This window comes from Oryctolagus cuniculus, chromosome 8, assembly GCF_964237555.1.
Source record: "Oryctolagus cuniculus chromosome 8, mOryCun1.1, whole genome shotgun sequence".
In the NCBI taxonomy this organism is placed as follows: Eukaryota; Metazoa; Chordata; class Mammalia; order Lagomorpha; family Leporidae; genus Oryctolagus; species Oryctolagus cuniculus.
In genome coordinates this window covers 139,427,415-139,499,503 of record NC_091439.1, presented here as the reverse complement: position 1 = coordinate 139,499,503, position 72,089 = coordinate 139,427,415, and the positions used below count along the sequence as shown (strand labels likewise).

Here is a 72,089-nt window from a genome sequence, read left to right as displayed (position 1 = left end):
CTTTCAAATAAATAAAATAAAATCTTTAAAAAAATTCTTCAGTGGCTTTTTAGGCTGTTGGGAGAATCGTAAGTCTTTATTTATTTAGTTTCTGGGTCCATCTCTAAGTTCTTTTTCTAAATCATTTCCCATCTCCTTTACCTCACCTTCTGTTACACTTACACTCAATAATTGTCTTATAGTTGCCCTGGTCTCCTTGATACTTCTCAAACAGTCTAAGTAAGCTATTGCCTCAATCCTCAATTCCACTGAACTTACCACCCCTTTGCCTAAAACTTGCTTCCACTGAATACCAGAATTTTGCAATCCTAACTTCATTCAGGTCTGTTCAAATGTCCCCACACCAAAGATGATTCACTGAATATTATTTCCTTATCCAAATTGCTTATAACTCTCCAATCTGTCTCTAAATGGTTAATTTTAACTCACACTTTGTTCATCTCATCAAGTGACACTTCCTCAAGTAACACTAAGCCCAAAATCTAAGTCAACTTATTTGCTAGTTTCTCCCACACAATACACATTTCCCCAAATTTATCCAAGTTGGTAGTTATTCATATCTTGGCATGAATATTTTATTTTTATACTAGATTTTAAGATCCATTAAGACAATGAATATCCAGCACCTACCTAAAAGAGTGCCTGGCAAACAGTAGATAATTAATAAATTTTTGAAGCTAAAAAGAAGGCTAAAAACCACTATATGCCCTAGTCCAACGAGTACAGAGGAAAAAACTGTGAGAAATATGGGTGCCTAATAAAGATGTGGTAGTCTTTTATATTAGGAAAAGAAGCAGTCTTTAAAGATGCATGCAATAAAAAGATGAAGCATAACATTTTGCTAGACTACATTTACCTCCGTTCCCCCCTTGTCTTTCATGCCTGCCTTTTCTGATGTTCAACAAAGTCAAGTAAAGAAGGAAACTTACCTATGGAGAGGTCTAGCTCTTTTGCCTTGAGCTCCAAGAAAGTAATTTCTAGGTAGTTGGAATTTCCTGCCTGATATGAATGTTTTCCTTACTTGGTGGCCTTGGGCTGTAGGATATCAGCTTGACCTCCAGAGAAGTGAGAGGCTGTGATCAACCACATGGTCAGTCAACTTTGTGATACAGCCAACGTCCAATTAAAATCCTGGACAGTAAGGCTCAGATGAGCTTCCTTGTTTGGCAACATACCGTGTGTATTGTCAAACATGGTTTCTGGAGAAATTAGTTTGTTTGCCACTCCACTGGGAGAGGAATGTGAGAGATCACAAATGTGAGTATAACAACTTTCAGTAAGTTCTATGAGTCTTGTTGGTATATTATTGAACCTGAATGGAATCCTGGATATTCCTGAACTTGCAGTTGATGCCAGAAGTGAGGGTAGTTGAGGCTGGCACTGTGGGGCAGTGAATTAAAGCCCTAACCTGAAGCACCAGCATCCCATGTGGGTGCCAGTTCAAGACGCAGATGCTCCACTTCCTATCCAGATCTCTGCTATGGCTTGGGAAAGCAGTACAAGATGGCCCAAGTGCTTGGGTCCCTGAAACCATGTGGGAAACCTGGAAGAAGCTCCTGGCTCCTGGCTTTGGATTGGTGCAGCTTCAGCTGTTGCGGCCATCTGGGGAGTAAACCAGGGGATGGACGACCTCTCTCTCCATCTCTACCTCTCTATGTAACTCTGTCTTTCAAATAAATAAAAATAAAAAAAGAAGTGAGAGTAGTCTTCAGCTTCCTGAAGTCTACATAAAGTCACCTAACCCAGGTGGTACTAGAAGCATGAAGTAGACAAATGAACTATTTTGTTTTTTTTTTCCCTAGGTTTCTCAGATGTTTAACATGAGCCTTAGAGTCTATGACTTACTACATTAGTTATATGACTTAGGGCCTCTCTCACACCCCTAAAAATCATCAATAAAAACAAAAAATAGTGTAGCTCCCTCAGAGAATGACTGATGTTTAAATACAAAGTGCATAAAGCCCAATGTATGGAATGAGAAGTTAATCAGTGTTCATTATATATTTTCTTGACTGTTTCTCTGACTGGTTTTCCTTCTTTTCTCTTATCTGTAGAGTTGGAATTATCCAAGTTTCTCCCCATGATATATGCAGCCAAGACTTTAAGACATTTGCCAGAATATTTTTTCTCTTATTCAGAGATACAGTTAGACCTATTTCCCAGGCTCCCTTGTAATTAACTGTTGTGATGTTAGACAAAATTCTAACCAAGGAACACCAACAAACTTTCCAAACCTGAGGCATTAAATATTTCCACACACATTTCTTCAGTACTGGCTGATTCAAAGTTAGCCCCTGCACTGATTTTGGAAGCCTACTAGAAAGACATTAGTATAGATGATTTAATATTTAAAAGTGGGCCCAACACCCCACCTAATTCCCTGGAATATTCTTGGTCCATTTTGTATGGGTGAAAAACAAACTTCTACTACATTGAACCATCACACATTTGAATCTTTTATTTACTGTGGCCTGGTTTATCCCAGAAAATATACATCTCTGCTTTTATTTTTTGTGTTTGTTTTCCTTCATTGTATCAAATGCCAAATTAATTATTACACTTTGGATAGTATGTCTAAACTGTAAGGCAATTTTTCTTCTCAGAACTCTTCGATATGAAAACCTCATTTATTTTGCACTGGTATAAATTTAATTACCCTAACAAACAGCTTTGACTATGATTCTCCCTTGCTTAGAATATTAAGAGAATTCCCTGAATTTATAAAATAAAATCTAAATGCACTAGCAATTGGGTCTTCTTTTAAGGATTTCAGTTTATGCTTAATTTCTCTTATTTAACTTCATACATTTTGCTCTCATCACTCTTCATAAAAATGTTCTGTATTTTCCATTTAAGATGTCATGCTTGATTAATTCCACTGTTCTCACCTGGGAGCAACTTTCTGCTGCTTCTGTACATATCTACCTTGAAATACCACCTCAAATATCATATAAAATGACTCTTTCACTGCTTAATGAACATAACATTTCATTAGTCCTTGGGAGTGCTGAGAAGTACATACACTTATAAATGTATACGTTTATATCAATAGATTTATTTACATTATAGTAGAGATTCACTCAGATATACATAAATATAGATTTACAGATTGAGAAATGATTCCTTGCTGAAGTTCTCTGGAAACCCTAGTAAGGGTTATCCATGAGAAGGTAAAGGTGTGTTGTATGCTAGAGACTGAACAGCAAGTTTGAAAAATTTACAGTCACACTAGAAGCAAATTATATACACAACATGAGAGCACTTACTCATAAAAATGTTTTGAAACAATAAGAATGATAAGTATGTATCTTATATAAATGTCCTTACAAAATCCTAAAAGAAAATAGAATGTGGATTTCCTCTCAGACAAAAATTGTCTCGGATGATTTAGAGTGGCAATGTTCAGTGAGTTTATTGCTAAACAGTGCCTGATATGTAGCTACCATTAACCAAGATATGCTGTCAGTGTGAGTCTCACAACAGAGTCAAAGATTTGGTGTTGAAAAAAGAATGTAAAATTCTTCACCAATAATTTTTAATAAGTTGAAATATATTTTATATATTTAGCTGAAGAGAATGGCATTAAATAACTTTATCTCTTTATTTTCACTTTTTTAATAATACTACCAGAAAATTTATAATTACAACTCACATCTGTTTCTACTGAAATCACCTGTATGGAAGTAGAACAGACATAGACACTTGTCCCAGACCTTTGAAATTACAGAATATTAATTCCCCCAGATTCTAGAGTAATTTATCTTGAAATCCTCTCAATTTCAGAAAATAAAGGAATAGTGAGGACCATGAAATCATGGTAGACCTGCCCCACTGCTAGCATAGCTGGCTAGGGCCAGGACTGTCACTGATTTATAGCAAGGATTTCCTCATGCTCTGCTCACCATTTTTCTGTCTTGATAAGCCTGACTTAATTTTTGAGATAGGATGGGGGTGGAGAGATATGTGGGCAGGACATTGACACCGAAACCTGATTAAGAGGGAAGACCTAATACTTGAAGAAGGCATAGATCTAGGGCTTGCATATGAAATCACATGGAAATGAGAACATATACACATGAATGCATGTGTGCATAACACGCACACACACACACACACACACACACACACACACCTGCTCCTCCTGGCTTTTCATTCATGGTTTCTAAAGATAAATTTAATACACTATCTAAAAGGTAATCAATAGAAGTGAAATTGACACATTGGGATATGATCACTTTGAACACCCTTGTCTCAACTGTTGAGAAACAGTTTTTTTTTTCATACTATTTGTTCAACTCTTTAATTAGTATAGGGTTAAAAATTTTATAAAGTTAACTGAAAATAGATCTTACTAAAAAATAAGAATGGGAATAGGAGAGGGAGGAAGAAGAAGGGTGTAAGTGCGGAAGGGGAGGAGGGTAGGATGGAAAGAAACTATATTCTTAAATTTGTGTTTATGGAATCCATGAAGTTTACTTTAAATATATATTTTCCAGGTAAAAAAATGAAATGAAAAAATGCTTTCTCTACATCTATTCAGATCATACTATGCTTTTTAGTTTCCAATTTGTTAATATGTTTTGTGTTTATTGATGTTCATATGTTGGGCCATCACTGCATCCCAAGTGATAAATCTTACTTTGTCTAGGTAAATATCTTTTTGATGTGTTGTTGAATGTGATTAGCTAGATTATTAAGAAAAAAAATATAAAAATTGAAAATAATGTCTGAGACTTATGGGAGACTTCCATCAACCAAACATATGTCTGAGGAGTTGCTGAAGGTGTGGAAAGAGAGAATTGATTAGAAGGCCTATTCAGTAAAATAGTAGCAGAAAAAAACCCTAATTTGGAGAAAGATATGGACATCCAAGTACAGGAAGCACAAAAAACTCCTGAAAACAATTATCAGAAAATATTTTAATGCAATGTAAATTTTCATAGGTAAAACATGAGGAAAATGTCCTAAAGTGTACAAAAGAAAAACACTAGATTACATTGAAAGGATCTATAATTAGATTGACAGCTGATTTCTCCTCAGAAAATCTATAGCCTAGGAGATCATGGAGAGATAGTCCAAGTACTTAAAAAACTCTGTCAACTGTCAATCTAGAATACTGTACACTGCAAATCTCTCATTTATGAATGAAGGTGAAGTAAAGACCTTTCAAAGCAAACAGAATTTGTCAGCACTCAAACAGCTTCACAGATGATACTTAAGGATGTACTACACACAGAAACAGAAAAAGATAGCCACATCAAACAAGAATGTGAAGGCAGAAAATCTAGTAAAAGTATAATAGAAATCCAAATCAAATAATAGGAATATTTATGGGAAATGGCAAGAACAAATTGATACTTATTGATAATAATCTTGAATGTAAATGGCCTAAATTCTAAAATTAAACACACAAACTGATTGAATCAATTTTAAAAAGGACCTATCTATTGGCTCTCTACAAAAACACAAACCTCATCAACAAAGATATACACAGACTGAAAGTGAAATGATGGAAAAAGTTATTTCATATTAAAAAGCCAAAGAAAAGGAGTAGCCATCCTAATACAGACAAGGTTAACACAAAAACTGTTATAAGAGACAAAGGATGGCATTATGCAATGATTAAGGAATCAATTCAATAGGAAGATGTGAATATAGTGAAGATATATGCACCCAATGCTAGGGCACTGGATATTTAAAATAAATGTTAATGTACATAAAGGGAGACATAATTTCCAAAGCAATAATAATGATGTACTTCAACACCCCACTTTCATGAATGGACAGATCAACTAGACAAAAAACAACAGAGAAACAACAGAGCTAATCCACACTATGATCCAAAGGACCTAATTAATACCTACAGAACATTTCATCCCACAGCTGCAGAATACATATTCTTTTCATCAGTGCATGGAATTTTTCTAGGATATACCATGTGCTAGGCCATAAAGTAAGTCTCAACAAAATTTTTTTAAAAAGCTGAAATCATATTATGTGTTTTTTCTGAACTCAATGGAATGAAGCTGGAATTTAACTCCAAAAAATACACAAATGGAGACTGAAATCAAGAGAGACATCAAAAAATTCCTAGAAACAAATGAAGATGACAGCCTGGCATTTCAAAATATGGAATACAGTAAAAGCAGTGTTAAGGGGAAAGTTTATAGCAATTAGTGCCTACATCAAGAAATTGAAGATGTATCACCTACATGATCTAACAATGCATCTCAAGCATCTCCAAAAAAGAACAAACCAAATACAAAATTAGTAGGTGAAAAGCAATAACAAAACATTAGAGAATAAATAACAAAATTGAAGCAAAAAAGATACAAAAGATCAGGAAGAGCTTTTTATTAAAAAAATGATACATCATTGGCCCAACTAACCAAAAAAGGGGGAGAAGACTCAAATTAGTAAATCAGACATGAAAAAGTGATGTTACAATGTTTATCACAGAAATTAAAAAAAAATCAACAGGCAATACTACAAACAGCTATATGCCAACAAACTGGAAAATCTGGAAGAAAATGATAGATTCCTGGACACATACAACCTACAATAATTGAGTCAGAAAGGCACATAGAGGTCCAATGATCTATCCATTGCACAGCAATGCCAGCTCATGAAGCCATACAAAATGTAAACAGACAAAAACCAATATAAAAATTTCAAATTTCATCAGAAATATACTCTCCCAACAAAGAAAACCCTGGAACCCAATTACTTTACTGTTGAATTCTACAAAACTTTTAAAGAATAATAATTCTAATTCTTCTCAAACTATTAAAAAGTATGAAAAAGGAGAGAATCCTCTAAACTGCTTGTATGAAGACCATGTCACTTGAATTCCAAAACCAGAAACAGATTTAAAAAAGAGAGAACTACAGATGATGGGATCAGATGAACAAAGATGAAAAAAGCATCACCAAAATACTAATTGAATTCTTTTTTTTACAAAACTTTTATTTAATAAATATAAATACCTGAAGAACAACTTTTGGATTATAGTGGTTTTTCTCCCCATAACCACCCTCCCAAATGCAAACCATCCCATCTTCTACTCCCTCTCACACCCTATTCTTGATTAAGATTTATTTTTAATTATCTTTATATACAGAAGATCAACTCTATACTAAGTAAAGATTTCAACAGATTGCACCCACACAGACACACAAAGTATAAAGTACTGCTTGAATAGGAGTTTTACCATTAATTTGCATAGTACAACACATTAAGGACAGAGATCCTACATGAGGAGTAAGTGCATAGTGACTCCTGCTGTTGATTTAACAATTTTTAATTAATTAATTAATTAATAATTTGACAGTCAGAGTTAGACAGTGAGACAGAGAGAGACAGAGAGAAAGGTCTTCCTTTTTCCGTTGGTTCACCCCCGAAATGGCCACTAGGGCCGGTGCGCTGTGGCCGGTACCCTGCAGCGATCTGAAGCCAGGAGCCAGGTGCTTCCTCCTGGTCTCCCATGCGGGTGCAGGGCCCAAGGACCTGGGCCATCCTCCAATGCACTCCCAGGCTACAGCAGAGAACTGGACTGTAAGAGGAGCAACCGGGAGAGAATCCGACGCCCCAACCAGGACTGGAACCCAGGGTGCCAGAACCTCAGGTGGAGGATTAGCCTAGTGAGCCATGGCACCAGCTGATTTAATAATTTTTAAAAGATTTTTATTTATTTATCTGAGATGTAGAGTTACAGTGAGAGGGAGACAGAGAGAAAGCTCTTCCTTCTGTTGTTTCACTCCCCAAATGACTGCAACAGCCAGAGCTGATTCGAAGCCAGGATCCAGGTGCTTCTTCCAAGTCTCCCATACAGGTGCAGGGGCCTAAGCACTTGGGACATCTTTTACTGCTATCCCAGGCCATAACAAAGAGCTGGATTGGAAGAGGAGCAGCCAGGACTAGAACCGGTGCTCATTTGGGATGCCAGTACAGCAGGTGGAGGATTAACCCACTGCACCATGGAACCAGCCCCTGTTGATTTAACAATTGACACTCTTATTTATGATGTCAGTAATCACCCAAGGCTCTTGTCATGAGCTGCCAAGGCTATGGAAGCCTCTTGAGTTCACAAACTCTGACCTTATTTAGACAAGGCCATAATCAAAGTGGAAGTTCTCTCCTCCCTTCAGAGAAAGGTACCTCCTTCTTTGATGGCCTGTTCTTTCCTACAGGATCTCACTCACAGAGATCTTTCACTTAGGTCATTTTTTTTTTGCCACAGTGTCTTGGCTTTCCATGCCTGAGAAACTCTCATGGGCGTTTTAGCCAGATCTGAATGCCTTAAAGGCTGATTCTAAGGTAGAATGCTGTTTCGGGCATTTTTGATTCTATGAGTCTGCTCTGTGTCCCGCTTCCCATGTTGGGTTGTTCTCTCCTTTTTAATTTTATCAAGTATTATTAGCGGATACTTGTCTTATTTATTTGATCCCTTTGACATGCAATCCTATCTTTATGATCAATTATGAACTTAAGCTGATCACTTTAACTGGTAAGATGGCATTGGTACATGCCTACTTAATGGGATTTTGAGTCCCATGGCACGTTTCTAGCTCTACCAACTAACTAATTGAATTCAACAACATACCAGAAATATCATTCACCTGGACCAAGTGGGATTTACTGCCTGAGTGTGCAGGTATGGTTTAACATATACAAATCAACAAATGCTATATATCATACTAAGAAACTGAAGAATACAAAAACATGGTTGGGCTCAGCACTGTGGCATAGCAGGTAAAGCTACTGCCTGCAGTGTTAGCATGCCATATGGGCACCAGTCCTGGCTGCTTCTCTTCTGAACCAGTTCTGTGCTCTGGCCTGGGAAATCAGTAAAAGAGGGCTCAAGTCCTTGGGCCCCTGCATGCACTGGGGATATCCAGAAAGAAGCTCCTGGTTCCTGGCTTCATATTGGTGCAGCTCCAGCTGTTGAGGCCAATTGGGGTATGAAACTGCAGATGGAAGACCTTTCTCTCTCTCTGCTGCTCCTTCTCTCTTTGTGTAATTCTGACTTTCAAATAAATAAATAAATCTTAAAAAGCTTATGATTATCTCAAAAGATATGAACAAAGCAGTTGATAAAACACAAATCACTTCATGATTAAAAAACTTAAGCAAATTGAGCATAGAATTTACACATTAACACCATCAAAGCAATATATCACAAAGCCACAACCAGTATCACATTCAATAGGGGAAAGCTGGGAGCACTTCCACTAAAATCTGGAACCAACCAGTATGCTCATTCTTACCATTACCACTCAATATAATTCTGGAAATTTTAACCTGAACAATTGCACAAGAAAAAGAAATCAAAGGGATGCAAATAGGATGGGAGAAAGTCATATTATATTTGCTTACAAATGATATGATCCTATACATATGGGAACAAAAGACTCCACTAAGAGATTACTGGAACTCATAGAAGAGTTTTGAAAAGGTGCAGGATATAAAATCAACAAACAAAAACAAATAATCTTTATATAAACAAATAATTTCATGGCCGAGAAATAAATGGTAAGATCTGACTCATTCATACTAGCTTCAAAAAACGTATATACCTGGGATAAATTTAACCAAAGATATGTAAGAGTGCTACAATTTATAATTGTAAATGACACTCACATAAAAATGAAGGTACTCCAAAAAGTTTGTGGAAAATGGAATTCAAAGATACGTTTATTTTGCTATGAATATTTTTAAATTCATACATAACTTTTTAATAATATGCACTTCCATGAACTTTTCGAAGACCTCTCATGTATATGAAAAAAGAGGAAACAAATATGTATGTAAAATAGTGGGAAAGGAAGTAACTTCTGATTACAGCTTTTCATTCTTCCAAGTATGCAAGAGAATACACTTTTCTAATAATTCATGAATGTATAGACATATTCCAAATTAAGATAGTAATTTAGTTATACCTCAGATCTCAAATAAAAGTGCTATAAGTTATTTTTCTATTTGAATTTATTTTGATTGTAGAAAATGACATTTAAGATTTTGGTAGAAATGCACAAATAAGGGATCCACAGATGGCATTTACCAACCAGCACTAAACTTACTTGTTCACTAACTCCTGCTTGATGCAAGTGTAGATCAGATAGTGCTGGGTAAACAGTAAGTATGAGATACTAGGCATGGTGCTGGTCACGCATGAAGAATAAGATTGCTGTTGTTATGCCTGCAGGTGGGCCATCAATAAGAACATGATGGTGTAAGCACAAGCAATGGCTGCTTTGAAAGGCAGAGGTCAGGTGCAAGGGCACTGCATGGTGAGAAGCTGTCCTATACCAACAGGGTATAAAAATGGCTCCGGAAAACAGACAGTGATACTCTACTTCAAAATGAGTAAGAATTATCAAAGGGAGAGGGCAAGAATTATCAAAGGAAGAGGGTGATGTAAGTGTGTTATTGCAAAGGGCATGGCCAAAAGCTCTGAGGTGGAAGAACGTGTGGCATATTCTATCAGATACTGCAAGCCAAACTCGAGAGGTTTTGAGCTTCTAATTCTAGCTCTACCAATTACAATTTATGTTACCTTAGGCAAAATATAAAACTACATGTCAGTTTCCTTCATCTGTAAAATGAAGACAATTATTATACTAATACTTCATAGGCTGGTCGGATCAAGAACATTAACATACAGACAGCATGTTCCTAGTATTGTTAGATATTATTATTGTTAGATGTTATTGTTAGATATATATGTTTTGATATTTTATACTTTTTAGATAAAATTAAAACACTGATTATTTTTCTTCTGTGAAAGGTTCATGCCCAAGTTTATGCACATAGGAATGGATCCAATCCCAACATGTAACTCCAGAGCATACATATTTAACCATGACATAACTCCACCCTTTATGAAATGCTTCCAGAACACAAATACATAGGAAATGAGACATACTATACAATTAGCCTCTTAAATGCTGTTTATAAATTTTCCTAATTATGTTCTCTTCCAAATAGTCATTAGAGTACAGTGGTTAAGGGTACACCTTACTTTGTGTTGTCAAGCTGCTTGATCTCATTTGGCCTCAGTTTCCTTATACATAAAATAAAACCACTGTGCCCAACTCACAGTGTAGCAGAGAGAATGAAAAACAAATTTGTACAGAATTCTAGGCTCATAGGAAGCACAGTAAATGGCTACTGCTATCAGTATTCTTAAACAGAGCACTGGCTCCCACAGCCTCCAGCCAAAGCTGAGTGTACTGCAAATTACTGAAAACGTATAGGATTTTAGGTTTTCCCATATCTTCCAATTTCTTTGGACACTTCTGCTCATTCAATAAACATCTAAGCAGTTTCAAATTCATGTCAGGCTATTCAAAGGTGTGAGCCAATTAGAAAACATGTCTTCTAATCACTAGATAGTGCCCTGGCTGTCTAAGAAATCATCCCTCACCCCCAACTTGGTCTTCCTTCCTGATAAAAAAATTAGAGGGCACCTCACTCCCTGCTGACAAATTTACCAATATATTAAACATTGAACTCCAATGAAATTGGAATTATTTTAGGACATTCATGCAAATGAATTTAGTCTGAAAAAAATTCTTTAACATGTAAAAATGGACTGGTTGGGGCTGGTGCTGTGGCAAAGTAGGTTAAGCCTGTGGTTGCCAGCATCACATATGGGCACTGATCTGAGTTCCTAGCAGTTCCTCTTCTGATTCAGCTCTCTGCTTTTGACCTGGGAAGGCAGTGGATGATGGTCCAAGTGCTTGGGCTCCTGCACATACATGGGAGATTGAGACAAAGCTCCTGATACCTGGCTCTGGATAGGCTTAGCTCTTGCCATTACAGCCATTTGGGGAGTTAGCCAGGAGATGGAAGATCTCTCTCCTTGTCTCTCCCTCTCTTTGTCTGCAGTTCTGCCTCACGAATAAATAATCTAAAAAATGGACTGGTTTCTAAATTCCCCTAAGAACTTGTGAGCTCATCTGGTAGACAGGATTTAGTTCCCAAATGTAATTCACCATAACATCCACAGTCAGGTTGGAGTGTACTCGGTGTGAGGTGTGACAATGAACTTCATTTTAGAAATGGTGAAATTTCTTTCCTAGAACAGGTCATCAAAGAAGGAGGTACCTTTCTCTGAAGGGAGGAGAGAACTTCCACTTTAACTATGACCTTGTCTAAATATGATCAGAGTTGGTGAACTCAAAAGGCTTCCCTAGCCTTGGCAACTCATGAGAAGAGTCTAGAGTGATTACTGATGCCATAAACAAGAGTGTCAATTTGTTAAGTCAACAACAGGAGTCATTATGCACTTACTCCTCATGTAGGATCTTTGTCCTTAATGTGCTGTACATTGTGATTTAATGCTATAACTAGTACTCAAACAGTATTTTTCACTTTGTGTTTCAGTGTGGGTGCAAACTGTTGAAATCTTTACTTAATATATGCTAAGCTGATCTTCTGTATATAAAGGGAATTGAAAATGAATCTTGATGTGAATGGAAGGGGGGAGGGAGAGGGAAAGGGGATGGTTGCGGGTAGGAGGGAAGTTATGGGGGGGAAGCCATTGTAATCCATAAGTTATACTTTGGAAATTTATATTCATTAAATAAAAGTTAAAAAAAATAAAAAAAAAGAAATTTCTTTCCTGAGAATGTCTCATGAATTAATGACATTCTGTTTCTTAAGATGCCATTTAAGGGGAAAAGTCACCTTTAGGAGTTCAGAAGAAGTAATCCTACTGTACAGTTTGAATTGTGTCCCCGCAGAGATTCATAGGTTCTAGTCTCAACCCCAGGACCCCAGAATGTGACGTTATTTGAGATAAAATCTTTGTAGAGGTAATCAAGACAAAACAAGTTCATTAGGATGGGATCATGAGCCAGTATGACTGGCATCTTTATAAAAAAGGGAAAATTTGGAGGCAGACACACATATAGGGAGACACCTATATGAAGGTGAAAGCAAGCCCAAGGTGCCAGAAAACCACAGGCTGCCAGGGAGAGATGTGGATCCAGTTCCCCCATAGCCCTCCAAGGAACTCACCCTGCTGATACCTTCATCTCTGACTTTGGGCTCCAGAACTGTAAGACAATAATTTCTGTGTTTTAAGCCACTCAGTGTGTGGGATTTTGTTATGAGAGCCCTACCAGGTACATCAAAACGATATTTGAAGTTTGGACTTAGTATTATAGAGTTTGGCTAACTTCAGAGTGCTTACTTCTCTTTTCCAATTGCCCCCCATTGCATAGTGTATTGTACAAGCATTCCAAAACATTTATGAAAAAGTGTCATTAAAAGATAATGTGAAAAAAAATTTTCTACAACAAAGTCCTCTCAAATATCAAAACACCAGGTTGCATACCTTGAATATACCTTGAATATACACAAATTTTTCAATCATATTCTAACAATCTTCAAAAAATTAAAACAAGCAAAAAGAAACAGAATCCTATATTAAAAATAAATTCAAAATAAGAGTAAACTAGACATATCTTCAGGATCTGGAAGGCTTTTATGGAGCTGAAATAATTTTTAAAACACTCATAAATTTGGTAGCCAAAATTTCTATTTTGAACGTGCAAATACAGATGGCAGCCTGTCAGGAGAAAGTGTCAGGGCTACAATGATACCCAAGTACCAAATTACAGGGGCCTCCTGCCCCTCTAAAACCTGGATAAAAACTCCGAGCCAAATAAAACTTCTGGTTTTACTTTACTCAATCTATGTTACTGTGTTACTGGAAACAGAAAGTGGAGCAAGACGCCCTAGAATCAGCAATGTGAAGAGGTCAGAGTCCCGGAAAAGACCCTGGAGCCCACATACTTAGAAAACTTGGGGGAATCAGGTCCCAGGGAAAGGGAGGAGGAACTGACAGCTCCTGTCCAGTGTGAACTCCATACACAAAGCCTGCGTTCTCCCCAGTGACCACCCAGTCCCCACTGCACAATTGGGAGCAACACGGGGCCACTGCCACACAGCTGCCCAGAGATGGCCATGGGGCCGAGAAGTCGCTGCAAGCAGGGAAGGGGCAGGACATCAGGGGTCACGGATGCCAGTTCTGTCCCCATCACATGGGTCTGAGGGGATCACAGGAAGCCCTATGCCAGCTCCAACATAGTGCCCATAGATTCCAGAGATGGGAGGCCCGTGGCTCCAGGGCCCTTCAGCGACTTCCATAGGGTGACCTTCCCCCTCTCTGGACACCTGGGCCCACACACTCACCATGTCGTGGCTTTTGGCTTCCTAGGTGCCCGGCATCCCCTGGTGAGCAAGGATGGAGAACAGCAGAGCCCGACTTGTCTTGGGAGCCTCCTGGCAGCAGAGGCGTCTCCTAGGACCTCTCTTCCCTGTGGAACTGAAGGATGATTGTGACGTCAAGAACCTGCATGATTTCCTGGTGTGAGCATCACCATTCCTGATTGGACCATTTGCATGGCTGTGAGCATACCCAGTGTCACACAAGACACAGCCAATCAGCATCCTCCATAGCATGGACCCCTCAGTTCAGGTGGTGCTGGATGAGAACAGCGGCAGGCCAGGGGTTCGGGTCAGAAACTGCCTCCTCCTGGGCTCCACCTCGCCACAGCAGGAGGGCCTTTCCCCTCCGTGCTGCTGCCACCTGCTGGTATCGCCCTGTGTAGCCCCAGTTCTCCCTGGCTGGTCCTCCCTGGAACTCGCTGTAACCTGCCTCAGTGAGGTACAGTTCTATTTATCAGCTTCTGGGCATTTCATTTTCCTCGTATTTCTGGTCATTTTTCTGTTGGGTTCTTTGTGTTACTTTTAATATTTATTTTAAGAATGTCACATAATTTAATCCTTTTGTTTTTCTTTTCTCATGTTGATAGTTCTCTTCTAGTCTGCCTTTTATCCTTTCATGTTTTCTATTTGTTTCATGCTGGTACTTGATAATCTAGTGAATTTTATGGGTTTTGTTTTGTTTTGTTTTGTTTTGTTTTGTTTTGACAGGCAGAGTGGACAGTGATATAGAGAGAACCAGAGAGAAAGGTTTTCCTTTGCCGTTGGTTCACCCTCCAATGGTCGCCGCGGCCAGCGCGCTGCGGCCGGCACATCACGCTGATCCGAAGCCAAGAGCCAGGTGCTTTTCCTGGTCTCCCATGGGGTGCAGGGCCGAAGCACCTGGGCCATCCTCCACTGCACTCCCGGGCCACAGCAGAGAGCTGGCCTGGAAGAGGGGCAACCGGGACAGAATCCGGCGCCCTGACCAGGACTAGAACCCGGTGTGCCGGCGCCGCAGGCAGAGGATTAGCCTGTTGAGCCGTGGTGCCAGCCGGATTTTATGTTTATCTTTCCAGCAATCAAATTAAATTCATTCATCATTTGCTTTTAGACATTATGGACTATCTATATAAAATACCGTGAGTATATTAATTTATTGTTTAGAAATTTATTTTTACACCTTTTTTTTTTTTTTTTTTTTTTTTTTACTCTTTTTCACTCCTGACTACTCCTGCAGTAAGTAGTTGGAGGCATCCTGGTGTAGGTTTACTTTCAAGGAAAAAGCTGTCCATGATCTTGTGTTGATTGTGTTGTTTGTTCTAGGATCTTCTTAAGCAACCTTGATCCGAATAAGAAAGCCACTGCTTTTTTACTACACTACTAGCAGTTTTTTTTTAACTAGATGTTGAATTTTTAAATTGTACTTCCACATTTATTCTAAATGATCATGTGATTTTCCTCTTGAAATTTTCACCTATCTGGAAAAGTTCTATGGTTTGTCTGTGAAAGTTAACCACTCTTGCATTTTGTTAGTATCTCACTTGTTATTCATTATGGTTTCATATGCGATTTCATTTATTATAGTAATACTTTACTAAGAATATATGTATCTGTTTTTGAAAGAGATACTTACACTTAATTAGCATTTCAAGTTCTGATCAGCTTGCATCATCATCAATGTTATGCTGGCTTTCCAAAAGAAATTTTAAAATATCCCCAGCTTATTTCCACCGGATATGTCTGGAAAATATAGATGTGGTTTTTCTTCCTTAAATTTTTAGAATATTTTGTATTTATAGACCTGAAATTTTTCTTCTGTAATTATTTTTATTGATTGGTTGGTAGTTTTCAAATTCTGATTTAACTTGTTTGGTAAAGTAGTAGTTTTCCTATTTTATGTTATATTTGTGTTTCTGCGAATTTGGTTTTCAAAAACTAGTGGATTGGACCTCTAGAAAATGTTTACTCTTAAGAGTTTCAAATATTTATTCTAGCATTTTGACAAGGATATATTATCTGTGAAGAATTGTCTTAATTCTTGAAACTGGGTATTGCTGTTACTTTTCCCTTTGTTTATTAATTGTTTTTACTTGTAGTATATTAATTTTGTTAAAATTTAAAAAATTGTGGTACTTTTAAAAAACATTTCATTGATATCTGCTGTTATTTTTTGAATGTATTCTATACTTTCAGGTTTTATTTTCTTTTTAATTCTTGTGAAGGAAGCTATGATGTTTGATTTTTCAATGTTTCATTCTAAATATTCATTTAAAGCTATAAATTTTCCCTTTGTATTGATTTATCTGCATTGTATTTATTGCCTCATAAACTTCCAATCCCTATATGTGCAGACCCTGGCCACCTCCCAGTGTTTCTACTCCTATGTGTCTGTAGCCATCGTAGACTATATGTATTTCCATTCCTGTGCCTGAAACACATCTGTTGCTATTGGTAAATTAATACTTCAACCATTAGAGACAAATACTTTTTTTAAGATTTATTTATTTATTGGAAAGTCAGAGTTACACAGAGAGGAGAGGCAGAGAGAGAGAGAGAGAGAGAGAGAGAGAGAGAGAAAGAGAGAGAGAGATCTTCCAATTGGCCGCAATGGCCAGAGCTGTGTGGATCCAAAGACAGGAGCCTGGTGCTTCTTCTCGGTTTCCCATGTGGGTGCAGGGGACCAAGCACTAGGGCCATCTTCCACTGCTTTCCCAGCCCATAGCAGAGCTGGATCAGAAGTGGAGCAGTGGGCAGAGACAAATTCTTTATTCTTTGCCATTACAGCTTTCACTGTCTCTTTTATTCCCCCTTGGAAGTCATAGAAGCATTTTCTTGGGAATCAACACCATCTCCACCTTCCCCAGAAATCAGATTCTGCTTTTGCTTGCTCCTAGGGGCCTTGATGGCCTGCAGGTCCTTGAAAGTTCCTGCCTCACAGCTCCTTTTATCCTTCTTGCTGATTTTGGTGATGTCTGTGGCATTCTTTCTTTCCTGATTCAGCAGCTGCATCAGTACCTTCACCACCAAGGCCTGCACCTGGTCTTACTCATGGGCCTGGTTTGCGCAGGAGGTTGTGGGTGGTATTGCTTTTAAGGAGTGAGGCTTGGGGACACATGGCCCATTTCTTGGGCTTTTGAAGTTTGGTGCTTTATGTGGACTCTTTTTCACCTGTATTAGGAAACATGATGCCTGCTTCTTGTTGGAACTCTATCTCCTGCTTGACATCTGGGGAATCTCTTGGCCAGAGCAGAGGTAACTGGAAGGTTGATTTCTAGCCTGGGTCTGGGCTTTAATACTGGAGAACAGGCAAGGGTAAGCCCAGGGTCACTCTCTGTAATTTACACCCCCAATAAGAATTAAACCCAATGTGAGACTGAGATGACCATCTGGGGCCCTGCAGATCCCTGTTCACTCGCTGAAGAGCTTTTTCTGCTATCCTTACTTCTGCCTGAGTTACTGGTGTCTGGTTTTGGTGTTCTCTGAGGGAAGAGCTCTGGTCTGCAGATCCTTGTTTTTTCCAAATTTGTTGGTCACTGTGTCCTGGACATAGACTCTCTGAGGCTTCAACACAGTGAGTATTCCACAGCAGTGTTACAACTGTTGAAGACTGGTAGTAGGTGGCTCGGCCAACCTGTGTTCTGGAAAAGGAGCTTCAGGAAAGCGGAATAGATTCTTGTTTGTCACATGCTTGACTGTTACCTCCTATTTCTTTCATCTGCTAGGCAGACCTGTGGGCACAGATGTGTGCCTAGTACATAAAAATGCTCACACCTGAACATGCACACACATATGTGTGCCTTGTACACAAAGGTATCCAAACAAGCACATGTGCATACATGGTTGTGTGTCAGGTACACATAAGGTGCTCACACACACACACACACACACACACACATATGTTCATGCACAAACTTGTGCCTGATACACAGAAGGTGCTGACACCTGCGCATGTGCCTGTGTGGATGTGCTCCCAGTACACAAAGGTGCTCTCATCTGCACAGGTATGCATAGATGTGCACATGTTACACAAAGATGTTCACAAAAGCACATGTATGTGCATAGATACATATGCAGTACACAGAAGGTGTTAACACTAAGATGCACCCCAAAGGTGGAAATAGGCACAGACAAGAGAACCCAGGGCTACAGGCAAAGGCAAGTTAGGTAGACTGTCAACAAAGATGTCAGACCAATTTGGGATGCATCAAGTATCAAATAAATGCTGGCACCTTTAGCTTGAAGAAAGCGTATGACCTACAGGGTGTGCAAGCCACATGTGCTCCTCAAAACATCTGCTGGAGCAGAAGGAGCACTTTACAGGCTTCTCAGCTAAAAGGCTCATTTTCCCTCTGGATTTTGCCTTTATCATCTGTACTTTTGTAAAGAATTGCAGCTGTTGCATTCATTTTCTTAGCACAGGAGCCCATGACCATTGTATCCCTCATGACAGACACAAATCCAGACACCAGACCTGAGAAACTTAAGGGTCACCTGATAAAACTAAGAAGATGTGCTCTGTTTTTCTATTTGAATATCCTACAACAATAGGCTCAGTCTAGGGTGAGAACTCCAAATTTAGGGCTGGAAGATAATAGGAGTATCCTGCAGACCCAGAGTACTGCAATGACAGTCTTTCTTTTAATAAAGATTCATTCAGTTATTTGGAAGGCAGACATGCACAGAGAGGGAGACACATATACAGAGGGGGAGGGGTCTTCATCCACTGGTTCACACCACACATGGCTGCAATGGCTGGAGCTGGGCCAGGCAGAAACCAGGATCCAGGAGTTTCTGTGCCTCCCACATGAGTAGCAAGGACCCCAACACTTGAATCATCTTCCACAGCTTTTCCCAGGCCATCAACAGGAAGTTGGGTCAGAATTGGAGCAGCCAGGATGCGAACTGGTGCCCATATTGGATGCCAGCAGTTCAGGAGGGAGCTTTAGCTGCTATGCCATAACACCTGCTCCCCCAACAATAGGCTTTTATCTGCTTGTTTAGTGCACACTTATTTAATCACAATGAGTTATTTATTTCATCCCTACATGATTTAGCAATTAAAAATATAGGAAACACTGGTAAATTTTAGTTTTATATAAAGGATGAATACATTTTTGTAAGTTACCCCATACAATATTTGGGAATTAATTCTGCCAAAACATTGTTATTTAATGAAATCCTAATTTAACCAGGAATTCTGTATTTTATCAGCAATCATATGTTGGTTCCTGCAAGCCTGAAGCAAACATTGGGAGAACTTCTCCCATGCTGCTTAGGTATTCTCCTTGAGGATAAGAGAGATTTTGCTCATTACTAGCACTAGAAATAACCTAACTTACCTTCTCTTTCAAGTTTTATTTAAAGAAGTAATGAAAAAGAAGTGATATACCTCACTTATGGATGACATTTCCCAGTTTTGCAAACAGGAAATTAGAGATTCACCATCAATCCCATTTCCCTAAAACTATTTCTTGTACTCACTCCTTCTGGAATGCCAATGCTTATGTTAGAGGGGATTATTGAATGCAGGCACCTTTCACCCTTTACCTCATATGGCCCTGAAAAGTGAGCAAGGAATCCATAGCTGTTCTGTACCACTAGAGAACATCAATGGCTTTTGTTATGATTCAAAATCCAGAGCTGTTAGTCTTCATATTCTGCAGTACATTTTCCAATCTTACAGTTCCTAGTACTTAAATTGATACAGTTTAATCTCAATCCATATTAGGAACAAGGAGACATGCTTTACTCCCATCAGCCATTTTACTGGACAGTGTATTGGGTCAAAGTTTTTTATGTACTGTCATTAGTTTCTTTTAAAAAAGCTAGCAAAGATGTACTTTTGAATGTTCAACCACAGTTTTAAACACAATAAAGACAAAATTCTTGAGAATTTAGGCCTTTAGGTATTTATCCACCATTAATGAATGAATTTTTGAGCAAAAATATATATGCAAAAGGATAACTGAGATATTATTTGTATTGTGAAAATATGGTACCTCATATGGCTCTTGCAACTCATGACAAGAGCCTAGGGTGATTACTGATGCCATAAACAAGAGTGTCAGTTGTTAAGTCAACAACAGGAGTCACTGTGCACTTATTCCCTATGTAGGATCTCTGCCCTTAATGTGTTGTACAATGTGAATTAATGCTATAACTAATACTGAAACAGTACTTTACACTTTGTGTTTCTGTGTGGGTGCAAACTGTTGAAATCTTTACTTAATATATACTAAATTGATCTTCTGTATGTAAAGAGAATTGAAAATGAATCTTGATGTTAATGGGATGGGAGAAGGAGCAGGAAAGGGGAGGGTTGTAGGTGGGAGGGAAGTTATGGGGGTACAAAGCCATTGTAATCCATAAGCTGTACTTTGGAAATTTATATTTATTAAATAAAAGTTAAAAAAAGGTGGAAAAGTTACTATGATATATTCATAGTTAAAAATGATTATAATTTTTATATCAAGCTATTACATACATACATACATAAATATCAATATTTAATACAATAACATTAAATTTACTAAGTATCAATGTTTACATATCTCAGAAATACTTAAGCTTCTAATCTTTTTTTAAGGATTTATTTATTTACCTGAATGGCAGTTACATAGAACCAGATGCAGAGAAAGAGAAAGGTCTTCCATCTGCTGGTTCACTTCCCAGATGGCTGTAATGGTCAGAGCTGTGCCAATTCAAAACCAGAAGACAGGAGCTTCTTCTGGATCTCCAACGTGGGTTTTAAGAACTTGGGCCTAAGAACTTGGGCCATCTGCTATTGATTTCCCAGGCCATAGTAGAGAGCTGGATCAGATGTGGAGCAGCCAGGACTCGAACTGGCATCCCATATGGGATGCTGACACTGCAGACTGTTTTTCACCCATTGCACCACAGTGCCAGCTCCCCTAATTGAGTTTTTAAAATGCACTTATTTGAGAAGAATGGAAGGAGATTGAGTGAGAGAGAAAAAGAAAACTCCTGTCTGCTTGTTCTGAAAATGCCTACCATCGTCTTCAACCCTGGGCTAAAGATGGGAATCTAGAACTCAATCCAAGTATTCCATTTGGGCATCAGGTACTCAACTCCCTGGGTGATGACTACTGCCTCCCTGGGTCTGCATTAGTAGGACGCTGTAATTTGGAGCAGAGCCAGGTACTCCAGTTAGAGATGTGTCTCTCAACATGTAAGCCTAATTATAACATGTAATTGAGTATTTTATTTTAATAAAAATAGCTAGTTATTTTAATGGGAGGGTATGTTATCCCCTGGTTTACTGCTTAAGATGCTGCAGGTTGGGATCTGAGGACTTGATTCAGTTCTCACACATTGGGTGTCAGGGACCCAATTATTTGAGCCATCGCCACTGCCTCCTCAGACCTGCTTTACTGGGAATCTGGAGTCAGAAGGCAGTTATCAAACCCAGGCACTCCAGTATGGTATATGGATGTTTTAAGTGAAAGCCAAAGTGGTTACCCCAGTACATCTTTTTTTATGAACCTTTGAAATGTTCTCACTTTTGCCTTCCTATGATCTCCACCTTCAAGGCTAACTTCAGTTACCACCTCCTCCTCCATCGCTTCCATATAGGATATTCTGTCTTCTCTGGGCTCCTAGACTACTTTATTCTTCACCACGTTTCACTAGTTTATGTACCGATTGTGCTATATTCTGCTGCCTTCATTATTTCACATACATACATTCAGTTTTGCTAGAATAATTCATTTAAGAGGCTATTCTTTCTCCAGCATATGTTCTGGGCACTTCTATCATAACTCAGTTTGTTGTATGTATGAGAATTGATTTTTAACTCTAGATTTTATTCCTTTGACCTATATAACAGATTTTATTCCAGTACCATGCTGTTTTAATTAAGGCAGCTTTGTGGTGTGCTTTGAAGTTAGGTGTTGAGGTATCGTGATGCCTACATTATGTGTTTTTTTTTTTTTTTTGAAAATCAGGATCACTTTGGATCTACTGGCTCTTTTGTTGTTTCATATGAGGTTTGCGATAGTTTTCTAATTCTGTGAAGAATCTTATTGATATTTTGACAGTGATTATATTGAAATTGCAGTTTGTTTTGTGTAATATTGACATTTTAATGACATTAATTCTTCAAACCATGAAGAAGCAATATCTTTCCACTTTGTGCACTTAATATTTTTCATCAATGTTTTTTTAACTTTTACTGTAGAAATCTTCCACTGCTTTTGGTTAACTGTTTGCCAAAATATATGAATCTTGTGGTGATTGTGAATCTGATTTCTTTCTTTATATCTCTTTTGGTGAGTTTATTATTAGTGTACAAAATGCTACCTTTTTTATTTTGATTTTGTAATCTGTGAATTTACTGAATTGGTTTATCAGTTCTAAGAGATTTTGTGGTGTGTTTAGGTTTTTCCTTGTACTATATTGTGTCATCTGCAAACATGGATACTTTAATTCCCCTTTCCAAGTTTGATACCCTTTCTGTGTCTCATTAATTGCTATGGCTAAAACTTTTAATATTATGTGAAAATGCACATTCTTTTCTTGTTCTCTTTCTGAGTGGAAATGCTTTCAACTTTTTCCCTTCTGTGTAATTTTGGCTTTTGTTTTGTCATATGCAGTCTTTAAAATTTTGAGGTATGTTTCTTCTATACCTGGTTTACAGAGCATTTTTATCAGGAAGGGATGGTGAATGTTCTTAAATGTTTTATCTATTAAGACAGTCATATGATTTTTGTTCTCCATGCTGTTGATGCCACATGATATTTACTGAATTGAGAATATCAAATGATCCTTGCATTTCTGAGATAAATACCACTTGATCATATCATATGCTGTGATTGATGAGATACTGGATTGGTTTGCTAGTATGTTGTTGACAATTTTTGCATGCATGCTCATTAACAATATTGGTCTGTGGTTTTCTTTTTGTGTTATGTCTTTGATTTTGGATTCAGAGTGATGCTGGACGCAAAGAAAGAATTTGGCAGAGTTCTTCCATGTTCGATATTTTGGGATAGATTGAAAAGTATTAGAGTTAGTTCCTCTTGAAATATTTTGTAGAATTCAGTAGTAAAACCATCAGGTCCTAGAATTTTCTTTAGGGAAGACATTTGAGTATTTCTTCAATTTGATTTCTTGTTATGGGTCTGTATAGATTTTCTACATTCTTGTGACTTAATCCTCGCAGATTACAGGTATCCAGGAATTTATTCATTTCTTAATAATTTTCCAACATGTTATGTATGGTTGTTCTCAGTAGTTACTTATGGCCCTTTGTATTTCAGTTCTATGAGTAGTACCATTACTTATGTCTAACTCTGTTTATTTGAAGTTTTCTCTTTTCTTTGTTAGTATGTCTAAAGACTGTAAACTTTCTTTTTCTTTTAAAAAACAGACATTCTGCATGAAAATGCTGGCCACATTAAGTATTTTTTAACCCTTTTGGGTGAGTGAGTACATGGAATAGCACAGTGTACTTGGAAGATGATGACCAATTTACTATTTTTGAGAGATGAGAGAAGATCTTAAAGTAGTGATGAGTACTCTGAACTAAGAGGGTCTTGAAATCCCAATTGAGAATTTTTTCACATCTCAATCATGTGTTGGAGTAATTAGGAACCAGCAATAAGAGACAACATGCTATTTCCTTTTTTAAAAGATTTATTTATTTATTTGAAAGAGTTACACAGAGAGGAAAGGCAGAGAGGGAGAGAGGGAGGGAGGGAGGGAGGGAGGGAGAGGGAGGTTTTCCATCAGATGGTTCACTCCCCAGTTGGCCACAATGGCTGGAACTGCACTGATCTGAAGCCAGGAGCCAAGAGCCTCTTCCAGGTCTCCCAGGTGGGTGCAGCAGCCCAAGGACTTCGACTATCTTCTACTGCTTTCCCAGGCCATAGCAGAGAGCTGGATTGGAAGTGGAGTAGCCTGGTCTTAAACTGGTGCCCATATGGGATCCTGGCACTCCAGACCAGGGCGTTAACCCACTACACTGCAGTGCCGGTCCCAAAATGTTATCTTCATCTTACAGATATTTCTATGATCATTGTAGAGAAGATAAGTGGAAGTTATAAGGAAGCTACAGAATGGGGAGAACTGCTGAAGGTTTGATGAATCTGCATAAAGGATGGTGATATTCTATATGAGTTCTATGGGAATGGAAAGCTATGATTAAATTCAAAGACTTTTAAGGATACTCAATAACTGCATGCGAAAGAAACAGAGTCCAGGATGGCAGTCAGATTTTATTTTTAGGTAACAGTGGGTGATGCAGCCACTTGATACACAGAAAATATATCTATATTAGGAAAATGACATGTTTAAAACAGTGCATGATATTAATGTTTGAGTTGTCAGTGGTATTCAGTTGCAGCTGTTCAGCAAGAAGAAGGCTCTACTCATGTGAGCAGAAAATTTTATGTTGGATTCTAACTGCAGTGTTATAAAAAGAGATTCAGGAATAAATCCCTGGGAAAACAATTTGAGGCTGTATAGAAATGACCTTTGGGGGAACATCAAGAGCAAACATTGTCAAGAACATCTAGAAAGGAGTTTCAATAATTAAGGATCATCACAAGTGTTTCATAAAAACATCAATATTGAGACCAATGAGGACAAGAAATATCCAATGCATTTGGGTACATTTAGTGTTAGGATAAGACTAGAACACTGTACTCTGAAGAGTGAACAAGTCAAACATATAAAAATATCCAGTGCAGTCTACTGACCTAGAAAGGGATAAGGAAAAATAGAACAAAGGAATGATCAATAGAAGTAGATAAAGCATCTCTGAAAGTTTTTCTTTTGTGAGGCACAGGAGAAACTTCACGATGAGTGATAGATCAAATATACAAGAGGCCTCTATCCAGGGCCCAGATATTTGACAATAGAAAATTTATTATAAATTTATTAAATATGCATAAAGTGGGTTATAGGTGCTTTAAACATTGAAAACATAGCAGTTATATGTAAATAGTGTTTGTAAGAAGCATCTAGCACTCTGAGAGCTAAATTACCAAAGTAGGAAGGTAGGGAAGGAAATGTGTAAATCTAAGAGGATTGGTGTCAGGTTTTTCAAATGAAGCGACAGGATATAAAAGTGTCCATTCTAATTGCTTTGTGACAGCAGTTTTTATTAGAGGGCACCAACAATTCTACAAGCAGGCAGGCGTGTAGGTAAGGTTGTACGTTAACTTTATGATTGGGAAAAGGAATGCAGTCTGGTGGTCTATGATAGAGAACAGGATGGTGGTGTAAATTTTCAAAGACAAGTCCATTGAAATGCTATCACAAGTTCACTAGTTCCAGAAACACCAGATAACAATTAAAGCCCATTACTCCTGCTGCTCCCATCCCCTGGCTTATATTGGAAGAGAATAGAGACTGCAGCTGTACCTCTAATCCCAGGGCAGTTTGCTGCACTGAGAGACACTTGGGCAGCATCTTCTACAGATGGAGAAAATTTTATGCTTATGCAGAGTGTTTTATGAAGATGGTGCTTGATAAAGGCTTATAAAGAGATAAAAGAATATCCCAGGAATTGCACATGGTCTGCCAAGTAGTAGATGCTTAATAAATATTTCCTAGAAAATGAAATGAAGGGATGAGCAAAAATCTAGAGAAATATGGAAATATTTGGGGGAACAGTATGTTTGGGGATTCAGTGGTGGGAAATAAAGCTGCACAGATGGAATATGCATGGAGAAGAGAGCCTTGGGTACCAGAGAAATGGGTATCAAGCTCATTTTAGGAAGCTGTAGATGTGTAAATAGAAAAGTAACAGAAGTAAATTTCTGAAAGGATCAACGGTGGTATGCAAGAAGAACTAGGAGATGAGTCCTGAAATCATCTTCTTGAAGGCCAAAATGATTATGTGGATAGAGTAGAAGGCACAATATTAGAAAGGGATTAGATAGGGAATAAAATATAGGCAGCCCTGTATGACTTAATTAACTGCTGATTTAATTCTTTCTGTGAGTGATCTGCAAGACTTGTGAATGGGGAAAGAGAGGAAGAGGTTTTAAACAATCACTGTTGGTTCCTTGATGGGTGGATTTCACATCCAAGTGCACACAGAGGTGATCACACAGGTCTGTATTTTAGTGGAGTCAGCAAAATATGACCAAGAATATTATTTGCATAGAATCTTGCTGAGGACTGCAGTTGAGAGATTGTAACAGTTCCCTGGGTATCTGAATCTGCAGTCATCTTTCAGGCCAGAAGCACAGGAGGAACTAGCCCTTCATTTACTACACCTTCGTTTACAGTATGCACTACAATCAGGAAGAACAAGGTTCCCAGGTTCCATTTTACCCCAAGGCATTGAACTCAAGGAGAGTAGGATGAACTCAACTTTTCCAATACTAACTGCTTCCTGGAAAAATCAGAGGATGCTGGCAGCCAAGGTTGTGCTCACAGAACATAGGCACAGAGGCACAGCCTGATGTCACCTACCAAAAGGGACATCAGTTGTTAGGAGGTAAGCATTGGAAGCAGGGGCACCATTTGATAGCACTCTGTGGAGTGGATACCAGGTCAGACCTCCAAGCAAGTAGAGGAATGCCCTTTCTACCCATCTAACCTGTGGGTTAGAGAGATCAAAGACAAAGGCCTGAGTAAAATGGAGAAAGAAAAAGTGCCACATGATTGAGGCCTGTCAGACAACTGAGAGGACAAATTTTAAAATTTTCTTATTTATTTATTTAGATTCTTAAACATTTGGAATGTTACGAAATTTTTGTATATTTTATGGCTTTCTGTGCAGTGATTCAACTGATTTATAAACTAATTCCACTAGGCTATTAGCCCTCCCATTTTCCTTATTGAAGACTATGATCACTCTATTGTCCTATGCAGCACCATAGTGGTGCTCATGATCAGATTCCTCAGTGCTCATGCCTCACCCCTCTCAACATCTAGTATACTCATACTGAATATACAAATATGTTTATATATTTGTATATATAGTATACTCATATTGAATATATATATAGTATACTCATATTGAATATATAAATATATATGTATACATATACAAACAAACATATGAGAGAATATGTGGTATTTGTCTTTTATGTCTGGTTTATGTCATTTAACATAATGATCTCCAATATCATCCATGTGGTTGCCAAAAGCAGGGTTTCATCTCTTTTTTTGGACTGAGGCATATCTAATTCTAAAACATATACCAGATTTTCTTTAGTCAGTCTTCCATTAATTGACATCTAGGTTCATTCCATGTCCTTGGAGTGCAGGAATCTCTTTCATATATTGACTTAGCTTTCTTTGAAATATACAGAGTGGAATATCTCAGTCATATTGATAGACAAACGCTTTATTTCTAGAAGTTATAAATAACAGATTAAAACCAACAGGGGATAAAAAGCACATGAATAAATGAGCACAGTATAGTATATCAGTCCACAAAGAAATTAACTTTGAAAAGGAAATTGTCATTAGTAAATAAAAAACATTCCAACTAAAAACGATATGCAGTTTACTGTTTTACACATTGAACTCAGTATGTGAATAAATGCGTTTTCCTAATCTTGTTATGAAACTGCATTTTGGAAAAGGAACACTGAAATGGGCCTACTTCCATGATTTAATGGAAGTGAATAGAACATAACACAATTGTTTTGAAGAATAGCCTGACACTATATCTCAAAGATAAGTGTATGTGTGTATGTACCAGTTACATAGTCAGAAATTGAGGTGAGGCATCAACACAGATTTGTGCCAACCTGAGAAGACTTGACTGGATATCCTTAGAGTCACTTAGGGCTCATCAAGGCAAAGGAAGGGCAGAGCCTTCCCATCCCCTAATTCCAAACTGCTCCTCTTCCAATCCAGTTCTCTGCTGTGGCCCGGGAGTGCAGTGGAGGATGGCCCAGGTTCTTGGGCCCTGCACCCCATGGGAGACCAGGAGAAGCACCTGGTCCTGGCTTCGAATCAGCACAGCGCACCGGCCTCAGCATGGCAGCCATTGGGGGGTGAACCAACGGAAAAAAGGAAGACCTTTCTCTATCTCTTTCACTGTCCCCTCTGCCTGTCAAAAAAAAAAAAAAAAAAGAAAGAAAGAAAGAAAGAAAATGTAATTAAAGATAAATTTCTTGTGGTGCAAAAATTTTTGCTCAATTCATGCAGATTTTTTTTTTGACAGGCAGAGTGGACAGTGAGAGAGACAGAGAGAAAGGTTTTCCTTTGCTGTTGGTTCACCCTCCAATGGCCACCATGGCCGGTGTGCTGCAGCCGGCACACCACGCTGATCCGAAGGCAGGAGCCACGTGCTTCTCCTGGTCTCCCATGGGGTGTAGGGCCCAAGGACTTGGGCCATCCTCCACTGCACTCCCTGGCCACAGCAGAGAGCTGACCTGGAAGAGGAGTAACCAGGACAGAATCCGGTGCCCCGACCGGGACTAGAACCTGTTGTGCCAGCGCCACTAGGCAGAGGATTAGCCTATTGAGCCATGGTGCCAGCCCAATTCATGCAGATTTTTACAATGTGTTTTTTTCATTAAATTTCTGAAGATTTGTATTATGTGACTGATCAGAAGTCTGATGGGAATGAACTTTGAAAGGTATTGAATTTTCTGATTCAGAAATTCAGAAAGAAACTGACAGGTGATATTATGTTCTTACTTTTTGTTTCTGAGAATTTGCCAGATTCCTACAACTAATGTTACTTTTTTTGGTCAAAAGGAATATTACTGTTTTTTTTCAGTAGTTCCAATTTTTTTCCTGTGGTAATTCTAATAAATGGAAAATCACAAAGGGATTGTGGTAGAAAAGATTGGTATAACAGTTCAACACAAGGTCTTTACAAAGACAAAGTGTTACCATTTCAGTTAAAAGAAACACAGTCATGCAGAATAAACCTGGGAGTAACTGGATTTCCTATAGTTATGGCCCCAGATATGCCTGTCATCTGAGCAGGAGGGAGATCCAAAGAATAAGGCAGGCAGGCAGGGCACAACATTTGGGAAAGTTCTGAAAACCCACTGGAAGACTTGATGTGTCCTGGTCAGGATTCTGACTTGTTTCCTGCTCCATTTCTGTGGTATCTGCTCACATTTTCCTAGAAATTCACGTCCTCGGGGGAATGTCTACACCACTCACATGAGTGGCCCTACCTGACCCAATTCTTAGATGGCTGATCACACCAGGAAAGGTCCATCTCCAGGACAGTTGGTACTACTGCCCACCAATTACTCTATTACTGTACACTGTATGCAGAGCAAACCAGTGGAAGGAAGGATAGACCCCTGACATGCAGAGACCCCTCTTCAGAAACTCAGGAGGAGAGGCAGCCAGCAGTGGTCATATGGTGCTCCTACACCTTATCTACACACATAAACCATGTTAGTCTTGAGCTCGGGGCCACTCAACAGGTGTAATAAATGGAGGTCTCACCTTAGATTTCTGATCATGCCAATTTCTAGAGCAAAAAAAGCCAAACCCACAGATCTCAGTTTCACCAAATCTTAGATTCCATTCTCTGGACTCCACCAAGCAGCTCTGAATCATCTCTCTTAACCTTCACTGATCTTGAGAGACTGAAAGTTGATAGTATCATTTTATAAATGAGCAAACTGTGTCTACAGAGAATTAAGCTTAGTTCACATGAATAGAAACTGGCAGAGCTAAGACTTAAACCTAGGCCCTGTCATGTCTGTGGGAAATGCCACATCCCACACAGATTCCTACACAACAGACCAGGCAGGACTGCCCTTATTGAACAGGAAATTCACAGTTGCCACTTGGATGAGCAATGGAAACGTCATGGCATGAGGTCAGATGACAGTTATCCCCGGAGCCATCCCCTGAAAGTACCATCACATTGCAGGCAGAGACATTCTGTACTCACACAATATATTTATGTTAATAGAGATCTTGTACCATGAAAATTATAAACAGGATGCTTAACTAAACTCACCTCATCCAACCATGATCAGTTTGAAGGAGAAATCAGCCAGCTTTAGCCTCTCATCACTCCTCACTATTAGAGGTCTGTGTGCAACAAACTCTGGCTCAGTAGAATGATGCCCTGATTGATGACTCACTCACTTAGGATGATTGCCTTTAGCACTGGACATTGGGAGAGAAGGTGGAGTAATGCTACCGTGTGTCCTCAGCAGTAGGCCAGAACAGGGAACCTGGAATGCTATGATTTGATAAGTCATGTGACACAACAGGGACAGACGGATATGGGAGCGCACACAATTTCACTAATTTGCCTATTTGATCATTTAAAAACAGGGGTCATGAGAAAGAATCCAGAAAACACTTGAACCAAGTATAGTTTGTATGACTCATGTTCATACATAAGCATTTTCACACAATGATATCTATACCTAGATTAGCAGAATAAACTGGTGACTAGCGGGGAGGAAACACCATCTTATTAAGATGAGTGGAGATCACTGTGGCTCATGCACATTACTGGGGTATTTTACCAGAGGGACAAATCTATGGTTCCCACTGACTTTTTGAGGGTGGTCTGGAGGACTGGTGGGTTTGAGGCACCAACTTAGGCCTGTGAAGTTTTCTCCTACTATCATTTTATCATGGCACCTGGGCTCAATCTACAAAGGCAGAGCACCAACAAATTTCTTTCAGGCAGGCAGCTGGCTCTGGGAATGCCTCAGCTCTCTCCATGGCCAGGGAGGCTCACAACACTAAGCATGGATACCAATTCCCTATGACCATGGAAGACCTGTGCATTATAACTATGAGAATCCTGTGACTGTATGATAGGATCTGGGGTGTGGCTGGGTCTCTGGGTAATCACTGTGTCTGGCTTGAGAGGCTCATAATTCCCTGAGTGCCTGGGATGGGTCATCAGAGGGGGCTCCATGCACACAGCTCCTTTGTGCAGTTGATGTATCTGCATGGGTGGGGTATGGAGTCACTATGGGCTCACCCTCAGAGTTGGTCACCTTGGCAGACATGGGGTGATCATGACAGTTGATGTGGTTACACCCTCCCCTTTACTGACAATAAAGGAGATCTATTAAGCACAGGGCAGAGTTCCCTGGCTCCACCCGACACACATCTCTGGGTATCTACTGAATGAACAGACACTTAGACCATAGAGGCATACTTCAAAACTAAAAGCCATCAGAAGAGAAAACCAACCAGTATTTTCATAAATGCCTTAAAATAAAAATATAAATACAAGAAACATGAACATGGAAGACAATATGACTCCTTGATGGAAACAAAACAACACTTCAGTATTAGAATGTGAAGATGAACAGATGTATTAAATTTCTGAAAAAGAATTCAAAAGAACCATCATAAGATTACACAAGAACACAGAGAAGCGAATACATGAGTTAAAGAAATGCATACAGATGGATATAATTGGGGGGCGGAGCCAAGATGGCGGAATAGTGAGGGCACGCACCAATAGTCCGGGAAAATTTAGTTTAATAAAAGGGGAGTTACGGTAGCCTCAGAAAAAAGAACCAGGAAAATATTGCAGAGGAAACTCTTGTGGATCGAGTGGCTGTGAATCGGAGGACCTACTAGGAGAACAAGGTCGCCCACCACGCGGAAGCCGAGCCGCAGGAGCCACGGGTGCCACGGAAGCCAGAGAGTCTGCGCGCCAGTGCGGGAAGGGGAGTGTATGTCACACAGACAACAGCAGGGAGAGTTGCGACTTCCAGGGCTCCAAGTCCACACGTCGGCGCTGGAAGGGGAGGTGAGCTCAATAACCCGAGACATTGGCGGGGAAACGGGGGTCAGAATCTAGAGGGGGGCCGGAAAGTGCAGCAAACTCACTATCAGAAAGAAGGAAAAAAAAAAAAAAAAGCTTGGGGGTCTCTCTTTCCCCTAACCTTGTAAAGGTTGCAAGGCTGCAAGGCTTGAAGAATTTGCAAGAGACAAAGAGCTGGCCCCCTCTCTGGATTTACATATCAACAGGGGAGAGCTAAGGAACTGAGTCACTACAATTCAGTAGCCTAGGCAACCCAGTGGGAGTCCACAGGAGCCTAAACAGACTCTTTGGGTAGAAGCCAGAGACTGGAAGCTAAATACCATCAATTTTGCACAGCCGTGCCATGCGGTGTTACTTACCCCCTGAATAAATAAAATAAATAAATAAATAAATAAATAAATAGAGAGAGAGAGATTTACCACGCATAACCTGAGGGTGTCACTTTGCACACCCTTAACCAGGAAGAACCAAGCAGAGCTCTCAGGCCCCACCCATCTCAAGCCTCCAAGGCTCCTCCAACAGCAGGCAGTCCACTTAACATGGACATAGTATAAAATAAAATAAAAAAAAAAAACGCACAGTGACGAAAGAAGAATTAACTATGCCAAGCAACAAACACAGAAATCAAGGGAACAAGATCAACGATGACACTATGATGCCTCCAAATAAACAAACCACCCCAAGCCAAGATTATGAAGATGATGAGATAGAAGAAATGCAAGATATGGATTTCAAAAAATTTATGATAAGAACATTTAGAAGTTTTCAAAAGCAAATCCTTGAACTACAGAAATCCTTATTGGTCAGGATTGAAAATCTCTCTCGTGAAAATGAAATTTTAAGGAAGAATCAAAATGAAACGCAGAAACTAGTAGAACAGGAAAGTGTGATAGTGAAGAGAAATCAAAATGAAATGAAGAGCTCAATAGATCAAATGACAAACATATTAGAAAGCCTTAAAAACATAATGGGTGAAGCAGAAGAGAGAATATCGGACTTAGAAGACAGAGCACAGGAAAACATACAGTCAAACCAAAGAAAAGAAGAGGAAATTAGAAATCTAAAAAATATTGTTGGGAATCTACAGGATACTATTAAAAAAACCAACATTCGAGTTCTAGGAGTTCCTGAAGGCATGGAGAGAGAGAAAGGATTAGAAGGCCTTTTTAGTGAGATACTAGCAGAGAACTTTCCAGGTTTGGAGAAGGACAGAGACATCCTAGTACAGGAAGCTCATAGAACCCCCAATAAACATGACCAAAAGAGATCCTCACCACGACACGTGGTAATTAAACTCACCACAGTGAAACATAAAGAAAAGATCCTAAAATGTGCAAGAGAGAAATGTCAGATTACTCTCAGAGGATCTCCAATCAGACTCACAGCAGACTTCTCATCAGAAACACTACAGGCTAGGAGGGAATGGCGAGACATAGCACAGGTGCTAAGAGAGAAAAATTGCCAGCGCAGAATATTATATCCTGCAAAGCTTTCATTTGTGAATGAAGGTGAAATAAAGACCTTTCATAGCAAACAGAAATTGAAAGACTTTGTGGCCACTCATCCGGCCCTGCAAAAGATGCTTAAAGATGTGCTACACTCAGAAACACAGAAACACGGCCATCAATATGAAAGAAGGGAAAGGAAGAACACCTACCAGTAAAAGAGCATGGGAAGCTCAAAGCATATACTAGAAAATATTTCCAGGAAAATGGCAGGGCAAAGTCACTATGTATCAATAGTCACATTGAACATTAATGGTCTGAATTCTTCAGTTAAAAGACACCGTTTGGCTGACTGGCTCACAGAACACAACCCAACTATTTGTTGCCTACAAGAAACACATCTCTGTAACAAAGAGGCATGCAGACTGAAAGTGAAAGGTTGGAAAAAGATATTCCATGCCAACAGAAACCAAAAAAAAGCAGGTGTATCCATATTAATATCAGACAAAATAAACATTAATACAAAAACTGTTAAGAGAGACAAAGAGAAACACTATATAATGATTAAGGGTTCAATTCAACAGGAAGATGTAACTATTATAAATGTATATGCCCCTAATTACAGGGCACCGGTCTATTTAAAAGATATGTTAAGGGTCTTAAAGGGAGATTTAGATTCCAATACAATAGTACTGGGGGACTTCAATACTCCACTCTCAGAAATAGACAGATCATCTGGACAGAAGATCAACAAGGAAACAGCAGATTTAATTGACACTATTGCCCAAATGGATCTAACAGATATCTACAGAACTTTCAACCCTACATCTACAGACTTCACATTCTTCTCAGCAGTGCATGGAACCTTCTCTAGGATTGATCACATACTAGGCCATAAAGCAAGTCTCAGCAAATTTAAAAGAATTAGAATCATACCATGCAGGTTCTCAGACCACAGCGGAATGAAGCTGGAAATTAGCAACTCAGGAAACCCCAGAAAGTATGCAAACACATGGAGACTGAACAACATGCTCCTGAATGAACATTGGATCATTCAAGAAATCAAAAGAGAAATCAAAAACATTCTGGAAGTAAATGAAGACAACAACACAACATATCAAAACTTATGGGATACAGCAAAAGCAGTATTGAGAGGCAAATTTATAGCAATAGGTGCCTATATCAAGAAATTGGAAAGGTACCAAATAAATGAGCTTTCAGCGCACCTCAAGGACCTAGAAAAACTGCAGCAAACCAAACCCAAATCTAGTAGGAGAAGAGAAATAATTAAAATCAGAGAAGAAATCAACAAGATTGAATCAAAAAAAAAACACTACAAAAATCAGCCAAGCGAGAAGCTGGTTTTTTGAAAAAATAAACAAAATTGATACCCCATTGGCCCAACTAACTAAAAAAAGAAGAGAAAAGACCCAAATCAATAAAATCAGAGATGAAAAAGGAAACGTAACAACAGACACCACAGAAATAAAAAGAATTATCAGAAATTACTACAAGGACCTGTATGCCAGCAAACAGGGAAACCTATCAGAAATGGATAGATTCCTAGACACATGCAACCTACCTAAATTGAACCATGAAGACATAGAAAACCTAAATAGACCCATAACTGAGACAGAAATTGAAACAGTAATAAAGGCCCTCCCAACAAAGAAAAGCCCAGGACCAGATGGATTCACTGCTGAATTCTACCAGACATTTAAAGAAGAACTAATCCCATTTCTTCTCAAACTATTCAGAAGAATCGAAAAAGAGGGAATCCTCCCAAATTCTTTCTATGAAGCCAGCATCACCTTAATCCCTAAGCCAGAGAAAGATGCAGCACTGAAAGAAAATTACAGACCAATATCCCTGATGAACATAGACGCAAAAATCCTCAATAAAATTCTGGCCAATAGAGTACAACACATCAGGAAAATCATCCACCCAGACCAAGTGGGATTCATCCCTGGTATGCAGGGATGGTTCAACATTCCCAAATCAATCAATGTGATTCACCACATTAACAGACTGCAGAAGAAAAACCATATGATTATCTCAATTGATGCAGAGAAAGCATTCGATAAAATTCAACACCCTTTCATGATGAAAACTCTAAGCAAATTGGGTATAGAAGGAACATTCCTCAATATAATCAAAGCAATTTATAAAAAACCCACAGCCAGCATCCTATTGAATGGGGAAAAGTTGGAAGCATTTCCACTGAGATCTGGCACCAGGCAGGGATGCCCACTCTCACCACTGCTGTTCAATATAGTTCTGGAAGTTTTAGCCAGAGCCATCAGACAAGAAAAAGAAATCAAAGGAATACAAATTGAGAAGGAAGAAGTCAAACTATCCCTCTTTGCAGACGATATGATTCTTTACTTAGAGGATCCAAAGAACTCTACTAAGAGACTATTGGTACTCACAGAGGACTTTGGCAAAGTGGCAGGATATAAAATCAATGCACAAAAATCAGCAGCCTTTGTATACACAAGCAATGCCATGACTGAGAAAGAACTGCTAAGATCAATCCCATTTACAATAGCTACAAAAACTATCAAATACCTTGGAATAAACTTAACGAAGGATGTTAAAGATCTCTACGATGAAAATTACAAAATCTTAAAGAAAGAAATAGAAGAGGATACCAAAAAATGGAAAAATCTTCCATGCTCATGGATTGGAAGAATCAACATCATCAAAATGTCCATTCTCCCAAAAGCGATTTATAGATTCAATGCAATCCCAATCAAGATACCAAAGACATTCTTCTCAGATCTAGAAAAAATGATGCTGAAATTCATATGGAGGCACAAGAGACCTCGAATAGCTAAAGCAATCTTGTACAACAAAAACAAAGACGGAGGCATCACAATACCAGATTTCAGGACATACTACAGGGCAGTTGTAATCAAAACAGCATGGTACTGGTACAGAAACAGATGGATAGACCAGTGGAACAGAATTGAAACACCAGAAATCAACCCAAACATCTACAGCCAACTCATATTTGGTCAAGGATCTAAAACCAATTCCTGGAGCAAGGACAGTCTATTCAATAAATGGTGCTGGGAAAACTGGATTTCCACGTGCAGAAGCATGAAGCAAGACCCCTACCTTACACCTTACACAAAAATCCACTCAACGTTGATTAAAGACCTAAATCTACGTCCTGACACCATTAAGTTATTTAGAACATTGGAGAAACCCTTCAAGATATTGGCACAGGCAAAGAATTTCTGGAAAAACCCGGGAGGCACAGGCAGTCAAAGCCAAAATTAACTATTGGGATTGCATCAAATTGAGAAGTTTCTGTACTGCAAAAGAAACAGTCAGGAGAGTGAAGAGACAACCGACAGAATGGGAAAAAATATTTGCAAACTATGCAACAGATAAAGGGTTAATAACCAGAATCTACAAAGAGATCAAGAAACTCCACAAAAACAAAACCAACAACCCACTTAAGAGATGGGCCAAGGACCTCAATAGACATTTTTCAAAAGAGCAAATCCAAATGGCCAACAGGCACATGAAAAAATGTTCAAGGTCGATAGCAATCAGGGAAATGCAAATCAAAACCACAATGTGGTTTCACTTCACCCTGCTTAGAATGGCTCACATACAGAAATCTACCAACAACAGATGCTGGTGAGGATGTGGGGAAAAAGGGACACTAACCCACTGTTGGTGGGAATGCAAACTGGTCAAGCCACTCTGGAAGTCAGTCTGGAGATTCCTCAGAAACCTGAAGATAACCCTACCGTTCGACCCAGCCATCCCACTCCTTGGAATTTACCCAAAGGAATTTAAATTGGCAAACAAAAAAGCGGTCTGCACCCTAATGTTTATCGCAGCACAATTCACAATAGGCAAGACCTGGAACCAACCTAAATGCCCATCAATGGTAGACTGGATAAAGAAATTATGGGATATGTACTCTTTAGAATACTATACCACAGTAAGAAACAACTAAATCCAGTCATTTGCAACAAAATGGAGGAATCTGGAACACATCATGCTGAGTGAAGTAAGCCAGTCCCAAAGGGACAAATACCATATGTTCTCCCTGATCGGTGACAACTGACTGAACACCAAAAAGGAAACCTGTTGAAGTGAAATGGACACTATGAGAAACGGTGACTTGATCAGCATAGCCCTTACTGTTAATGAACAACTTAATACATTATCCCTCTTAGTAGTTTTTAGTCTGTTCTACTTGATATGACTGGTTTAATTCTGTAATTATAACACAGTTATTCTTAAGTGTTGAAAATTAACTGAAATGTGATCCCTGTTAAACATAAGAGTGGGGATAAGAGAGGGAAGAGATGTATAATTTGGGACATGCTCAAGCTGACTTGCCCCAAATGGTAGAGTTAGAATCATATCAGGGGATTCCAATTCAATCCCATCAAGGTGGCATGTACCAATGCCATCTCACTATTCCAAGTGATCAATTTCAGTTCACAATTGATCATAATGAAAGGACTAAGAGTCAAAGGGAGCACATAAACAAGTCTAGTACCTCCTAACACTAACCGATAGAATAAATAAAGGGGAGAGTGATCCAACATAGGAAGTGAGATACTCAGCAGACTCATAGAATGGCAGATGTCCTAAATAGCACTCTGGCCTCAGAATCAGCCCTAAAGGCATTCGGATCTGGCTGAAAAGCCCATGAGAGTATTTCAAGCATGGAAAGCCAAGACACTCTGGCAAAAGATCTCTGTGAGTGAGATCCCAGTGGAAAGAACAGGTCTTCAAAGAAGGAGGTACCTTTCTCTGAAGGGAAGAGAGAACCTCCACTTTGACTATGACCTTGTCTAAACAAGATAAGAATCGGAGAACTCAGAGGGCTCCATAGCCTTGGAAACTCATGACTGGAGCATAGGGAGATTACTGATGCCATAGACAGGAGTGTCAATTGGTAAAGTCAACAACAGGATTCACTGTGCACTTACTCCTCATGTAGGATCTCTGTCCTTAATGTGCTGTGCATTGAGATTTAATGCTATAACGAGTACTCAAACACTATATGTCACTTTGTGTTTCTATGGGGGTGCAAACTGTTGAAATCTTTACTTAATGTATACTAAACTGATCCTCTGTAAAAAAAAAAAAAGAAATTATCAACTCCCAACTTGACTCTCACTGGGATTAAACATGACAATAGGTCTGATCTGATTTCATCATCATTTAAAAAAATCATCTATTATTTTTCACTTTATGTTTCTGTGTGGGAGCAAACTGTTGAAATCCTTACTTAATGTATACTAAGCTGATCTTCTGTATATTAAGATAATTGAAAATTATTCTTGATGTGAATGGAAGGGGAGAGGGAGTGGGAAAGGGGAGGGTTGTGGGTGGGAGGGAAGTTATGGGGGGGAAGCCATTGTAATCCATAAGTCGTATTTTGGAAATTTATATTCATTAAATAAAAGTTAAAAAAAAGAAATGCATACATGAAATGGATGAGAAATTCTACTGGAAGATGGAGATATTGAAGAGAACACAAACTGAAATATTAATGAAGAATTCAATATATCAGATAAAAATACAGTGGAAAACCTTAACAACAAACTAGTGAGCAAAGAAAGAGTATTCAAGCTGGAACATAAATCTTTGAAAATACCTGTTGGACAAAAAAAGGAAAGGAGAAGGAGGAGAAGAAATAGGAAAATTAAAAATAATGCTTGAGATTTTGGGGATACTATGTAATGACCATATGTGAAATAATAGCAGCAAATTTCACTATTCTGGAGAGATAGAGCCATCAATGTATAGCAAGCACATAGAATGCCTGTATAGAAAATGATCAGAAAATATCTTCACTGCCATGCATTATAGTCAAACTTTCAAATATAAATATGAAGAAAAGATGCTAAAATGTGCATAAGAGAAGTGCCAGTTACCTTCAAAAGATCTCCAGTTGAACTGGGAGCTGATTTCTCTTAGAAATCCAATGAGGTAGGAGAGAATGGAGAGACAGAGGCCATATCCTAAAAGAAAAAAAAAAGCTGTTATCTCATAATACTGGACAAAAGAGGCCTCTCAATTATGAATGAAAGTGAAATAAAGACCTTCCAAAACAAATTGAATTTGTCACTACTCACTGACTCAGACTTTTGAATGATATTTAACAATGTGCTACAAATAGACATAGAAGAAGATTGCCTGATTTGTGAAATAATTTTAAAGCAGAAAATCTCTCACTAAAAGTACAAAGGAAATCCAAAACAAACTATAGGGATATTTATGGGAAAATAATGGGAGCAAGTTGCTACTTATCAATAGTGATTTTGAATTTAAATGGCCTAAATTCTCCAATTAATTACACAGACCTGCTGAAGCTATAAAAAGTACCCATTTATTTGTTGCTGACAAGAAATGCAACTCACCAACAGATACATGCAGACTGAAAGTGGAAGGATGGAAAAAGCTATTCTATGCTAAGGGAATGCAAAAACAAGCATCAGTAGCCATCCTAGTTTTAGAGAGAATAGACTTTAACACACACACAAAAAAATTTATACTTGATCTGAGCTAAAAGGCTGAGAAGCAGTGAACACAAAAAAATTTAAGAGAGGCAAGGGCATTTGAAATGATAGGAATAGGAAGATGTGATATATAATATGTTTATATGCACACAATACTAGAGTATGTGGCTATTTAAAACCAATGTTAATAGATCTAAAGGGAAACATGGAATCCAATACAATAATAATGGGGGACTACAGCAGCCCACTTTCATCAATGGGCTGATCAACTAGATGACAAATCAATGAAGAAATAATAGAGCTAATCTAGACTTTGAACAATTGATATCCATAGAACATTTCATTCCACAGATGCAGAATAGACATTCCTTGCCTCAGTGCATAGAACTTTCTGTAGTATAGGCCATCTAATAAGCCATAAAGAAAATCTCAATAAATTAAAAAAAAATAAAGTCATGCCATCTGTCTTTCCTTATCACAATGGAATAAAGCTGAAATTAACAACTTAGCAAATTATAGAAAATATGCATACATTAAGACTGAACATAATCCTAGTTGAACAGTAGATCATAGAATTAATCAGAAGGAAAGAAAAAACTCCTCTTTCCCTTATCAACAGATGCCTGTTGCTCAGTGGATCACAAATGGATTCACAATCACTCAAAATTCCAACATTTACACTGATGCATTCTAAGTTAATAAAGTTATTTTGAATGTAGAATTTGTCTTACACTAGATCAATGTCGTTAGGAAGCACAAGAACTTAAGTAATCCAGTTAGTGACTGCAATGGGCTTAAGAAAGCAGATCTGTAGACTTGAGAGGAGCAAAGAACACTTGTACTTCTGTGAGTTAGTGCCAACCAGAGTGATGCAACTATTTTCACACTTTATTTTCTATAATTTAACTGCATTAAAGTTGTGATACAATATACTTAATATTTTAAAAACACCAAACAAGATAAATTATCCTTAGCATTCATGTATTCATTCTTTGTGTTCATTTAATAAAAAAAGACAATCAAGGCACTTTGTATTAAATACTTATTCAAATTAGAAACCGAAAAATTTGAGTATGTCTTTAGGAGAAATACAATAGTAGTTACAGTAAACTGTAGGGTGCACAGACATCATGTGTAAATAATAAAAATCTGAACCCATCAAGGGTCTCTGTTATTTTGTGAGCAGAGACATAGGATTAAGAGCTTGAAGAGATGACAAAAAAAATGGTATTATGAGGTCCCAAAGAAAACAAGAGGAAAAGGCAGCCCAATAGCAAAAGAAGAATGCAGTCATCACCTTCTCTCATTATAGCAGTTCTGGAGCCACTGGGTTAGATTGTGACCCCATTGGTCTTCATCTGCTCTACCAACTCTGTGTGAAACCTGTTCAGTCCTGGATGAAGCTAGACATTGCTTCATGGTGATCTGACATTTTATGAAGAACAGGTCCATCAATTGTGTTTACTCAAGGCTGTAATATTCAAAAAACTATAACAATTATTTTACAGATTAGAAACCTGAGGTTGAAGCAAATGAGTATTTTGTTCATTTTCACACTTGGTAAGCAGAAGATGATATAAATTGCTTGTTAGGATATTACCTGCCTGTTAATGAGTCTCTAAAGCAACTGGAAATTGCCTGGGGTGTTAGTTATTAAATATACGCCAAGTACAAATTTTAAAGTCATGTCTCAGGAAATCAGCAGTAGCTGATAATGATAGTGACAAAGTAAGTTTAAGCCAGCCCTAATGTGATTCCCTATGCAATTGGAATTATTTTGTGTTCAGAGTATGTGCCTCACTGTGAATATGCACGGAAGACAGGCTCTGTGCCTGGAATCTATGACACAGGGACAGATTAACGTACAAACTCCCCCTTCTCCAGCACTAGCATGTCTACTGAAACTTTCTGTGTATTTGCTTCTGTCCAAAACAGAATGATGATTTAGAAACCAGTGACATTTATGATGTGGCTACAGACTTCTAGGAAGAATGGACCCTGATAGATATATCCCAGGGGAAGGTGTGCACATGGATGTGATGCTGGACAGTGTCAGTCACTTGATACCTGTGGATGAGCCTGTCAGCATGGAATGATCTGCTCAAATAGTACCCACAGTACCTTCTCTATATATGCCCTTTCTGTATCCAGACTCATATTTTTATAGCAGTTACAATTGCCTCAGGATGAATTTTCATTCAGCTACTCAGATCTGGTTTTGACCTGGTCTTTGAGAGACCATGTGTCTCTCAGTGACCCATCCTTTACACTGAGAACAGTGTCTGACAAGCAATGAACATTTGTTGAATGAACAAATTCCAAGCCCATCAGAGACCCTTGGGCTCTCAGCCCTAGGAGGGTTTTAGACATCACTCAGGACTTCAGTGATAGTGGTCTTCTTGGGTAAATAACTCACCCACAATCAATTGTAAATTAGTAATAAGCAAAGATACAAACATGTACATGCATTTTTCTTAGTATTATTGATGGATGTAACAAATATACACATTACAATGAAAATACATGTACATGACAAGCCTATGAAATACATGTTTATTCAAACACATATTTCTCAATGGATGATTCACTATACTCTGTAAGACATCCATAAGTTCACTTCAAACATATGGTTACACTTTCATATATACTGAAATACCTTACTTTCAAATGAGTTATATAGACATACATAACTTTCAGATCTCCCAAACAGGAGTATACAAATCAATGTATATATCACTATACAGCATATGCATACAAGTATTATCAATAGAAATGCAACACCTGGCAAAAACACAGTTGTTCAAACAGGGCCAGTGGAAAAATAAGCAGAGTCTTGTCACTGTCTGTTCCAGTGTTTAGGGACTAACAAGAGGCCCAGGGCCTGGCACATACGCCAGGCATGAAGTAACACCTTTCCAATGTTGGCCCCCAGAATAAAATTATATATTTTTAAAGCATTGCCTTTGGTTTTATGTTTATTTTTCATCTACCTGAAATGGAGAGAGAGAAAGAGAGATATCTCCGGTCTGCTGCTTCACTCTACAAAACTTGCAAAAGTTGAGGGTAGGTGAGGCCAAAATCAGAAGCCAAGGACTCCATTTGGGTCTCCCATGTGGGTAGCAGAGACACAAGCACTTGGGCCATTATTTGGTGTCCTCCAAAACATATTATCAGAAATTCAGAACAGAAGCAGAGTGCCTGGGACTCAAATTGGCACTCCCATATGGGATTTTGACATCCCAACCATTGTCTATTTTTGTTAAGGTGGCAAAGGATGAGGAAGCATTGTATAGCATCCTGAAGGTTAAATGGTCTAAATATAGAATATGGGGATCATTGGGTGCAGCTTCCTTCATCTCTACACCAGCCATGTGTTCACTGTAATGAACAAGGCACAGTCCAGAAAAAGGCCTGGATCCCTGAGACTCTATAGAAAGGGTGGTCCTAACATGACTCTTCCCTCCTGTTCTCTTCTTAGGAGATTCCAAACATCAGTTTTCATTCTGCCTTTTTTTATCTGTTCAAAAAATATTTATTTAGGGGCCATTGCTATGGTGTAGCAGGTAAAGCCACCACCTGCAGTGCCAGCATCCCATATGGGTGCTGGTTCAAGTTCCAGCTGCTCCACCTCTGATTTGGATCTTTGCTGTGGCCTGGGAAAGCCATAGAAGATGGGCCAAGTCCTTGGATCCCTGCACCAGAATGGAAAACCCAGAAGAAGCTCAAGGATCCTGGCTTCGGATTGGCCCAGCTCCTGCTATTGTGGTCCTTTGTGGAGTGAACCAGTGAATGGAAGATAGCTGTCTGTCTGTCTCTGCCTCTGTCTCTGCCTCTCTGTAACTTCCTTTTGAGTAAGTAAATAAATCTGTAGAAAAAAAGAATAAGTAAAGATTTCAACTGTTTGCACCCACACAGACACACTAAGTATAAAGTACTGTTTGAAACTTAGTATAGAGTTGATCTTCTGTATATAAAGATAATTAAAAATGAATCTTAATTAAGAATGGGATGGGAGAGGGAGTAGGAGGTGGGATGGTTTGTGGGTGGGAGGGTGGTTATGGGGGGAAGAACTGCTATAATCCAAAAGTTGCATTTTTGAAATTTATAGTTATTAAATAAAAATTATCTATTAATAAAACAGTGGCGCTATAAAAAAGAAAAAGGACTGATCCTGACTCCCCAGATGAACACTTAAAAACATTTATTTATTTATTTATTTATTTGAGAGTTAGTGTTACAAACAGGGAGGGAGAGACAGAGTGGTGTTCCATCCACTGGTTGACTCCTCGATGGCTACAATGGCCAGAGCTGAGCCAATCTGAAGCCAGGAATAAGGAGCTTCTTCAAGGTCTCTCATGCAGTTGCAGGGGCCCAAGAACTTGGGCCATGTCACTGTGGCAAAGTGGGTAAACCACTGATTGCCCACATCCCATATGGGTGCCGATTTGAGTCCCAGCTGCTCCATTATCCATTCAGCTCTCTGCTGTGGCCTGGGAAAGCAATAGAAGATGGCCCAAGTGCTTGGGCCCCTGCACTTGTGTGGGATTATCTAGAAGAGGCTGCTGGCTCCTAGCTTTGGATCAGCCCAACTCCAGCCATTGCAGCCATTTGGAGAGTGAACCAGTGGATGGAAGATCTCTCTCTCTCTCTCTTTCTCTCTCTCTCTGCTTCTGACTCTGTCTCTCTGTAACTCTGCCTTTCAAATAGAATAAATAAATATTAAAAACCATATTTTAATTGTAACCCAAGCTAGTTAAGAGAGAAACTGGTTTGTTGGAAATAAGGGAAGATCAATTTGTGTTTTTAAGAATTACAAAAATTTTCCATTAAATCCCATAAAAGTTTTTACAAATATAAAATTGGTAAACATAAACTTATGATTCTTCCTTTCACCTGGTTTAACTTTTCTCCTTTATCCTCCATCAATATTGCATGGCCCTCTTCAAGCACCTTTTTGCTACTGTACTTAATGAACTCACAGAGGAAGCCTCTGCCTCTGAAGGGTACTATGTACTTCTATCTTACTCAGCCTGTCTCCTGTGCTTATCAAACACTAAGCTCACTGCAGTCATTGCCATGGTTAATGAGTGGATGATATCTTTGCCAAGGCCAGGCTAGAAGAGAAAAATCTCAGTCTTTCTGTTCCTTCTATGCAAGAACTTACTTAATAATAAATTGTTAATGTAAATCTGGGGAAGCCTAACATTATTGATTATTTTCTACACTGCTATATACATCTACCAGAGTCCTAGTGAAGTAAAAGTGGAATTATTATTTTCAGGGTGCAATTAGAAGTCCTAGAACAAGATAAAGAAACTGCCCATTTACTGACAAATGAGGGCCAATTCCTAAAACAGAGCAAGTTCCTGCTCCGTTGCAGTGTGTTGTCATGAACTCAGCAGAGAGCTCTGGGGCTTCTTGTAATCTCATGCAAAGACATTCTGATCATTAAGTAGACATGATAAGGGGAAGATAAAGCAGACATTGGATTGCAGTGCTTCTCAACATTTCTGGACACACCATTCATAGATCACCTGGGAGTGACCTGCCACCAGCCCTGCCCACCTGCAATCTCAGAGTGACTTAAGACCACAAGGGGAGTCATCTTTTTAGGGTAAGGTAGAAGAGGACATAGATGCTGCATCTCACAAGGAAAATAATCCCTCATTTACAATTATGCTAAAAGTATATAATATTAAATTTACCATCTTTAACAACTATATGTACAGGTCAGTGGTGATACACAGACATATACACATATATAAACACATTGTTGGGCCAGCACTGTGGCATAGTGGGCTGAGCCTCCATCTGTGGTGCTGGAATCCCATATGGGCACTAGTTCAAGTCCTGGATGCTCCACTTCTGATCTAGCTCTCTGCTATGGCCTGAGAAAGCAGTAGAAGATGGCTCAAGTACTTGGGTCCCTGCACTTGCATGGGAGACCCAGAAGAAGCTCCTGTCCCCTGGCTTTGGATCAGCTCAGCTGCAGCCATTGTGGCCATCTGGAGAGTAAACCAGCAGATGGAAGATCTTTCTTTCTGTGACTCTACCTCTCAAATAAATAAATAATATATAATAAATAAATAAACAAAAACACATTGTTGTATAACAGAGCTCTAGAACTTCATTTTGCTAAAAAGTAAACCCTTTACGCCATCCATAACCACATTTCTACTTTCTAGGACTTTGGCTATTTTAAATACTTTATTTGGGTGGAATCGTATAGTATTTTTCTTTGATAGGCTTATTTCTGTATCATAATCTCCTCAAAATTCATCCTTGTCAAGGAATGACAGTAAAGTAGCTGCATAAAATCACATGCATAAAATATGCATGCACCACATTTTCCTCACAAATTCATCTTTAGAGTGGACATCCTTCCAAATCTTGGCTGTAGTGAATTATGCTATGATGAATAATACTCAGCAAAAATATTGATACATCAGAAGGGAAATCAGACAGCAATGCAATACGTGAAGGCGGTGTCAAAACTTGACTTCCAAGAAAAGATAAAACATCTAGAAAGAAAATCAATAAGGAACAGCAGATTTGATCAACACCGTAGATCAACTTCTTTGACAGTCATATAAAGAGCTTTTCATCCGAAAGCATCAAAACACACATTCTTTTTTAAAAGAAAGTTTTATTTAGTAATTTATTTGAAAGGAAGAGTTACCGAGGCAGAGATCTTCTGTCTGCTGGTTCACTCACCAAATGACCACAACAGCCAGACCTTTACCAAGCTGAGGCCAGGATCCAGGAGCTTCTCCTGGTTCTACCACATGGATACAGGGGCCAAAGACTTGGGCCATATTCTGCTACTTTCCCTGGTGCATTAGAAGGGAGCTGTAATAGAAGTGACAGTGGCTTAACCCACTTCACACCAATCCCAGAATACATATTCTTAACTGCTGTTTTTCAGGTAGAATCATCTGTTAGTTCAGAAAATAACTATCAACCAGATTTAGAAAATTGGGATCATCAGGGCCAGCACTGTGGCATAGCAGGTAAAGCCATAGCCAGGAGTGCTGGCATCCCATATGGGAGCTGGTCTAGTCCCAGCTGTTCCACTTCCAGTCCAGCTCTCTTCTATGGCCTGGGAAAGCAGTAGAACATGGACCAAGTCCTTGGGCCCCTGAACCCAAATGGAATACCTGGAAGAAGCTTCTGGTTCCTGGCTTCAGATCAGTGCAGTGCCTGCTGTTGCAGCCATTTGGGGAGTGAACCAGCAGATAGAAGACTTTCTTTCTCTCTCTCTCTCCCTCCCTCTCTCTCGCTCTCTCTCCCTCCCTCCCTCCCTCCCATCTTCCCTCCCTCCCTCTCTGTAAACTGACTTTTTTTTTAAGATTTATTTATTCATTTGAAAGTCAGAGTTACACAGAGAAGGAGAGGCAGAGAGAGAGGGGTCTTCTATCCAATGGTTCACTCCCAAATTGGGTGCAACAGCCAGAGCTGTGCTGATCCAAAGCCAGGAGCCAGGAGCTTCTTCTGGATCTCCCACATGGGTGCAGGGGCTCAAGCATTTGGGCCATCCTCTATTGCTTTCCCAGGCCACAGCACAGAGCTGGATTGGAAGTGGAACAGCCAGGTCTCAAACCGGCACTCATATGGGATGCTGGCGCTTCAGGCCAGGGTGTTAACTCCCTGTGCCACAGTGCCGGCCCCAAACTGACTTTCAAGTAAAATAAATAAACCTTTAAAAAAAGAGAGAAAAATATTGGAATCACATCAAGTGTATTTCCTAAATGCTGTGGAATACCATACAATTCTCAAGTCCAAAGATGGATATATGGAGAAAACAGATGAAAATGGAAGACCACCAAAAGAGAACTTGGAAATCTAAGAACCATGTTTTTTGTTTTGTTATGTTTTTATGTTTTGTTTCATTATTCATTGGAGCAGAAAGAATTTGTGATATTCTTCACAATAAAGTGAGGACCACAGGCCACTGATGCACTTTTACAAATCTGAAGCCGGTGGCGGGGGGGGGGGGGGGGGCGGCGCCATGGCTCACTTGGTTAATCCTCCACCTGCGGCACTGGCATCCCATATGGATGCCGGATTCTGTTCCTGTTACTCCTCTTCCAGTCCGGCTCTCTTCTGTGGCCCAGGAAGGCAGTGGAGGATGTCCCAAGTGCTTGGGCCCTGTACCCGCATGGGAGACCAGGAGAAGCACCTGGCTCCTGGCTTTGGATCGGCACAGTGCCGGCCATAGTGGCCATTTGGGGAGTGAACCAACGGAAGGAAGACCTTTCTCTCTCTCTCTCACTGTCTACAACTTTACCTGTCAAATTAATTAATTAATTAAAAAATTGAAGGCAGACCACCAAATCATGTGATTTAAATTTTAGCTGTAAACTATACAGCCTTGAGCATGCACAGCATGTCCACTGCTTTGAGCATACACAGCAACATCCCCTCACCACACCTCAAATGCATGAGACTGAAACTCATGGGCAGAAATGTGGAAGCCCTCATTAAACATACTATTCATTCATTTACCTTGGGATGGGGTGTGGTGTTGACACTCTGAATTTAACCACTGATTTTGATCCATCAAAGTGTTGCTAAACACAAAGACATCTAGTCCATCCTCAGGTCTGCAAGGCACCTGAAAAAGAGCCTTTAGGGCCCCTTGATCCTCAGCTTGGTGGAGTCTAGATAATGAGCAGGTCAACCACTCATTCAGCAAGGAATGAATGCATCCTTGTGGACATGGACAGAAACTATCAGAGCAAGGATGAAGAGTCACCAGAGTTAGGGGCCTTTACTCTGGCTCTAGGATATTTCCAAAAGGCCACAGATGCTACAAACCCTGGCAAGATTGCCTCCCGTGCTAAAGCTCCTGTGTTTTCCCACAGTTTCTCCCCTGTGTTTTCCTACCATCTCTAGGGCAGCCTGGCAACATCTACTTAGCTCAAGTTCTCCTCAGGGTGAAGCCTGAGCTCCACCCTCAGCATCACAAGGCCACACTCCAAATCTTAGTACTTATTCAAAAGATGAGTGATTATCCTGGTGCAGCTCTGTGTAGAGGAGACCAGAAACCCACTAGGAATGTTGTACCTTTAGTAGCCCTGGTTAAAGGTCCAGTCCCTAGATATTTCTGTCAATCAGAGGTCAGCTGCAAAGTCTTCCTGGATATTCCCTGACAGGGTGGCTATGAGTAGAGGACAAGAGAACTCACTGGCACCTCTCCAGAATGAACAAACATGTTTATTTCAAATTTAGTTTACTTTTTGTGCTAGCTTTTGTTTCTATTTTTTATGTTATAGTGATTGTACATTTTGTAGACTGTATATTTTCTTTCTATGCTTATATCTGGAAAGTATAATAATTTCTTTATATGAATATAATTTATTTCAAAGGAATATATGTCTTTATGTAGGTACAAATTTACATATAAATCTGTATTTATTACCTTCCTTTATTTTATATGGTGAGGCACCTCAGATTCAGGAATTTTAATTCCATAGGTATAAGAATGTCCGCTGTATATTTATATATGCATACATATTTTCCAATGAGATGTAGATATGTTACTATATTAAATCCATGCACACAATGCAATAAATATGCAGCATAATCATTGCCTAAGAAAACCTATGAAATAAGAAATTTACACATTCATTCATTCATGAGAAGGACAAGCAGGGTCTCTTGTTCTTTTATCATAAATTTTGTTTTATTAGAGCCAGTGTGGTAGCATAGTGGGTTAAACAGCTGCCTGCAATGCTGATAGGTCATGTGGGCACTGGTTTGAGTCCCAGATGCTCTATTTCTGATTAATCTCTTTGTTAATGTCCCTGGGAAAGCAATAGAGGATAACCCAAGTGCGTGTGCTCCTGTACCCATGTGGGAGACCTGGAGGAAGCTTCTGGATCCTGACTTTGGCCTGGCCTAGCTCCAGCCATTGTAGCTATTTGTAGAGTAAACCAGTGGATGGAGGACCTCTGTGTACCATTTTAATTATTTGAAAGGCAGAATTAGAGAGGGAAAGAGGAGAAGGTGACAGAGAAAGAGAGAGAGGGGAGAGAGAGATTTTCCATTTGCTGTTTCACTCCCCAAATGGGTGAAACTCACATGGGCACAAGGGCTTAGTACTTAGGCCCTCTTCTGCTGCTGTCCCAGGTACATTAGTGGGGAGTTGGCTCAGCAATGGAGCAGCTCGGATGTGAACCAATGCTCCTATGGAATGCTGGCATTGCAAGTGGTGACTTAACCTGATTATGCATTCTTTACTCACGGCAAACGCTTCCAGGGAAGCCATTCCCTGACAGTTGCAACTGCCCTCAACTGCCAAGAACATCTAGAGCCTGACGCTCTAACCAGGCACAAAGTCACAGCGTTCTTAATGAGATGCTGGCTTGCTTATGCTTATTTCCACCAGCATAAGAATACATACAGTTTCAACAAATAGAATTTGGAGTTTGGCTTCACAATACCTTGGGTGGAGTTGAGACTGTATCTTAAAGAAAAGTTTCCCTAATTCTGAGGTTTCAAGTTCCCCTGCAGACATATAATGCAGAAAATCAGATAGCACCAGGGTGCTTTCTCTGGCTAATGCTCTGAGCAGATCAAAATCTTTTATTCTGATTCTTTTCAGTGTTTAAACAGTGAAAGCACCTGATGATATCCAGGCTTGTCTTCAGTTTTTCTATCACATTGCAGTAAGACATGAAATCAGCAGCCACTGTGGAATGGTCCAGAGCCCACTGAAAAAGAAAAGTCTGAGAAGATGGGTCACAATGATGTCAGTGATCCCTCTTCATGATAATGTTGAGCTCTGCCTTTGAGGGAGCGATTCTGCCTCCATGCTCTAACACACAGCCTATGCAGGGGCATGATGCTGCACAGCACTTGCACACACCCTTATATGTGATGACAAGAATGTCCCCCCTGACACGTTCATTTCTCCCTGAAAGATGTCAGTGTCCTCTGCTCAGGAGATTGTGGCTTCAAAAATTATTTGTCATGGCTGTCTTATTTGCAACACATTACTTTGCTTCACAACTCTTGGTGCCGTCCTTAGAACACATTGGAAACTGGGACTGAAATTTTGACGAGGTAACATTTGGTGGCCTAGATGGGACCTCTTCCCTCAGAGGTCCTAGTCTTCTAATTCTCCAGAAGACAGCAACAGAGAGCATATTCTAACTCATTCACGCTACTCAGAGTTGGGTTTCAGGCCTCACTGAGGTAGCTCCTGCCTTGGTGCTGTTGCCACTGGTGCTGTATCTGTACCCTTCAAGATACCCAGTTGCAAAAGCAGTGGAAGATGCTCAAGTGCTTGGGTCCCTGTACCCACCCAGGAGACCCAGAAGAAGCTCCTGGCTCCTGGCTTTGGATCAGCCCAGCTCCGGCCATTGCGGCCATTTGGGGAGTCAACCAGAGGGTGGAAGACCTTTCTCTCTGTGTATTCCTCTGTATGTCTGTAACTCTACCTCTCAAATAAATAAGTAAGAATTTTATAAAAAGATACCTAGTGGCTGTGCTGAGCATTTTTGCTTGTAAGAAATCTCAGCAGAGGTAAGAGCCACTGACCTCCATTCGGTGGCTATAAGTTATATCTCAGAGTGGTCTAGAAATAGTCATCTCATCCCAGGCCTCTGGAATCTAAAGACCCCCACCAGCTAGATAAAGCAATGGCCTGGCATTTAGTTTGATTAGCCAATCTGAGGAGGGCTGCACTAGCAAGTTTAAGTCCCCTTGGCAGTGTTATCCCATGAGAAAGCAAAGGTTTGGATCCCTCCAAGGCACTGAGATTCTTGTTCTCATCTGTGGTTCAGGAAGTTGTCAGGGATGCCTAGCTTTTCTCTTCTTTTTTATTTGGTCAGGCTGGCCTCTAAGGCCAGGTCAAATACTTCCTTTATGTTTCTTACCCAGTACACCCTGATGGGCCGTGGTAAACTTTCAGTTTCTCGTAATCTGGCTCTAAGTCTTTGTACTCCACCCTTATTCTCTGTCTCTACCTAAGTTGCCCAATTTTTGTGGTTGCATTTTGAGTGCCTGGCTTGTCATTTTCCTGAACTGTGGATTCCAGAAAAATAAAACTTCTCAGTGGGACACCTTTCTTCTAGACCTCCTTTAGGAATTAGCAGCCACTCTCCTTTTCTATTTTTTTTTTTTTTTGTAAGGGAAAGAGTTTATTGGGGGAAATCCAACAGACTGCAGGGAAGGGGCAAATAAGGATAAAGAGAGAGAGGAGAGCGTAAGAGAGAGATCAAGAGAGAGATAGACAGAGAGACAGAAAGATCAGGAGACAGAGAGAAAGAGCCACTCTCCTTTTCATTAATGCAAAGTCACAGGAAGGCTGTCCACCTGAGTTGCTGTGTCCCAGAGCTGACTGCTGACTCTACCATTGGGGACTTCTGGCTAATGAGAGCCAAATACAAGCACCTATTAGGGTCTTTATATTTAAATTACAGAGACTGTGATGATCAGTTCTGTGTGAAAGTATTCATATTCATATGACCTGGTATCAGGGCAGCAAGATGTGTATTTTGACCTTGGCGAAATGCTGCCATGTCTGTGTACCTATTAAAAGATTCCCCCAGGATCTGGTGCTGTAGCGTAGTTAGCTGGGCCTCTGCCTAGGGTGCCAGTGTCCCATATGGGGGCCAGTTCATGTTTCAGCTGCTCCTCTTCTGATCCAGCTGTCTGCTAATGGCCTGCAAAAGCAGTGAAGGATGGCCCAAGTGCTAGGGCCCCTGCACCCGTATGGAAGACCCAGAGGAAGCTCCTGGCTCCTGGCTTGGATCAGCCCAGCTCCGGTGGCCAATGCAGCCATTTTGGGAGTGAATGAGCGAATGGAAGATCTTTCTGTCTCTCCCTCTCTGTCTATAACTCTTCCACTCAAATAAATAAATAAACAGAACCTTTAAAAAGTTGCTCCCAGGGAACAGGCATCAGGATGCAGCAGATTTAAGTGCTGCTTGAGATGCATGAATTCCATAATGGAGTGTCATTCAAATTCTGGCTACAGTCCAGGTTCCAGTGGATGTGCCCAGGAAGCAGTGGATGATACCTCAGGTACTGGGGTCTCTGTCACTCATGTGGAAGATCCAGATGAAGTTCTAGTTTCCTGACCTCTGTGTGGCCAAGTCTCTGCTGTTGTGGCCACTTGGGGATTGGATTAGCAGATAGAAGTTATCTCTTTCTCTGTCTCTCTCTTCCATGCTGCTTGTCAAATAAATAAATAAGGACTTTAAAATGCTGTCATTGAGATGTTAAAAATTATCCATGAGAAAGAATTCTGGAATGAAGAGAGATAAGTCTCAGGCTAGAGAGAGTGTAATCTGGGCTCCACCCTCCAGAATTTGAAGGACTTTGGGTACACCTCATTGATGGAAGCAGATGATCTTTCTTGTAGCATAACTTAGCTGTAGTGTACATTAGGGGATAAGCCCATTCACAGCTGCCATGGGCAGTTGGGGAGTGAAAAAGAAGATGGAATACCTCTCTAGATTTCTCTCTAAATAAATAAATAATAAAATAAAAATGAAAATAAATAAATGTTTAAAGCCCAGGAAATCTAGTTTTTCAAATAACTCTTCGTGGTGAAATTGACCTAATATGAGGATTGATGTACTTCTGTTATTCACACTTTATATGAATATTTAAGCTTTGCTACAAAAGACCAATTTGCTCGGCTATGGAGAAATACTTCTGTCTCCACTTGGTTTGAGTCACAGCTTATGGTACTCATACATTTTCTGCCTTTCCAATTAATAAATAATAGCTTTTTATATTTTTATATTTTAAGATTTATTTATTTATTTGATAGGCAGAGTTACATACAAGGAAGGAGATTCACACACACACACACACAGAGAGAGAGAGAGAGAGAGAGAGAGAGAGAGAGAGAGATCCATTCCCCAAATGATGACATCAGCCAGGAGGGTTGGGCCAGGCCAAAGCCTGGAACTCCATCTGGGTCTCCTTGTGGGTGACTTGGACTCAAATGTTTGATGCATCCTCCACCACTTTTGCAGATGTCTTACCAGGGAACTGTATTGGAATTGAAGTAAGACAGGGTGTCAAAATCTTTAAGGATAGTGATTCCCAAACTTTAGTGTGCTTAGGATTCACACACAGAAATTATCCAATAGGTAGATTTCAGAACCTCACCCCAAGCATTCTTAATGATAGAAACATGAAGTCCAGAAATATACTTGTTGGTCAGCTTGAATCTTATAACTCAGGTACACTGTTTGGGGACCCAGAAACATATTGCCTGTTTAGGGGATCACATAGACACATTCCTCCTTAGAATATTCTAAGGTATCTACAAGGATATCTTGATTTAGGATAACTTTAAGTTAAAAGAAGCTTATTCAGGAGACAAATCAGATGATATTACTTATTTTACAAACAGATGTTCATTTTAGGAAAAATTTGGTACAGGTGTTTATTAAAAGATCCAAAAACCCCTCATAGTCTTCAAAATTGGATGTTATTTAAAATATGGTTTACACTCAAGTTTTCTGGAACATTGCTGTTGTCATGTTTCTTAAAATTCACACACATATGTAAATTGCCCAAAAATGTAACATCACTCCCCTGGTAACTTATTAAAAAATATTATATAACAATGGTTGTTTATTACATTCAATTAATTATTACGTCACCAGGGTTTTTATATCATCATAATTGATTATGAGCCAACAATGGTAGGTTAGGGCATGAAAATCTTTTGCAGCATCACAATAGATTTTGATTTCACAATGATTTCTATGATATCATAATTGATTATAATACCATAACAATGGTTTTATGGCATCACGATGGAAGTTTAAAACATCACAATGATTGTTTATGATATCACAATTGATTTTTATATCACAATGGTATGTTTGTTATGCCACAATGGCTTTTATGGCTTCAAAGTTCAATTAATAATGACAACATAGTAGCTAGTTTATGAGATCACAATTTTGTATTTATCACAATATTGGTTTATGTCATCACAGTGGTTTTCATGACATCACAATTTATTATGACATCACAATGATGGTCAAGGGAATCAGGATGTGACATCACAATGCAAGGTTTATAATGTCACAATAGTATGTATGGCTTCACAGTTAATTATGACATCATAGTGGTTGGTTTGTGACACGACAATTGTTGGTTCATTGTATCATAATATTGGTGGCCAAACAATGGTTTTCATGATGTCACAATTGATTATCATACCACAATGGCATTTTACCACATCACAATTATGACTCCCTAAAGTTAGATTTGTGACATCACAAATGGTTTTTATGTGTTCACAACTATGATATCACAATGGTAGCTTTATAACATCATATTGTTTTATTCACATCAGAATTGATTATAATGTCACAATGACAGGTTCATAACATCACAGTGGCTTTTAAGCCTGCAATATTGATGACATCAAATGGTTGGTTTATGACATTACAATGATTTTTATGGCATTTTGTGACATCACAATTGATCATGACATAACAGTGACATGTTATGGCAACACAATGGTATGTTATGCCATCACAATATTGGCTTATGGCATCACAATAGATTTTACAACATCACAGTTACCATGATAATGATGGTTTATAACATCACAATTGAGATGACATCAAAATGGTTTATAATTAATTATGTTATCACAATGGTGGTTTATGGCATCACAAACTGATTATGACTTCATATTGGTAGATATGACATCACAATGGTTTTTATGTTAATTGATGATTATGACATCATAATGGTAAGTATATAATTATCACATATTATTGATTAGGAAATTACAAGGATTTTTATTAAATCACAATTGATTACGACATAACTGATAGCTTTATGTCATATATAACATGGTCTTTCATATCATAACAGCTTTTGACTTCAAAATTATTTTAATTACCTCAATGTTTTATAACATATTGGCAGTTTTATGACATCACATAGAGGCTTATAATATCAAAATATTGGTTCATGACTTCACAAATGATGAATCACAATGGAAATTCATGTCCACACAGTGCTTATTTATGACATCCAATTGATTATTATCTCACAATGGCAGATTTAGGACATCACAATGATTTTCATGGCTTTAATTTGTCATCATGACTACACAATATTTGACCTATGATATTAGAACTACATATTTATGGCAGCACAATATTTTTATATAACATCAAAATGTTTTTTCATAATATCAGAATTGATTATAATGTCAATCTTGTGTTTTATGACATCACAATTGATAATGCCATCACAGTGATGATTTATGATACAGGAATTGACTAAGAGATCATAATCATAGGTTTATGACATCACAATGGTTTTTATGATTTAACAATTGAATGATATTATGATGTCATAATGGTAAGGTTAGGGTGTCCCAATTATTTCAGTGACCTCACAACTGATTTTGACAACACAGTGGTAGTTTTATGAGATCACAATGGTCACTATGACATCACTAGGGTTGTTTATGAAATTACAATTGACCATAATGTCACAATGGTAGTTTTATGATACCAGAATGGTTGGTTTATTTCATTATAAGTATTTTTAGGACATCACAATTAATTATGACATATCAAAGGCAGTTTTATTGCAGTACAATATTTTATGCCAACAAAATCCTGATTTATGACATCATATTGTTTTATGACATCATTACTCATTATAGTATCACAATGGTGGTTTAGGACATCTTAACTGATTATGATGTAACGACATTGGATTTGTGGCATCACAATGACTTTTATATTTTGACATCTTAGTGGTTGGTTTATGATGTCACCCTGGTGGCTTATGAAATCCTGAATGATTATGATATCAACAGGGTTTTGATGATAATATGGTTGATTCCATAACAATGGTAATTTTATAAAATCACAGATTTTACATGTAATCACAATAATTTTTAGGGTGCACCCTGCCCTGCTGCCTTCTCCTTCCACCTTGCCACTGCCACCACGCATGCTCACTCGCACTCCTGGGCGCAGCAGAGGAGCTGCCCGCGGGAAAGCTGCGGGAGGCAGCATCAGGCAGCCAGGAGGGGGCTGTGTGTTTGGGCTGGGGCTGGGAATGTGTTCCCAGGATTAAAACGAGGAGGAGGAAGGGGAGGCAGCCGCAGCGGCGGCAGCAGCGGCCGGGAGGACTGTAGCCCTGGTGGACGCGAGGGGCCTGGGGCGCGCCAGCGGCGCCGGCGGCCAGGATGAGTCACTGACCCTTCAGTGGGGGCAGAGGTGGCAGCGAGGGGGCACGCGAGCGAGCGAGCAGCGGCCCTGTCCGGAGGCTCCGCTCACAGGCACACACACACGCGCGCACACCTGCCCTGGGCCGCCACTCAGCAGCACAGCGATTGCCCTGGGCTCACGGCCGTGGCGGAGCCAGGCGACCCCACCACGGAGCCGCTCGGGAAACTCCTCCTGGGCTGCGCTCCCTCCAAGTCTTAGTCCACTGTGCTGCTCCTTGTTGACCCAGGCTCTGGCTGAGCGACTTTCGGGGAGGGGGCTGCCAAGAAGGCAAGGTATTTGGGGGTGCCTTCACACACGCTCCCGCCCTCTATCTCCTCCCTCCCCCGTGCTCACTCCAGGATACCCGGACGCTCCAGCCCCGCGTCTTTGGGCAGGGACAGGGTCCGTGGGGCTGTGGTTGGCGAAGGTGGAATCAAAAGTGGCATTTCCATGCCTTCCCGGGGCTGCACTCGCGACCCCCTGCCCGGCCCTCTCGCCATCCCCTGGTAGATGCCATGGTCAGGGGTGCAAGTCTCTGGGGAGAAACTGGGGGCTTGTTAATAGCAGTCACAGTTGTTGGGGGAGAGGGCGGCGGGGAGGGGTCGCGGGGCTTCCCTCCGCGTTCCCCAGCCTGGGGGGAACAATGCTGCGACTGACAGCCCCTGGTAGACATTCTCTCCTGCCTGCTGCCCAGGCCCGCAGGACAGAGGCATGGACTCCAGGGGACCTTGTTCCTTCCTGGAGACCTTGTCCGCAGTCCTTGTCCCCCTCACCCCTGACTTTTGAAGAGAATCCTCAGTCACCACCTCACCTCCCCAGCACCGCCAACGTGTTTGGCTCAAAACGGATTTTGGTTTGTTGTTAAGATTTTCCCCCAACGAATCATTTGTCAGATCAATTTTATCTTCTTCCCTCCTCCCTCCTTCCCACTCTCCCTGACTCCTGACATTAGACATTTTACAAGACATGTATGTTGCTTTTCGAATTGCCCTCCATGACTACTCTTTTAAGACATTTTTTTTCTGTCCTTTCCCTGCTTAGAGGGGCGGGGATAGGGGAAGAGAAACTAATACAATTTCAGAGGAAGTCACCTTCAGGTCTGTTGCTGGCTGTTTTTGTTTCGTTTTGTTTTGTTTTGGCATTGCTGTCGCTAGGCCATTACAAAGCTCTGATGCCCAGGCCAAAGGGCTCACCCAGGTTGGAAAGTAGAATCAGGGCCACTCTCTTATGTGACAGATGCCCCTGATACCACAGTAGCAGATATGCTTCAAGGCATGTATCATGTAGTCACACTGAAAATTCAGTCGCCCCAAACTAGATTTGCCTCCCAAACAATGGTCACACACCACAATAAGGAATGGTCTGAAGGGCTTGCTAAAAGTCATGAATCAGAGTTCATTGGTCAAGGTGTGCCCCCTTTCATAGAGTATGATTTCTTCCATTGTGTTCAAATGTCTCAACAGCAGCAAATGTCAAGAATTTAGAAGGTGGTACAAACATTTCAAGCAAGCAAAAGATAAAATGGTCAACATGGATAGTCTTTCTGAACTATCCCAGGGAAGTGCCAACCATGTGAACTCTGGCCTGTGGCCAGTCAGGGAACACAGCCCAGCAGCCTGCGTCCCCCACACAGCTTTCCAATGACAGCCAACCCTCTGTCCAGACCCCTCTTCCAAACCTGCATCCAGGACTTGTATCAATACCTATCAGTCCTCAGTTGATCAACAATCAGCTGGTGATGGCACAACTGTTGAACAGCAGTATGCAGTGACTAGACTGTTAGTCCAGCAGTCCTTAAATCAACAATACTTGAACCATCCTCCGTGTCAGTAGAGCTATGAATAAGACTTTGGAGCAACAGGCTTCAACCAACACAGAGGTGTTTTCTGAAATCTACCAGTGGGTTCATGATGAACTGGAAGGTGCAGGACACTCCCAGGCAGTATTTGCATGTATGGCTTTTAACAGAACTCAGGGCTGGCTTTCAGAAATCCTCCAAAAGGAAGAGGACCCCAAGATTGCATCCCAGTCTTTGCTGGTAAACCCTGGGGCTATGCAGAACTTCTTACAGTTACCAGAAGCTGAAAGCAACCAAATACACCAAGATGAGAGGGAAAGGCGTTTGAATGCTGCCTCAGCCATGGGTCCTGCCCCCTGATAAGCACCCAGCCATCCTCTCTGGGTGAAAACAGATACCATTGCTACTGAGAGGAAAGGAGGGGGGCACTGTGGCATGAAAGGTAAAGCTGCCTCCTGCAGTGCCAGCATCCCATAGGGACACCGGTTCAAATCCAGGCTGCTCCACTTCTGATCCAACTCCCTGCTATGGCCTAGGAAAGCAGTAGAGGATGGCCCAAGTCCTTGAGCCTCTGCAACCACGTGGGAGACTGGGAGGAGGCTCCTGGCTCCTGGCTTTGGATCAGCACAGCTCCAGCCCATGCAGCCAATTGGTGAGTAAACCAGTGGATGGAAGACTTCTCTCTCTCTCTCTCCCCCTCTCCCTCTCCCTCTCCCTCTCCCTCTCCCTCTCCTTGTCTCTTTGTGTAACTCTTTCAAATAAATCTTAAAAAAGATTTAAGATTTATTTTTATTGATTCAATCCTGTTGATTTCTTCTCTGATTTTAATTATTTCTCTTCTCCTACTAGATTTGGGTCTGGTTTGCTGTAGGTTTTCTAGATCCTTGAGGTGAATTGAAAGCTCATCTATTTGGTGCCTTTCCAATTTCTTGATGTAGGCACCTATTGATCTAAACTTTCCTCTTAACACTGCTTTTGCTGCGTCCCATAAGTTTTGGTATGTTGTGCTGTTATCCTCATTTACTTCCAGAAAGTTTTTGATTTCTCTTTTGATTTCTTCTATGACCCATTGTTCATTCAGGAGCATGTTGTTCAATCTCCATGTGTTTGCATATGCTCTAGGGATTCCTGAGTTGCTAATTTCCAACTTCATTCCTTTATGGTCTGACAAGCGGCATGGTATGATTCTAATTCTTTTGAATTTGCTGAGACTTGCTTTATGGCCTAGTATGTGGTCAAGAAGGTTCCATGTACTGCTGAGAAGAATGTAAAATCTTTAGCTGTAGGATTGAAAGTTCTGTATATATCTGTTAGATCCATTTGGGCTATGGTGTCGTTTAAATCTACTGTCTCCTTGTTGATCTTCTGTCCTATTGATCTGTCTATTTCTGAGAGTGGAGTATTGAAGTCCCCCAGTACTATTGTATTGGGGTCTAAGTCTCCCTTTAAGTCCGTTAACAAATATTTTAGATAAACCGGTGCCCTGTAGTTAGGTGCATATACATTGATAATTGTTATATCTTCCTGTTGAATTGATCCCTTAATCATGATATAGTGTCCCTCTTTGTCTCTCTTAACAGTTTTTGTGGTAAAGTTTATGTTGTCCGATATTAAGATGGCTAGCCCGCTCTTTTTTCATTTCTGTTGGCATGGTATATCTTTTTCCAGCCTTTCACTTTCAGTCTGTATGGATCTTTGTTGGAAAGATGTGTTTCTTGTAATCAGCGAATAGATGGGTTTTGTTCCTTAACCCAATCAGCCAATCGGTGTCTTTTAACTGGACAGTTCAGGCCATTCACGTTCAATGTGACTAATGATAAGTGGTAACTTTGCCCTGCCATTTGCCAAAGATAAGTTCTAATATATGCTTTGAATTCCCTGTGATCTTTTGCTGTGAGGTTTCCTTCCTTGGTTTCCTTCCTTTACCTTCTTTCATATTGATGACCGTGTTTCTGTGTTTCTGTGTGTAACACATCTTTAAGCATCTTTTGCAGTGCTGGACGAGTGGCCACAAAATCTTTCAATTTCTGTTTGCTATGAAAAGTCTTTATTTCACCTTCATTCACAAATGATAGCTTTGCAGGATATAATATTCTGGGCTGGCAGTTGTTCTCTCTTAGTACCTGGGCTATATCTCGCCATTCCCTCCTAGCTTGTAGAGTTTCTGATGAGAAGTCAGCTGTGAGTCTGATTAGAGATCCTCTGAGAGTAATCTGACGTTTCTCTCTTGCACATTTTAGGATCTTTTCTTTATGTTTCACTGTGGAGAGTTTAATTACAACGTGTCATGGTGAGGATCTCTTTTGGTCGTGTTTATTAGGGGTTCTGTGAGCTTCCTGTACTAGGATTTCTCTGTCCTTCTCCAAACCTGGGAAATTTTCTGCTACTGTCTCACTAAAAAGGCCTTCTAATCCTTTCTCCCTCTCCATGCCTTCAGGAACTCCTAGAACCCGAATGTTGGGTTTTTTAATAGTATCCTGGAGATTCCCGACAATATGTTTTAGATTTCTAATTTCCTCTTCTTTTCTTTGGTCTGACTGTATCCTTTCCTGTTCTCTGTCTTCTAAGTCCGATATTCTCTCTTCTGCTTCACCCATTCTGTTTGTAAGGCTCTCTATTGTGTTTTTCATTTGATCTATTGAATTCTTCACTTCAGTCACTATCACAGTTTCCTGTTGTACTAGTTGTTTCATTTCATTTTGATTCCTCTTTAATATTTCATTTTCATGAGAGAGATTTTCTATCTTGTCCATTAAGGATTTCTGTAGTTCAAGAATTTGTTTTTGAGAACTTCTTAATGTTCTTATCAATTTTTGGAGATCTGCTTCTTGCATTTCTTCTATGTCATCATCTTCATAATCTTGAATTGGGGTGTCTTTTTCATTTGAGGGTGTCATGGTGACTTCCTTGTTTTTATTACCTCGGTTTTTGCGTTTGTTATTTGGCATATTGGAGATATTTGGTTTCTTCACTGTGGTGCTTTTTCTTGTTATACTATGACTCTAGATTAAGTGGACTATCTGTTTTTGATGGAGCCTTAGGGCTTGAGATGGGTGTGGCCTGAGAGCTCTGTTTGGTGTGCCAAAGGTGACACTCCCAGGTTAGGCGTGGTAAACCTCTCTCTCTCTCTCTCTATTTTTTTTTTGATTCAAAAGGGAAGTAATTCTGCACAGCTGAACGAAGTTGGAGGTAGTTAACAGACAAATGATATACCCACAGGAGCCAGAGATCTGAAGCTCTTTCCCAAGGACCACACAGGGAATCTGTTCGGCCCTCAGAGTGGACTCAAATTCTCCTTCAGTCTCCCACTGGGTTGCCAAAGTTACTGAATTGTAGCATCTCTGGAGAGTGCTCACGTGAATTCTGTGAGTTCTCTCCCCCACCGTCTCTTTTTTCACAGTCTCAGTAAAAATCAACCAAACGAGGAGCTGGTTTTTTGAAAAAATAAGCAAAATTGACACCCCATTGGCCCAACTAACTAAAAAAAGAAGAGAAAAGACCCAAATCAATAAAATTAGAGATGAAAAAGGAAATGTAACAACAGACACCACAGAAATAAAAAGAATCATCAGAAATTACTACAAGGATTTGTATGCCAGCAAACAGGGAAACCTATCAGAAATGGATAGATTCCTGGACACATGCAACCTACCTAAATTGAACCAGGAAGACATAGAAAACCTAAACAGACCCATAACTGAGACAGAAATTGAAACAGCAATAAAGGCCCTCCCAACAAAGAAAAGCCCAGGACCAGATGGATTCACTGCTGAATTCTACGAGACATTTAAAGAAGAACTAACTCCAATTCTTCTCAAACTATTCAGAACAATCGAAGAAGAGGGAATACTCCCAAATTCTTTCTATGAAGCCAGCATCACCTTAATTCCTAAGCTGGAAAAAGATGCAGCACTGAAAGAGAATTTCAGACCAATATCCATGATGAACATAGATACAAAAGTCCTCAATAAAATTCTCGCCAATAGAATGCAACAACACATCAGAAAGATCATCCACACAGACCAAGTGGGATTTATCCCTGGTATTCAGGGATGGTTTAATGTGCGCAAAGCAATCAATGTGATACACCACATTAACAGACTGCAGAAGAAAAACCATATGATTATCTCAATAGATGCCGAGAAAGCATTTGATAAAATACAACACCCGTTCATGATGAAAACTCTAAGTAAACTGAGTATGGAAGAACATTCCTCAATAGAATCAAAGCAATTTCTGAAAACCTACAGCCAACATCCTATTGAATGGGGAAAAGTTGGAAGCATTTCCACTGAGATCTGGGACCAGACAGGGATGTCCACTCTCACCACTGCTATTCAATATAGTTCTGGAGGTTCTAGCCAGAACTATTAGGTAAGAAAAAGAAATTAAAGGGATACAAATTGGGAAGGAAGAACTCAAACTATCCCTCTTTGCAGATGACATGATTCTTTATTAAGGGGACCCAAAGAACTCTACTAAGAGACTATTGGAACTCATAGAAGATTTTGGCAAAGTAGCAGGGTGTAAAATCAATGCACAAAAATCAACAGCCTTTGTATACACAGACAATGCCATGGCTAAGGAAGAACTTCTAAGATCAATCCCATTCACAATAGCTACAAAAACAATCAAATACCTTGGAATAAACTTAACCAAGGACGTTAAAGATCTCTACGATGAAAATTACAAAACCTTAAAGAAAGAAATAGAAGAGGATACCAAGAAATGGAAAAATCTTCCATGCTCATGGATTGGAAGAATCTATATCATCAACATGTCCAGTCTCCCAATAGCAATTTATAGATTCAATTCAATACCAATCAAGATACCAAAGACATTCTTCTCAGATCTGGAAAAAATGGTGCTGAAATTTATATGGAGGCACAAGAGACCTCGAATAGCTAAAGCAATCTTGTACAACAAAAACAAAGCTGGAGGCATCACAATACCAGATTTCAGGACATACTACAGGGCAGTTGTAATCAAAACAGCATGGTACTGGTACAGAAACAGATGGATAGACCAATGGAACAGAATTGAAACACCAGAAATCAACCCAAACATCTACAGCCAACTTATATTTGATCAAGGATATAAAACTAATTCCTGGAGCAAGGACAGTTTATTCAATAAATGGTGCTGGGAAAATTGGATTTCCACGTGCAGAATTATGAAGCAAGACCCCTACCTTACACCTTACACAAAAATCCGCTCAACATAGATTAAAGACCTAAATCTATGACCTGACACCATCAAGTTAGTAGAGAACATTGGAGAAACCCTTCAAGATATTGGCACAGGCAAAAAATTTCTGGAAAAGACCCGGGAGGCAAGGGCAGTCAAAGCCAAAATCAACTATTGGGATTGCATCAAATTGAGAAGTTTCTGTACTGCAAAAGAAGCAGTCAGGAGAGTGAAGAGACAACCGACAGAATGGGAAAAAATATTTGCAAACTATGCAACAGATAAAGGGTTAATAACCAGAATCTACAAAGAGATCAAGAAACTCCACAAAAACAAAACCAACAACCCACTTAAGAGATGGGCCAAGGACCTCAATAGACATTTTTCAAAAGAGGAAATCCAAATGGCCAACAGGCACATGAAAAAAAGTTCAAGGTCATTAGCAATCAGGGAAATGCAAATCAAAACCACAATGAGGTTTCACCTCACCCCGGTTGGAATGGCTCACATGCAGAAATCTACCAACAACAGATGCTGGCGAGGATGTGGGGAAAAAGGGACACTAACCCACTGTTGGTGGGAATGCAAACTGGTCAAGCCACTATGGAAGTCAGTCTGGAGATTCCTCAGAAACCTGAAGATAACCCTACCGTTCAACCCAGCCATCCCACTCCTTGGAATTTATCCAAAGGAATTTAAATTGGCAAACAAAAATGCGGTCTGCACCCTAATGTTTATTGCAGCTCAATTCACAATAGCTAAGACCTAGAACCAACCTAAATGCCCATCAACGGTAGACTGGATAAAGAAATTATGGGATATGTACTCTTTACAATACTATACTGCAGTAAGAAACAACGAAATCCAGTCATTTGCAACAAAATGGAGGAATCTGGAACACATCATGCTGAGTGAAATAAGCCAGTCCCAAAGGGACAAATACCATATGTTCTCCCTGATCGGTGACAACTGACTGAACACCAAAAAGGAAACCTCCTGAAGTGAAATGGACACTATGAGAAATGGTGACTTGATCAGCATAGCCCTGACTGCTAATGGACAACTTAATACATTATCCCTCATAGTATTTTTTTTTGTCTGTTCTACTTAATATGACTGGTTTAATTCTGTAATTATCACACAGTTATTCTTAAGTGTTGAAAATTAACTGAAATGTGATCCCTGTTAAACATAAGAGTGGTAATAAGAGAGGGAAGAGATGTATAATTTGGGACATGCTCAAGCTGACTTGCCCCAAATGGTAGAGTTAAAAACATACCAGGGGATTCCAATTCAATCCCATCAGGGTGGCATGTACCGATGCCATCTCACTAGTCCAAGTGATCAATTTCAGTTCACAATTGATCATAATGAAAGGACTAAGAGTCAAAGGGAGCACATAAACAAGTCTAGTACCTGCTAACACTAACCGATAGAATAAATAAAGGGGAGAGCGATCCAACATGGGAAGTGAGATACTCAGCTGACTCATAGAATGGCAGATGTCCTAAATAGCACTCTGGCCTCAGAATCAGCCCTAAAGGCATTCAGATCTGGCTGAAAAACCCATGAGAGTATTTCAGGCATGGAAAGCCAAGACACTCTGGCAAAAGATCTCTGTGAGTGAGATCCCAGTGGAAAGAACAGGTCATCAAAGAAGGAGGTACCTTTCTCTGAAGGGAGGAGAGAACCTCCACTTTGACTATGACCTTGTCTAAACAAGATAAGAGTCGGAGAACTCAAGGGGCTTCCATAGCCTTGAAAACTCATGACTGGAGCATAGGGAGATTACTGATGCCATAGACAGGAGTGTCAATTGGTAAAGTCAACAACAGGAGTCACTGTGCACTTACTCCTCATGTAGGATCTCTGTCCTTAATATGCTGTGCATTGAGATTTAATGCTATAACGAGTACTCAAACAATATATTTCACTTTGTGTTTCTATGGGGGTGCAAACTGTTGAAATCTTTACTTAATGCATACTAAACTGATCCTCTGAAAAAAAAAATTATCAACTCCCAACTTGACTCTCACTGGGATTAAACATGACAACAGGTCTGATCTGATTTCATCATCATTAAAAAAATCATCTATTATTTTTCACTTTTATGTTTCTGTGTGGGAGCAAACTCTTGAAATCCTTACTGAATGTATACTAAGCTGATCTTCTGTATATTAAGATAATCGAAAATGAATCTTGATGTGAATGGAAGGGGAGAGGGAGTGGGAAAGGGGAGGGTTGTGGGTGGGAGGGACGGTATGGGGGGGAAGCCATTGTAATCCATAAATCGTACTTTGGAAATTTATATTCATTAAATAAAAGTTTAAAAAAAATAAATGAATAAAACAGTGAGATGGCATTGGTACATGCCACCTCGATGGGATTGAATTGGAATCCCCTGGTATGCTTCCAACTCCACCACTTGGGGCCAGTCAGCCTGAGCATGTCCCAAATTATACATCTCTTCCCACTCCCATTCCCACTCCCATGTTCAACAGGGATCACATTTCAGTTAATTTTCAACACTTAAGAATAACTGTGCATCAATTACAGAACTAATGCCATCTCACTGTTCCAGGTGATCAATTTCAGTTCACAGTTGGTCATGGTGGAGGGACTGGGAGTCAAAGGGAGCACAAAGACAAGTCTAGTACCTGCTTATGCTAACCGATGGAGTAAATAAAGGGGAGAGTGATCCAACATGGGAAGTGAGATACTCAGCAGACTCATAGAATGGCAGATGTCCTAAATAGCACTCTGGCCTCAGAATCAGCCCTAAAGGCATTCGGATCTGGCTGAAAAGCCTATGAGAGTATTTCAGGCATGGAAAGCCAAGACACTCTGGCAAAAGATCTCTGTGAGTGAGATCCCAGTGGAAAGAACAGGTCATCAAAGAAGGAGGCACCTTTCTCTGAAGGGAGGAGAGAACCTCCACTTTGACTATGACCTTGTCTAAACAAGATAAGAGTCGGAGAACTCAGAGGGTTTCCATAGCCTTGGAAACTCATGAATGGAGCATGGGGAGATTACTGATGCCATAGACAGGAGTGTCAATTGGTAAAGTCAACAACAGGAGTCACTGTGCACTTACTCCTCATGTAGGATCTCTGTCCTTAATGTGCTGTGCATTGAGATTTAATGCTATAACGAGTACTCAAACAATATATTTCACTTTGTGTTTCTATGGGGGTGCAAACTGTTGAAATCCTTACTTAATGCATACTAAACTGATCCTCTGTAAAAAAAAAAAAAAAAAAGAAAGAAATTAGCAATTCCCAACTTGACTCTCACTGGGATTAAACATGACAATAGGTCTGATCTGATTTCATCATCATTTAAAAAAATCATCTATTATTTTTCACTTTATGTTTCTGTGTGGGAGCAAACTCTTGAAATCCATACTTAATGTATACTAAGCTGATCTTCTGTATATTAAGATAATCGAAAATGAATCTTGATGTGAATGGAAGGGGAGAGGGAGTGGGAAAGGGGAGGGTTGTGGGTGGGAGGGACGTTATGGGGGGAAGCCATTGTAATCCATAAGTCGTACTTTGGAAATTCATATTCATTAAATAAAAGTTTTAAAAAAATAAAAAAAATAAAAATAAATGAATAAAACAAAAAAAGATTTATTTTTATTTATTAAATATATGAAATTTTATTTTATTTATTTATTATTTTATCTTGTCTTTTATCTTTTATCTTATTAAATCTTAAAAAAGGTTTATTTTATTTATTTGAAAGTCAGAGTTACAGAGAGATAGAGACATAGACAGAGAGATCTTCCATCTGCTGGTTCACTCCCCAAATGAATGGGTGGGGCTGGACATGAGCTGATCTGAAGCAAGGAGCTTCTTCCAAGTCTCCCACATGGGTACAGGGGCCCAAGGGCTTAGGCCATCCTCTACTGCTTTCCCAGGCACATTAGCAGGGAGCTGGATGTGAAGTGGAGCAGCCAGGACTCGAACTAGCATCCATATGGGATGATGGTGTTGCAAGCCAGGGCTTTAACCAACTGCACAACAGCACTGGCCCCATAAATAAATCTTAAGAGAGAGGAGGGGGATTGGGAAGCCAGAGAACAATACCATGAACATTAATGCTTTCATTTATGATGAGATTCACCAGGAAATGAAAGCGCCACAGTGCCCCAAGCAATGTTTGCAAGGGTTGTGGCAACCAAAAGCCAGGGATGGTGTGTAAGCTGTTATGCTGGAAAGAAGATGCTTCTCCAGAAAATAGGACCTTGTGGGAGAACCTCTCCATGATCCGAAGGTTCCTCAGTCTTCCTCAGCCAGAATGGAATGCCGCTTATGAACAGGAGAGCAATGGGGTGCATCACCATGGCGACAGGCCCTCCCACTTCATCCATGCTCCACCAGAGCAGATTCAGCAGCCTAGCACCGCCACCCCCACAACCACAGCAGCAGCCACAGGCAGGCCCCCACTCCCAGCACGGCAGCCCACAGTAGCCTCGTCTGCTGAGTCAGAGCAGGAAAACCACAAACAAGCCCTGGGAATCCTCCAGTGCATCCAAGATGTAAGCCTATACCCTGATAAGAGGTCATCCAGACTCTGCCTGCCCAACTTGACCTTCCCTAGTACACCATCATCAAGTTCTTTCACAACCGGTGATATTATCTCAAGCACCATGGCAAATGGAAGACAACTCCTGTTTAGAGGTGGATGCAGCAGAATATAAAGAAAAGGAGCTGGTTAAGGATCTAGAAGAGTGTCCAAGATGCAAATGCTAACATCTTTTTTTCAGTGAAACTAGAAGAGCTGTCAGTGGAAGGAAACAGACATTAGTGCTGATTTAAAAGACTGAGATAACAGTATTATTTTCATCCAACAATACCACTGGTATTTACTTACAAGATGAAAAGTCCACCTTGCATTCTCTCAAAAATTCTTTGTTGTTCATTGTTTGGCCAATCAATCTTCAGAAGCCTGCACAAAGTGGGAGATAGGATGGTTGCGGGTGGGAGGGAGGCTATGAGGGGGAAAAGCCGCTATAATCCCAAAGTTGTACTTTAGAAATTTGTATTTATTAAAAGTTAAGAAAAAAGGAATGCTAAAAAAGTTGAAAGTCATGAAAGGAATAATGTGGACTGCACTAAATGTTTTACTCTGTGTTTGGTATTGAAACGTGTTCACAGAACACACCAAGGTGTGTACCCATAAGCATGGAACCAGTGCTTTTTATTTTTAAATTATTATTATGGAGCCTCAAACAAGCATTATAACTTCTGTGATTATGATTTCCTTTTCTTTAATTATTTCTGTAACACTTCACACTGATCTTTGGAAACTCACCCCTTTTTATAAAAAAGAGAGAAAAGACTTTGTTACTCTATTGTATGTTCCAAAAAAACTATAGACTGTGCAATGCAGTTTAAAGATGACATATGCCAACAAATGCCTTGTATTATATGGCCCTGACATAATTCAAATTTGTTTTTATTTTGGAAAAAAGTTCACTGTATTTTTTAAAAAAGAATAATAATTTCTATGACATCAAAATTAACTATAAATGATGAGGGTAGTTAGTGACATGAAAATATTTATGACATCAGAATGTTCATAACACTACAATATTGTTTTATGATGTAAATATTTTATGGTCTCATATTTGGTTCTGATACTGCATGGAGGTTCATATCACAATTGATGATGATGTCACAGTGGTAGGTTTATTATGACATATTGGTTCAATGGCTTCATAATTGATTATGAAATCATAGTGGTAGTTTTATAATATGATAATCAATATGACACCATAATAGTTGTTCATGACATCATAATTATTACATCACAGTGGTAGGTTTATAATATCACAATGGTTTTTACAATTCACCATTATGACATCACAATTAATTACACAAGAATTAGTTACAGATTTCTTGTAACAAATTTTATGTCACTGAATGATAGCAGGAATTTTGATCGTATATTTTCAACAAATGAATCATAACAAAATGTCTGTATGTGCACTTATTTGTAATGTGATTTTTGTCGGATCCATTTTAGAATTTGTATAACTATATATGGTTTTCATAATATCTGAAGATCACTTGTCTTTTAATGATTTATTTACTTAAAAGGCACAGTGATGGAGACAAAAGGAAAGACATATATTATATATGCTGAAATACCTGCAACAGCCAGGGCTGTGCCAGGCTGAAGCCAGGAGCAAAAGGCTCCATTCAGGTCTCCTGAATTGGCAAGAGAAACCCAAGAATTTGAATATTGTCTGCTGCCTTTCATGTTCATTTGCAGGAAACTGTATCAGAGAAATGGTTTGTCTGGGTCTCAAACCAGGCACTCTGATGAAAGATGCTGGTGTCCCAAGCACTAGCTTAACACACTGCATCATCATGCCAGTTCTATGAGGATCTCTTATTCTTAATGCACAGCCTAATTTATTCAGGGCTATTAGCTTATTTTTTCCTATATATTGCTTTATTTGAATTCCTTTTTGTCCCCCTATATTTCATTTGATGACATAGATTTCTCTCCTGTTTTCTCTTTGTATTTTTGGTTTGTTTTTCTAGTCTTTTTTCCAAACTATAATTCTGTTTTTAAATATTATATTCATTTACTTGGTTATTAGAAACAAAATATGGTAGTGGCATATTTTGCACACTCACCCAATTCTAAGCTCAAAAATGATATGCTTTAATACAAATGTCATAATTTTTACTTTACATTGGTAATTATTTTTTTAAAGATTTTATTTATTTGAGAGGTAGAGCAACAGACAGTAAGAGGGAAAGACAGAGAGAGAGGTCCTCCATCCACTGGTTCACTCCCCCAATGGCCACAATGGCCGGAGCTATGCCGATCCAAAGCCAGAAGCCAAGTGCTTCTTCCTGGTCTCCCACGGGGGTTCAGGGGCCCAAGGGCTTGGACCATCTTCTGCTGCTTTCCCAGGCCATAGCAGAGAGCTGTATCAGAAGAGGAGCAGCCAGGACTAGAATGGGCACCCATATGGGATGCTGGCACTGCAGACGGAGGATTAACCTACTACGCCATGGTGCTGGCCCCGGTAATTATTTCTTACAACTCATTTATATTTTTAACATTTAATTTTTCTTGTCCTTAAGGCATCTTTCTCTTCATCAAATGTATCCTGTATTTCCTTTGCTCTACCATAAAAATTATTGACATTCATTGAATCTAAAATGAAGCCCTCTCAAATTATTTGTTTTTTCGTGTTTCTAATAAGTTCCTTTAGCTGTTAACAAATATTTCGCTTCTTATAAGTCAAAGAATATTTTCAGAAGCATCATAAGAGGTATAACTCTAGTTTTTTGTAATCTTTGTATTGGTGTGGATGTATATTGCTATCAACTTCCATCTTGGACTGCCTTCACTGTATTTTGCAGAGTTTGGCATTCTATATTTCCAATTTTATACCTTAAGAAAATTTTAAATATCTTTCAATATGACAGGCCTAGTCATTGGGGATAGTAGTGGCATTGGTACACTTGGGGTGATTAGGCTACCTGGTATTATCATTCTGACCTCAGAATCAGTTCTTAAAACATTCTCATCTGGCTGAAAAGCCCATGAGAACACTTTAGACATGGAGACATGGAAAGCCAAGACACTGTGGCAAAAAGTATCCTACATAAAGGACCTCTGTGGGTGAGACCCACAGAATGATAATACCTGATCTCTGATTGACTTCAAAACAACTATGATAGTCTTCCATTGGTCTTTATAGTTACTGTGGTCATTTGGAGGTCCTCTATCAAAAAGCGTTCAATTCTGAAAAGTTTGGGTTATTTTATCAGGAAAAGAGCCATGATCAATACAGAAGCTTTCTGAAGACAAAGACAATACAGACTCTACAGAATATAAGAATTATGAATACTAGGCATTTCTCCAAAGACATGTGCTGCAATTATATAAGTATTTCCTCATTTTGGATATTAAGTTGAAACATATACTTACATATATATGTATTTTCTATGGATACATATGTTTATATACACATATATT

General features: G+C 39.6%; 1 pseudogene; it reads left to right on the top strand.

Annotated features, from left to right (window-relative positions):
• Positions 1 to 14,470: 14,470 nt before the first annotated feature.
• Positions 14,471 to 68,910, top strand: LOC127489068 (DNA-binding protein SATB1-like; annotated as a pseudogene).
• The last annotated feature ends 3,179 nt before the right edge of the window (positions 68,911 to 72,089 follow it).